At 40.0% G+C, this 72089-nt stretch overlaps 1 protein-coding gene across 2 annotated transcripts; it reads left to right on the forward strand.

The window, feature by feature from the left end:
• Window positions 1–942: 942 nt before the first annotated feature.
• On the forward strand, window positions 943–15620 carry meis2b (Meis homeobox 2b). 2 transcript variants are annotated; one of them, XM_065263764.1, is made up of 13 exons: window positions 943–1501; window positions 1647–1879; window positions 2258–2399; window positions 2612–2662; window positions 3081–3131; window positions 3230–3376; window positions 5008–5122; window positions 9063–9202; window positions 11029–11105; window positions 13243–13301; window positions 13406–13495; window positions 13628–13709; window positions 14600–15620. In XM_065263764.1, exons 1-12 carry the CDS (start codon window positions 1490–1492, stop codon window positions 13684–13686), a joined length of 1176 nt encoding a protein of 391 aa, XP_065119836.1. In that variant the 5' UTR covers window positions 943–1489; the 3' UTR covers window positions 13687–13709; window positions 14600–15620. The 2 variants fall into 2 exon arrangements, with proteins under 2 accessions (XP_065119836.1, XP_065119837.1); XM_065263765.1 differs by lacking the exons at window positions 13243–13301; window positions 13406–13495; window positions 13628–13709; window positions 14600–15620 and adding an exon at window positions 12006–13208.
• The last annotated feature ends 56469 nt before the right edge of the window (window positions 15621–72089 follow it).

Raw genomic sequence — 72089 nt, forward strand, 5'->3', positions numbered from 1 at the left:
TGTTTAATTTATCTTAAATAGTGAATTAAACTAAAACAATGAACGCTTACCTCTAGTACACATCAATTGAATAAATTAAATAAAACATTACACTATATTAAAGAGTTTAAAATGACTCTGGAACTCCGATTAGATTTGCCCAGAACTAACACTTATTGTTCATATCACTGTTTTATATATAAAATAAATGTAATGTTGTTTTTTAATTTTATTAAATAAATACATTTTTATTTCTTATTGCAATATTAAATCGGTTTATAGTTGTTTTATACAAACTCGCATTTAGGTCTAAAAATAACACGTGTAAGTAAATTAAATCCTTTGAAACTGGGTAAATTAAACTGGGAAACAAAATGTTAATCTTCCTTGTCAATCTCGTTGCCTCAGAAAGTGTAAATATGAAGGCAGGTTACGCAAAGCCATTTGTCATTTTCGCACAAAAGGTGGAAAAAGGTGGACAGAGGCAACACTGCAGGCTGATCGCAGAAAACATAAAAACATTGTTAATTTATTTCATACATTAACATTTATTTTTAACAAAAAATATAAAATAACTGCATGAAAAATAATTAAAATTCAAACGAATTTAGACAGTTTGAACAAAATGCTGCTTGATTAAATGATGTATACTGTAGTGGGGAAATTTGTTTGTGAGGAAAACATACAAATTCAAGAGACAAAATTATTTCCCTAATTTTTTTTTGGCACAAAGTTAGTTAAACAACAAAGTAATTAAATTCTAAAGTATGTATTTAAGGGCTTCACTGTCGAGAAGCTCAGCAATTTGTTAAAATAAGGGTCAATTCCTACTCAGTGATCCACTGAATTTAGCACTTTTAAAAATAAAGACACTCCACCCCTAGTTACAAAACGCAGAAGATGGTACAGTGCGTCACCCTGCGCATATCCAATGTGAACAGTCGCTGGCTGCTCGTGGTCATTGCTCTCTTCTTTCTCGTGCTTTACGTAGAGGTGTCGGACTGGTAACACCCACCACGTTTCCCAGGCTCAGTCATCATCAGGCGATCAGTCTCTTGAAGAGGAACCTGCTTCGATCATCAACAAAATTCCAGCGTGGGTCGCAAAGTGGGACCATGAGATAGATAGTTGTTTTTCTTTCAGCTGACACACAGCTCTACACTGATAGCCTATCATGATAAACACGAACATACGAGAATATGGATTTTTATTTCTGATTTAAAGAAGTCTGCGCCGGGTATATTGCATTAGGCGATCATAAAGACAGTTTTAGATATTTGTATATGTGTCTTCCTATTTGTTGAGTATTCGTTAAAGCGTATTTGGCAATACGGTTTAATTAATTTAAAAGAAGTTAAAAAGAAAAAAACCACAGGACATGGTCTACCATCTCAACGGATTGCGAACAGCACAGTGCTCTTAAACTGGATGCATAAAAGGAGTTAAATCAAACAAATTGTTTCTTTGCGGGACAATAACACTATTTGCACTTAACATCAACAAAAGCTTGATGGCTCAACGGGTACGTTCCTTTACAAATCATTCGCGTTACTGTACATGACAACTAAATATATTCAAAGTTTACATTGATTTTAAATATTTGTATTTTGATATCTAATATTGGGCAAACCACATGTTTATCTACGACATGTGTTTAATTGATGCAGTACGAGGACCTTGCCCACTATGGTGGCGGTATGGACGGAGTCGGGGTTCCGGCGTCGATGTACGGGGACCCACACGCTCCACGGCCCCTGCCGCAAGTTCACCACTTAAACCACGGGCCACCGCCACATACCACTCAGCATTATGGGGCCCATGCACCACACAGTATCATGCCCAGCAACATTGGCTCAGCTGTCAACGACGCACTTAAAAGAGACAAGGACCAGATTTATGGGTAGGCTGCTTTGCTATGTACATAGTCTACAGTATACCATCACATTAACCAGAATTAGAATGGAACGTATGTTTGTTGACACACCATTTACTAATATAGTTAAACAATGGGCTTTTTTAAACCTAGCTTTTAAATATTATGAATGCTGTTTTCTTTAATTAGGCTATGCTAACTATTATAATACATGAAACTTTTTTGCTTTCAGTCACTTTCAGACCCACCTGCATAGTTTAACAATTGTGTGACTGTCAGGGCTATGAAAGTGAAACTAAAATAAAATAATGTCGTCAACATTAATGTCCAGTCAGTGGTAGCCTATAATGTGTTTTTTTTACATCATGTGCGCATTTATGAAAATCATTTGCATGTATTTTTAAGGCACCCGTTATTTCCCCTTCTGGCGCTGGTTTTTGAGAAGTGTGAGCTCGCCACATGCACGCCGAGAGAGCCCGGGGTCGCTGGAGGAGATGTGTGCTCATCTGATTCTTTTAACGAGGACATCGCTGTGTTTGCAAAACAGGTAACAGATCAGCAAATATCAATAATTACTTTATATGATTTTTTACCGGTTAGCTGCACTCAATTAGGGTATTTAAAATTAAATTGGTTAAATAATACTAGTGTTAACTGCTTCACATTTTTGTAAAAGCAAAACTTAAATGTTGTCATTGACTAATATTTGTCGAAGCTGCCATTGTTTTATAATTTTGTCATCAAAAATTTATCCTATAGATACGCGCAGAGAAGCCGCTATTTTCCTCTAATCCAGAGCTGGACAATTTGGTGAGTGTAAAATGTTATTTGATAAATCTCGCAGAGTTTGTCTGCACGTCAGCTTCTAAGCTCTGCAGGAGGATCTTTGTGGGAATTAAAGGACGCTTTAGTGATTATGAGTCCGCGTGTGATCAGAAGGCGTGGGGGTCTTTGCCTGGGGCACCCTTAAAGCATCTACTCTGGAGAAACTTCTGCTATTGTAATAACATGACATAATGTAAAAATTGTTAAAAAAAATTCAGTAACTGGTGATTATAATAATAATTAGCCTGTCCCTTTTAAATGAAAGAAACATAATAGTTACAACAATATTAATAGTTATTACTGCAATAGTATTATTAGATTTTATTGAAAATATTATTGTCATTATTGTTATACTTGTTATTAATGTGAATGTTAATTTTTTTTTCATATGTATTTTTTCTAGATGATACAATCAATACAAGTATTACGATTCCATCTTTTAGAACTTGAAAAGGTATGTTTTTTATGGTTTTGTACAAAAGTAGTTTTATGTCGCTATATTGTAGGTTTTGTATTGGTTTAGTATTTTTTGTTTTGTTTTTGTTTATTCAGGTACACGAGCTTTGCGACAACTTCTGTCATCGGTATATAAGCTGTTTGAAAGGGAAAATGCCTATAGACCTGGTAATTGATGAACGGGATGGATGCAAGTCAGACTTCGATGACCTCTCAGGATCCTCGACAAATCTTGCAGATCACGTGAGTTTTAATTGCCCGCCTGTTACATCATAATATGAGTCGCAATTTGATTGACAAACGGCTTTGCTTTTACTTTCCATGCAGCACAGGCTGCTGTGCCACTGATTTTCCTCCAAAATTCAAGCCACGTTTTATAATTTGGGTTAATCAAAATATTGATCAGAGAAAATTTACTGCATTAAATTATAGGTTTGCATCACCTGCAAAAATATTGAGGTTTAAAGAAATATGGATTCTGTAAAACTATCTGGTGAAATTTATTGACCATATAAATATTCTTTGTTTCCTGGGTGTTTCTACCTCACAGTGTTTGTATTGTATGATTTGTGCATGTCCCTAGTCTTTTTTCTTGGCTTCCTGTATTATACATCTTCACAATTATTATAGTCATAAAAAACAAAGAGAGCGAGAAAGAATAATACAGTTACATATGCTAATTTATTTAAACAATGTTATTTGAATTTATTTGTCTATGCTCTTATATGGTTAAGGCATTGCCCTAGGACATACCTTATTTTAAAAGAGATATGATAGTGATGATCGTGCTCGTGATGTTGGGTGCAGGTGTTGTTAAGGGTCAGAGTTTTCCCCCATTGTCCACCCCTTTGTAGCCTTAATGATCAGTGTTACATTTGCACGTGAATGCGCTATTGTCTTTGAACTGATTGTATTGTTATTGTCAGGCAGGAGGGGAGTTTTTTTTTCACTCAGGACCAACAGTGTGTTCTTTACATTATGCTTCCTATTATCTAAGAACCACCGCTTTGCCACAGGAACAAAAACAGAAAATTAAGAGGAATATAACTTTAAACTTTTCTTAAATTGTTTTAAGGGAAGTACTGTACAAAGGAAAGAGTTTGCCATGTTGTATAGTATAGTATGGTATAGTATAGTGTAGTATAGATGACTCTCTCAATGGATTGCTGTAAATTGATTTGAACATTAGAAGGTGAGGTGAGGTCTAACCACCATACCTTAACTTGGCCAGCTGAATTTTTTTGTACACTTGAAAATTACTTTAATATTTTACTGATGTTCCTGTAATATCTTATTGATTTACAAGTGTTTGCCATGTGACACAAATTTGAAGTAGGTGATGGAAGAAGACAGTATCCTTCAAGAATGTTATTAACGGCACACATAAAAACACACAAACCCACAGACTGCTTTTGTGTGTCCTAATGAGAAAACAGTGAAGAGTCTTATTCACACAACTTTATTGTTGTAGGGGCTTATTCTGGGCTTCCCTATAGAGCTCTTCAGTTGTTCACCATCAGGCAAACAGCTGACGCTAAGGGTCTGAAGAGGAACGGCTGCTGTTTGCCTTCACGTTGAGCCTGTTTATACTTTACATCCAGTTCTAGTTAAAAGGGAAACGCCACTGGTTTCTTGTGCCCATTTACTGTCAGACATTGGAAGAAGCAGTAACTTTGGTCTTATCTACGTTTGTTTCAGTTGATTGTTTATTACTAATTTGGCAGAGGATTTTCTTAGCACGTACAAAATGGTATCTAGACGTTTTACAAAATATACGTTTTGGTGGTGTTATGTGCCGTTATCGTTACTAATGTGGCCTATTTTTTTTCTTCGATACCTGTACCTGCTGTGTGATGTGAACACCTAAACCTCAGAATCCAGCATCCTGGAGAGACATGGATGATGCTCACTCCACGCCTTCAGTCGGCACCCCAGGACCCTCCAGTGGGGGACATGCTTCTCAGAGTGGAGACAACAGCAGTGAACTAGGTAGGAAGATTTTACTTTTACTAGTTGTACTATTACTGTTATTAAATTTTACTATTATAATATGCTTAGTTAAAAAGGCACCAGTTTATGCCATTATCTTAATTTTGTATTATTTGAATTTGAGACCTGAGTTTTTAAATAAAAATGTTATGCTGTGAAACTTATAATTGTTTAAGATATCATTTTCATTCTGGTTTATTGTTTGCAACTAATGGATTAACTATTATGCAGCACAATGGAAGGATGTTCTACAAGACAACATAAACTGAATTCAGTGACCATATTCTAATTCAGAATCACAATTCCAGTGATCTTGCCATATTGCATCATTGTAACAGCATGGAATCTCAAAGACAAAAAAGTATCTAAACACCCAATGTTTGGCAAAACAGCAATGCCAATAGTGTTTTTGCATTGGTACTTTGTCTGCACTAGAGAAAGGCATCAAGGTGGTGGCATTTTTACCAACACCAGGCTTTTTTTAAACAACAGTTGGGGGACATCCAAAGACCACGGCCTTTTGACCCCACAGAGTCTGCATTGAAGAAGGGGAAGAGAAATGACCCCTGCTGGCCTGAGGGACAGAACACTTTAAATACTTGTCACAATGGAGGGGTGATATCTGGGGTGATCAGAGGCTAAGACTGGGTTGGGATCAGGGGCATACCTCTTGCACCTCCAGGAATCACTTTGGTTTGCTGTTCCTGCCTTTATCATTTAAGAGATGAGTAAAGCAAACACCTTTTCCATTACAAGAGAATGAGATTACTGGACCTCTTCAAAGTCCCTGTCTCTTGTATGGGGGGGGGGGGGGCTTTGTTGCTGGTACATCAGTAGAAGTTCCTGCTGTTGAGCAACCTCATGTCTTCACATAAGGTTATTGGGTCAGGAAAACGAAGAGAGTGAGCGAAGCTCTCAAAGACCCACGTTTGTTGCTGCGTCTATTGTATATAACTGCTGATTCACCCGTGAAGTGTTTTTAATAGTGTGTGTGTGTGTGTGTGTGTGTGTGTGTGTGTGTGTGTGTGTGTGTGTGTGTGTGTGTGTGTGTGTGTGTGTGTGTGTGTGATCAGGGGTTTTTACCCAGCTATCCTAAACGTGTGTTTTGGTGGGAATGCTGAGCCTAGGAATGTCCATCACAAAGGCCAAATAGAGAACAAAGGGAAGCTGCAGGACATTCCAGCCCAATGTTCACCTCTATGGCTACTGAAAGACAGAGGCTAAGACAGGATGTTTACATTTATATCTAAACCTTCAGTGAAGGTTAAATCCCAGCATGATGTTTTACATGAGCATAGTGGACCAACAACAAGTGTCTAGAACTGATGTCTCTGGGTAACATGACATATCCAATATAAGCCATTGCTTACTGTCAATACCAACTATGTACCAATCCCATGGTCCTTCAGATCATAGCATGACCACAAGGGACAAGAGGCATCTAATCAATATGCTTTAAGCGAAACGATTAGCGAAAAAAGATCATTTGTGTTGGTCAAGTATGTTTAGTAATTATCCAGTCTGTTGCGTCCGGTAGTCAGAATTATGCCCTCCTTGGAGAACTATAGTAAGTGATAGATTGAGGTCATAGTGAGCTCATTAAGCAAGCAAATAGGATTTATTCTGTGATGCATGTGGGGTGGCAGTCATCAGACCCGGCTAGTTTGGGCTAAGCCCCTTTGTCTCCAGGACATTTATCTATATCAAGTTCACCTAATTATTGGCATCAGGAGAACACTCAGCATTTTCGTTTCAGACCTTGTCATCTTTCAGATGGTGAAGGTATCTGATGTGACATGCTTTCCATCAAGGTTGGACTGCAGAATTGTGGGAAATGGGTACAACCAAACTTAACATAAAAGTTGCTATTTGGTTGTTATTTTTAATCGCTTCATTCTTTTTATTTCCTGAAAGTAAAAACCAAAGACTAGAGGCCTCTTCTCAATGCCTTAGGGTGATGTTTTTTTCCTTAACAGCCTCAGGGCATACTCCAGCCTTCTTCTTGGCTGCTGTGGCCCCCCTCTGCGCAAAGCGTGCAGACTCTGAGCTGGGAAGTGAGGTAGGGCTCGTGAAGCTGCAGAGAGCAAAAAAGAGTACAGTCACTCAGGCAGCATGGGCCAAGTTGCCAGGGAACCGTCAGAAGCGATTAGCGTCGGGTTGGATCAGCCCTGCGGCCTTCGTTTTCTAGAACAGGAGGAGAAAGAGAGGCATGGCATGGGGGGCTGTTTAGGTCCTTCCTTGGATGTGGGTTGTTTTAGTCCTTTCTTAGAAGATCTTGGCTCATCTATTTATCATTTTTACTTTTTCTAGCATATTCCCATTTTTCTGTTTATTTTAGTCTATGTTACAATTATTTTCATATTTTTTTCTTCTGTATTATTCTTTAACAAAAAACTTTTTCATACCTACCAGAAAATACTTTTTACATCTTTACAACCCTTTACAACAAGTTTTATTTTTTTTAAAACACACCCTGAACATGCAAACTACAAAACTAAGAGTAAGAGAAATAACCGTCTTGCACCAACTGAAAGCGTGAGACCTGCTTATGGCTTGCATTTTGATCACAGCATCAGTCTGCTAAAGTCCATCTACAACTCCTTGTCTTATATTTAAATGTCATTATTCATTAACTGAAATATTAATGCATGAATATGCTGCATACAGTCGCCTTTGATTGATGCATCCTTAAAAACAAGGAGACACAGCAGGGCCAATCTTAAAAAAAGTAGGGTTGCTGTCCCGCCTCTGGGGAGGAGTCCCTCAGATACATTATTCACACACCCTCCGGGCAGGCTTTCAAGGCATCTCTACCCTCAGGGCAAGAAAAATAAGCATGATGGTTAAAAGTAAATCATCTTGCCTGATGCACAGTTAATGGAAGAGGGAAAGAGGGATGGAAAGAAAGGAAAAGAAAATAGTGTGGGGAGGGAGACGGAAACCTTAGTTTAAATGTAACCTCCTGTATTGGATGAAAAAAATTCATTCTGATTTTATTACAAAGCTCATAGTTCAAAATGCAGAACAGAGAAAATCATAGAATTATTTTTGTCGTTTAACTCTGTTTAGCATTTCAAACTGTTCCCTTAAAAATAGAATCCATAAAGAGAATAACATCAATTATCAAGACTGATTATGTTTGGGATCCTGTGGCTATCCAAATGCTTTAACAACTAGTTATTCAGTTATGTTAGTTGCAGTTATCACTCCCATAAACAGCCAAACTATTGTGTACTGAGTATTAGCATGAAGAAGAGATTGAAATCTGTATTGTTACTGCATTATGTACATAGTCACTAACACAATAACACCTTGCACTGGCCACAGTAGAATTTGTATATAAACAGAAAATTTATAGGAATGTATGTACTTTTCACACACTGTTAGCAAGTAACTAGTATTCTTAAGTTAAATATAGCAATAACTAGCAAAGTTATTCAGATGAGCTTTGCTTTATGTTTTTCCCAAGCTATATTCTGCTGCTCAGATGAAGATCATATATTCTCTTTACAGTGCCAGGTCTCCATTCCCCATTCAGACATGGAGCTTGGACATTCATTACTTCATGTCAAAGACAGAACTTACATTGAATTAATAGCACTGGGGTCGGTGCAATGCTTGAGATCTCTAACAATGAGACAGAGAGAGAGGGATAAGACATAAATAGAGGGAGGGATGGCCCTCCGTCTCACTCTGTTTATTAGCATCTCCTCTCACTGCATGGATACTCCTGTTTGCTTGGTCCTTGTGTTATTGTTGCCAATCAAAACAAGCCCCACGTTGCTCTATCGCGATGTGTTTGTGAGTGACACTGGTGATGTGCATGATCATCTATGCTGTGCTGAAGATGGTACTTTATCTCATTAAAGTAAATTTGATCTTTCTCTGCTTTTCCTCCTGTTCTGTTACACCCTCTCACCCCCATGCTGTTGCTTATCAGGGGATGGTTTGGATAACAGTTTGGCATCTCCAGGCACAGGGGATGAAGATGACCAGGACAAAAAGCGGCAGAAAAAGAGAGGAATCTTCCCAAAAGTGGCAACCAATATTATGCGGGCATGGCTTTTCCAGCATCTCACAGTAAGACATTTTCAACTGATCCCAGTAGTATCAAAAGTCTTCGAAAATTGGGCTGCCATGTCTTAGCTTAGAATCCAAGTGTAACTGTGCTGACCTGGGTCTGATGAGTCTTTTTGTTAATCAGCTCAGCTGCCTGATCCAAACTGCATTAAAACTAGCAGGATGTGTTATTATGTTTCTTAATTCACCCATCAAATTAAAAAAAACTGAAACTGTTCATTTTAAAGCAAGTATATACACCAAAACATGCATAATTTGTGATATTTATGACTCCCTCAATTCTCGGCACATTGTGAAAATTCCTAAATTCCCACCATTCTCTTCCATCTTCCTGTTTTCCATTCTTTTTCTGAATTCCTGCACTTTCTAAGGGCTACACAGGTCCTGTACACATAGTAATCCTTTCCCTTTTACCCACCTTTAGAGTTTAGGGATAAAAAGGGAGAGCCTAATTGAATTATCCTCTCTCTATTCCCAGCTCCTTTTCAGACCGATTTGTGAAGCAAAAGTGTTTCCCATTGCAGAATGTGTCCTCTGACAAAAACAGTGTTAAAGGGGACTTTGGCCTTTGAATGGCCCCATTGCAACACCCAGGCGATCATGCATTCATTTGGGGTTGGGGATGAATGAAAGCTGCAGGATTACATTTTGTCGGTTTTTTACTTTGAGCCAGTGTGCAACATTTTAGACTGGGGGTTCTTACATATGGCCAAAGCCTCCACCTTTTGTGAACTATTCAGAGGTCTATGATAAAGAGCCCCTGTGCTGCCAATCTTAAAGAAAGGTGGAACATTAAGATTCAGTTGAACATTACAGTTATAACTGTTAGATTCACTGGAACAAGACACAGGGATCTCAATTGGCATGCTAATCAAGACAAAGAGGGGGCTTCTTTATAAACATAAGTGTAATTAATGCAAATATGACTGATTCCTAGAAACCAAAGCACTTAGAGATGCTTAAAAAATGTCAGACATCTTTATCATTAACCTGTTTTGAAAATGTAGATGAACACCTGTTATCCTCAAACAGCTCTTAAAAATGTATCTAAATTAGCTTAACTGCAAACAATCACGGTTAAACTGAAGCTAACATTTTCTGATAAGGCTTTAAAGATGGACCCCAGATCACAGCACAGATTTGACTATCCCTAGGGTGTGTAGAAAGGGGTGGGGTTTACAGTAATTTATCAGCAGAATGACAGCTAGCAAGCCAGGAGGTACTGTCAGCAGCATCATCATGGTGTTCGTTAGAAAGTCAGAGAGAGAGAGAGACATATAACAGGACTCATCCTGCACCAGAAGGTGGGGCCACGACAGTGCCAAAATTGGTGTACACCCACGACCTTCTTCTGTCTATACATTCACCCCTGCTTGCCATCTGCTGCCCTCCCTCTGCACTCACAGTGAGAGCAAAAGGACCAGGGGCCAAGGGCCACCAATGGCCAATCCCTATTCAACCCTAAACAAAACTATCCATTGTCTCTCTTTCACAACCACTTGATCATTTGTCAAGTAATGTCAAATAATGTCAAACAAAACCATGAGCACTCAGCCAATAACACGGAAAACACAGGAAAAATTCTCAAACTTAGTAATACAATATGGGAAGTCTGTTAGACATGATATAATTTTCTGAAAGACTTGGATTCCATAGTTCTTTCACAGACTGTTTTTTTTATGTACTTAGTCATTTAAAAACGCATTCAGAGAAAAAAAAATAGAAAACATTGATTCCCTTTTTAAATGGAGACTGCCATGACATAAATATATGACATTTAAATGTTATCACTGAATAAATCCTGACACTCATCTTTTCATTTTCAGCACCCATATCCATCTGAAGAGCAGAAGAAGCAGCTAGCACAGGACACAGGACTTACCATCTTACAAGTGAATAACTGGTGAGTAACCTTAACCTTTGACTTTTGATTTGAGTCATTTGTCTGACCCCTCTGCATTCAGAAGGGTTAGGGGTCTCTGTATCATTTCCATTTCAAGCCCAGTGATCCTGATTTCTGACACTTTTATTAGATTGTTCATGCCCCAACAAGACAAGTAAAAACAAGAATAGCGGCAATGATTAGGTTGTGAAATGTTTTAGTCGTGTATTAACAATATTGTTTGATAATAAGATTACAATAAATTTTAGCCATGTTAAATGTAACCCTAATTTTTTGGATATCATAATGCCAAACACGTCTAATCTGCATTAGGCCTACTTTTAGACAGGCAACTCTCATGTGCATTTGTTAAATTATCTAGGCTATATATATATAATCTATAAAGTCTGTCCTTAATGCATTTTTGCGCTCTTGGGAAGCAATTACTTACCGAATTTCAAATGTTTTTCTTCACTTTTACAACATTATAATTTACATTTGTATGTACAATGTCTAATATCGGTTTGATTTACTTAATCACATACTGTCAAAATAATTGTTTAGTTGTCTGTCACTGAATTACTTAAAAAGAGCTGATTAACTTTTTAAATCATTTAAAAGCATGACATACTTAATGTAAATCTGCAATCAGAGGTCACGTTAACAAAAAATCTTCCATCTTTGACGGATGTTTTTGAGCTGTGATGGAAAATCCAAAAGCCATCCGTCAAATTTGACAGATTACACTAAGGGTAGGCGAATGTATTGTATCTTGTAGATCTTGTAGACTTAATTCCCAGCCCTCTCCAGTTGGTGGCAAGTACGCGTTGTACGCGGCGTTGTGGCAGTTCTGCCAGGTAGCAATTAGTAAGCACAGGTCTCAAAACTCTCTCGCGATACTTTTATGTCATACACTGGTAGATATGCGCAGTGCTGCTGAAGTTTGACACCCTGCACTGTGATAGAAGAGCGCGAAAACAGCCTCCAGAAGAAAATTAAAACTGCCTCAAGAAGTCGCCTGCCGAGGTAGGCCTACTAAAGACACGAAAATAGAGTCTGCATGAGTTTTTACATGTTTGTTCATATCGCAGATATTTCGACTCATCTGTTTTCTTTATATTTGCCTGTTCAGGCACAAGGTCTCATGTTTTACCGCCTCCGCTTATTGTGGAAAAAAGCATGTAATGTTGAACATGTAATGTGATGCACAGTCACTGTTCTGGTCACAAATTGAAACACATGTTTTAACTGATATGCTCGTCTTGTAAATTGTTAAAATTGTAACATTTTAAGTTGTTAAATGTTAACGATACAATAACAAAATTATTTTCATTGGATAATATCTGATTATGAAGGAATTTATGACCCTGTCCAGACAATGAATAAAGTCTAACGCAACCTCTGTCTGCAGTTCTAATTTTATTTAAAAATTTAAATAAAATATAAATTATTATTATTATTATTATTTTCTTTGTATATATACAAAAAGTATTTACAAACTTTTGGCAGAGATCTATTGTCTGTGAGCAGTAGGCCTACAACAAAGCAAGTAGGGGAATTTTCTATCACTCTTTTATGGACTGTTCAAACTTATGGATAAGTCTAAATACTGTAGCATCTTAAAACAGTTAGGTTAAGCATTCCCTGCGGCTATGGGACCAATGTTATATCAATTAAATATTTATTGAGCAATGATCCTTTTATTTGATGCTTTATTATATTGCAGCAAGATACATATCTTTAGCTTTGGAGTGATTAAAGCAAGTCTTTAAAATAGAGGTTTACTTTGGAGTGATGTGGATTTTTTTAAATGTGTTTTACAATGATTCTCCCTTAAAATATTTCTCAGAAGTAATTTGTTAAAGGTGTTCAATTATATTTTTTAATAAAGCATCTGCTTGTTTACATCATAAATTACAGTATTTCTTCTGTCTAGCACTAAAACAGTGCATTACATTTTTTGTGGACTCTTGACGGGTCCATTAACCCAATGGCCCGGGAGAAATCGCAATGCATTAATGAATATTTCACAGTAAATCAATGCAAAAAGCTCATAACAGTAAAAGTCCTAAGTGTTAAAATAACAGTAAAATATACTGTGTGCAGTCAGTAATATAAATAGATTTAGTAAATGTGTTGTCTTTTTTCTGTTTGATAGGTTTATCAATGCTCGAAGAAGAATTGTGCAACCCATGATTGATCAGTCAAACAGAGCAGGCAAGGATCTATTTCCTGTCACATCTCCCCAGTTATTCCAAACAGCCTGTGCAAAGTTAACCGTACATATTTCACATACATAATGCATTTGTTTTCATTTTTAGTGAGTCAAGGAACCGCTTACAGTCCTGATGGTCAACCTATGGGCGGCTTTGTTTTAGATGGCCAACAGCACATGGGTCTTCGGCCTGGTGGTAAGTGATGCATAAATAATAAAAATTACTCCTCACATTAGTCAAATTCAGTGTGACGTTATTGTGTTATAAAATCTGCTTAACATTTGCATGTGTTTTATTGTTTTTTAATTTTGTTTCTCTATGACACAGGTCCCATGGGAGGTATGGGTATGAACATGAGCATGGATGGACAGTGGCACTACATGTAAACTTCTACATTCTGAAAACAAATGTAAGGATAGTTGTTATTTAAAATAGCCATTTTCTATCTCTCTTCCTGCATTTGAGATCTTATTAGGGTGGCAATTCTCCTTCCAACAACCAACCCCACCCCCCCTTGCGTGCACACACACACACACACACACACACACACACACACACACACACACACACACACACACACACACACACACACACACACACACATACACCTTAAATCCCAGGCTCCATCTCTGCTTGCCTGTCTCTGACAGTCCACAAATCAAGACATATCACTCGCCGCGGGCGGCCTGGCATGGAGAATTTTATTTAATACCCACACTGTTCTGCCCAATGAGCCCCTCCATAATGACACTTACCTTGATTAATAGAGCTCTTTATATGTAAATAGGCACCGCATCCAGTTTTCCATTCACAGCCCCTTCCTATCATATAACAACCTTAGCCTCTGCTAATGAAGGAAGAGCAGAGGGGAGGTGAGCCTGGGCTAACACCCCCCACCGAAACCACAGACACATAGAGATATCATGAGCTCTGGCTTGCAGGTGCCAGATACATGCAGACCAAATAATTTCCAGACTATTTAATCGTACCTTTTAATTGAATCATCACCGAGTCGTTAACTGTAATTGTGTCATTTAGAGGAATGTTTCCAGTTTTTAATTTTTCCTGGTTAAACACCATATGCTGGTGGATCATTGGGATCATTATGCAGATCTGTTTGCCTGTTATGTGTGAAGGTTTAGGCATAAATCGGAGAGAGTCATGATCTTAGAGGCAGATTTATATTTGCGTTCTAAGCAATTGATCTCAGCATAATGTACTATTTATTTTTAATTTTTCAAACTAAGTATATAGATGTGTGTAAATTAATTTCTCTTTATCTGTTTTTTTTTTTGACAGTGTTATAGGTTTTTATGGTGACCTAAGGCATGAGGAACGAGTGAGTCAATTTGACATTTTTCAAATCTGATCACATCCCTGTCAAACAGCAAATACCTTCTCTATTTATGGGAACTCAAACCTCATCAAACTGGCCATTATAAACCCAACCAAACTACTGTGCAAAAGAGGACCAGCAAAAAAAAAAAAAAAAAAACAGACAAACCTGAAGCATTTTTGTCAAAAGAAAGACTTTTGCAACTGGGATACTGATTATTTCTTTTTTAAATTATTTATTTATTCTTGTTACTCTCAAGAAGCACAGGGACCAGAACATTTGTGCACTTTGGCTCAACTCTAGAGTGGCTGCCCCAGAAAATATTTTGTTCATATCTGCTCATTTACAGCAAGTGCACACCCTCATATTAAATGTATTTGTCCTCCTAAATACACAGAAGTGAAATATATTAAAAATGTAATGTTCACCAAGAAATGAGTGTATAACTTTTTTTGAAAAAAATTGTTCAATGTTTGGACTGGTATTGACTAGTTTTAGACTTTCACTTTTATTCTAAATATTAAATACTGAGAAATGAAACAGTTGACACAAATTCCAGTACCTGAAATCACAAATCCAGTACCTGAAGTATTTTTCAGGTGGAAGGATAGTATCATTGAGGAAATTTATTGTTAATTTTATATGTTGAATTGGGATAATTCTCTTGTAAAGTATGTCTGGAGGATTAGATATGTTTCATTGTACATAATTGTGTACATTTTATTTGTAAAACACATCATTGTAAAATCGGCATTCGGTCCAGATCTGTTAAGAAATAAGATGGGATATTGTACATTTTTTCTCACTCCTAGTTTTCTCTACGGAAATGTCAAAGTTTGCTGAATGTGATTTACTGATAAGTTAAATCAATCCTCTTGTGCAGTCATTTTCCTTTTAGAAGTGTTTTAAAAGCAGCTCTTCAATATTTCTACACAATCAAATGTTGAATTCTTGTAATAAAGACTTAATTTTCAAAATGTTAAATCTCTTGATTTTAATGCTGTCATGTCTTTTTTCTGGTATGCAGAATGTGTATCAGTGTGTAGGTTTGGTGCAAAATCAAATATTGTATTTACATTTAATTTGTAATTCAATACTTTGTGAGGAAAAAAGAGAACGAAACAGTTATTTCAAAGTTATATGTAAATATCACGGAGATACATTAAAAATTTTTGAACATACGAACTATAACACCAATTGTAATAGCACATAATTTATATATAACTGAAAGCATCATGAGTAGGTGGGGAAATTATATCATTAGCGCATGAAGTATTCTCTCTAAAATCGACTAAGATTTGTTTGGAGGTATCTTTTAAATGTTGAAGCTATTATGTGAAGAAATAAATCACATATTTTTTATCATTCGATGGGCTCTCCCACACATAATTTCTCAGAAACAGCCAAACCCTGCACACTTATTCATCTCGAGGATATCTTTTAAACGTAATTTTGCGCTGACATTTTAAATGGTTTTCTTATGCTGTTTGATATCGTAGCTAAGACTACTCCTCCAGACATTTCCCTGACTATTTCAGCCTAGCTGTAGTTTGTTTCTGTAGCCTGCAGTAGTGTGAAAACGGTGTACTTTCGTGGTCATTTATCAATGTCAGCGGCGTAACGATCTCTACTGCAGTATTGATGAGGAGAATTACATTGGCGCTGGAGGATAACCCATATTAGGCACACGCGCACACACACACACAAAGAAAAAACTTGCAATAACGGGAGGGCTAATGCCACTGAATTTAATATATTTTTGCCATTATAAAATTATTTTAATTGGAATTTCTTTTTAGCTTTTGCTTTCTTTTCCTTTATTTGTTTTAAATAAAATGAGGCCACGATAATCTCAAAATTCATTCAAGAAAGCATGAAATAATGTTTGTAGGTCTATAACAATTTTATGATATGACAAATAATATATAATAATAACAACATGTGGGCGTGTATACATTTGGCGACTGGGTGGGTATTATAAAATGAGTGGCTATTAAATTTTTTTGTGGAGTTTAAAATGTTAAGTGGGTAAAATGTCTTTCGAAGATATTTCATACTAAGATAATGTAGTATAAATATTGCTTAATATTAATATGCTTTGTGCTTCTTTAACATATAAAAATTCTAATACCGAAATGACATTTATTTTTTTAAGATCTTTTGTTATCTTTACCAGGGACAATGTTGAAACAAATAACTCAAATGGTAATTTAAGATGTCTTGGTCAGCGATAAATTCGTTGTGAAAGCTGCCGGAAACAAAAGCATAACCACATTAAATATGGGTTGTCTTTTCCAACACTGTGGAACATGGAGTTAGGAAAAACGAAATAATAATTTAACCTTCATAGTATTTTCCTTTCGTTCTTAACCAACATTTTGTATTAGCTTTTACTGCGACGAAAAACGATTCTAATTCTGTGCGACCCTGTATAAGAACGTGACCCTGCCTATGAAAACTCAATTTGAGTAAAAAAAATATTGTAATTTAGCCTACTGTTTCTACATAGAATGTTCTTTACAGTAATTTTATCAAAATATAACCTTTATATATTTAATACCAAGAACATGTCAAAATTTCAAATGTGAAATTAATGTTTTCATGCTCATTATCTCATAATTAGTTCATAAGACTTCAGTCTGTATTTCACAGCTTTAATGTAATCAAATATTCAGTTGTTTTAATATATAATTCAAAAGTTTACGGTGTTTGTTAATAATATTAAAATAAAATAATTTAAATAAGTATTGGGGAAAATTCACTACGAGCCTGTGCGATTCTTATATGTTATTTTGACGTTTCATGACGTTATTTTATTTGAACTTAATATTTTCTTTGCGTTCATATTGGGAAAATTTTATGTTATGTCCTCTGTAGCTCGATTCCCGCACAGTTTCGGATCCATATTCTTTTGCATCAACTGAAGTAAAGGGAATAAGGTTCAACGAAAACGATGCTCCCTAGTGGTGTGTGATGAAACCATATGATACCAACAATGACTGGTGCAACTTTTTAAACTAGTACAGATAATTACTATTATGTAAGTATGATTAAAAAAAAACTGTTTGTCAACAGGGTAGCATTTAGTTCTGGGCAACTCTTATTATTTCAAAATTCTTTTACTTTTAGTGCTGTTAACTTCAGTCAAAGGCCAGTCCAGCCAGCCCGCTAAATCCAACTTGTCAAGCAATATTTCTAATGTGTATATCTCCATTCTCTGGGTTTTTCTGAGTGGTCATGTTGAGAATATGGTCCGCGTGGGGAGATGGTTAAAGGACAGTCAGAGGCAGAGGGCTTGGTTTTTTAAAATTGAGGCCAAAAGGAAATAAGGAGGGGGGCCTCTCCTTGGCTTTATTTACATCAGTGCGTGTGCCAAGAGGTCAGAGGTTAAAGTTGAGAATGAGGCCAGGAGAAGAGCTATCTTGCACCTAACACTGATTGTTTCACATGCCTGGAGTTCTGTTCATTCTCTTTTTTTCAAGTCTTAGAAAGTTGATTAACAATAAACAGCTGCAATCAAAAGGGTTCAATCAGGAAAACAAAGTAATATTTGCTGAATAAGGGGTGTCAACATAAACTGGTAACAAATTACTGAATAATAGCATTTTGTAATTAATAGTATAATTTATATTGGTAATTTTCGGTGTCCACCAAAGCTCATTTCAATTCAATAAAGTCAAGCATGCCATTTAGTGAAGTGTTTTGCTGGTAATAAAAATGTCAGCTTTAGGATAACGCATTACAAAAGGTCCCCAGCTATGGAGCTGAACATTTTTCCATTTTATTAAGATCAGAAAGAATTAAATTCAGACAGTCATGCCGGACAGTAGACCTCAACCTTTGGCCAGATACAAAAGAATTAAAGTGACACATGTCTGTTCAGATTTTTCACCTGACAACTTTATTTCCACGTTTGCCTCTTTAATCTGACACCATCACACTGTAGTTACGGTTTCACATTTAATTCAAGAATTCTTATTATGATTTAGAGATCATAACATGAAAGTAAGTTGTCCTGTAGAAATGACTAGAATAAATAGGAGATTTCCATTGTAAATAGTTGCAGATATTGTGATCTTATCTTATTGGAAAGAGGAGTTTTCACCCCTTCTTTAAGTACTTCAGTTCAAGTCATTTTGGCCTTTGGTTTTGTCTTACATTTTAGAGTGCCATCTATCAGAAAGTGTTTGTGTTAGCAACTGTTCTATAGTATAATTGCTCACACATGTGTGGAGCTGGTTAGATTGGGCATGTGCTGATGAATTAGATATCGTATATCAGTTGAAATGAGATGATGAATTATGGGTGAAAGGGTGAAACAAGAAGAATGACTTAAATGTGATTTTGATTATTAAACAAAAATGGTTAGCTTGCCTAAACACAAAATTCACAGCAAACAAACAAAAAAACGTGTTTTATTAATATCTTAATAAGAATTATTACCGTCTGTAAATTAAATAGCAAATGTACAGTTTATGCAGACATTTCTCTAGTTATTCACTTTGTTGTTCATGTTTGTGCACTGAAAAAATCCCAGTTTTTGAGATTCAAGCATTTATATTGACCACACAACAAAATACACTATCAGCGATGAAGCAATAAACACAACCTTCAAAAGTAATCAACACTCACTTGAAGGCCAGGCTAAAAGTCTGACCTCTCTTTCATACACACAAACACACACAGGCACACACCCCCACATCCACACCTTTCAGGTTAAGATGTCAGCAGGAAGAGAATGTTTCAGAAGTCAGCCAGCACATCTGGTTCTGCATTACGGCCTCAGTGGATCAAGCCAGCTGACAGACAGCACGGGGCAGGCAGAGGTAAAGTAGGCTCTGGGAGGGGGTTGGGGAGAGAAGGCCAGGGGACATGACTCCATTTGACACCTGAGTCAGATTTCTTGGTGGGAAGGACTTGTCCTCCAGGAATTTTCTTCCCAACAGAATACAGTATTTTCCCACCCTTTGCAAATCTAGAAATATTAGTGCTAAAACAGTGTAGCTATGGTTTTCATGTAAGAACAAAAAACATTCTTAAGTTTCAACAGCAAGATCCTTTAAGTTGAATCATTTTATCTTTTTTGCACTTACAGTTTGACAAATGTATTATATAGTTTTACAAGAATTAAACAAATCTCTTGCTAACATTCAATTCTATACCACCATATTCCAAACCAATTTTTCTCTCTGAAAACACTTAGGTCCCAATTGGTAAGCAAAATTCTGCTTAGGAATCGCTGCTATACTAAGAAAAAATATTTTTACCTATTAATGGTTTTGTATAAGGATTCTTGAAATGCCTGCCTTTCTTTGTGGCCGAATTCTACAAATGTTGCACCCATGCACCCTTGTTATTCTAGATCAAATAAAAGACGTGAGAATCTCACACAGATGCCAAATGTTTTTGCCCTCTCTGCAACCAGATCTGACAGGGCCAGAGAAGAAAGGAAGTGCACACGGACCAGTCTTATCACATAAATCTCATACAACACCCCCTAAAACCAGGCCAAAGAACTACAGAGAGTGATCTTTCATAAAACCTGCCATGACAAAACAGGCATTCTTTTAGATGCCATGGATCCTTTTCATTTTTCTCATTGCTCTTTTCATCTTTGGTTTTAGTCAAGCAATTTTGTTTGTGTATCTCAAGAATTTCACAAGTACCAATAGTGAAGAATCTTTTTAAAATTAAATGAAAAAAAAAAGTAAGAAAGGGAAAAAAGTGAAGGTATCATTAAATGAACAGACAAACCTGTGGCAATATGAACTTATCTTATCCAGCTGTTTCCAGGGGGCATTACTGTAAAAAAGAAAGTGGGTAAAACTTCCGGTGAGGTGGGGGAAGTAGTATATCAATGGTATTTTGTGTGGTGTATAACGAACAGGTTAGGCGTGTTTTCCCGATTTTGTTTACTATTTAAAGTCGCAAACCTTATAAGAGATTTAGTTACGGAGCTCAGGGACAACAAATGCTGTTCGTGGTTGTCCATATAACCGGAAAAACTAAGTAATTGGCTCAGGGCCGGCGCCACGAGGGGGCGTGAGGGGGGGACTATCCCGCCCCCTCAGATCACCATTAATGTTGAATGGAATTTTAATGATAAAATGCGCTATTTAAAAATCACGTTTGCCTTGTGTATTGTCTTTCTAAAGTGAATTTTAAAGTCTAATTATTTAACAAAACAAAAAAAAACAAGTGTGCATGTATTCTACCGTGACACACGCCCACTCATGTGTAGCCTATAGGCTTGTTCGAATTCATCAGGCGAAGACGTCAAAATGCCGCGAGAGCGAGACGAAACGACACTTAGTATGATTTCTCGAATCGTTCTCGCGGTACTTTGACGTCATGTGGTTGTTGGTTCTGCAGCCGCGCCTGAAGTTGAACAAGTTTGTGTTGACGGCTTGAGGCACGCCGACGATGATCCTCAGAGGGAAATCAAATCAAGATGTCGAAGTGGGAAATTATATAAAAATGTACAGACAGGAGTGTGAGAGTGACCTGGGCCTGCCCTGTAGCAATGGATATATGGAAAATAGCATTGGAAGTTCTACAAACCGGACTCCGGATTGTCACACATCAATTAATGCCGTGGCGTGGATGAATTATCGGAGCATTTCAGGTGCAAAGATCCAAATGTTCGGCTGTCATTAAGTCAATTCGGGCACCATGAACTTCAGCCTGACTGTACATAGTTTTGAAAAGTTCAGATGTTCATGTTTTTCAGCATCCTTGCAAGTCAACGTACAACCAACAGCCTATTATTGTTCTGCATTTAACGTTAAAGGTAAGCCTGTACGATCTCTCTCTCTCACACACCTGTTTATCAGGAGTAAATAGATAAAAAACAGACATTGTTAAATTTATAATTAACGAATTTGAATTAGCCTATCCTCCAGCATAGCTGTATATGTAAACGAGTTATTGTCATTTTGGTATTGTGGTTCTAGCTAATCGCTAGCTTATGGTGCATTAGTGGCAGTTAAAATAACTACGTTATATGATCAAATTGAACCAAAATGTTGATAAAATGTTGCGTTTGGACCGTTTTTGGGCTGAAAACCATCAACTCTATTTGCCAACACTGCCCCCCACCATTACGTAAAATTTATTTCTACCTCTGGGTTTGAACTTCAAATGAGTAGTGTTGTGCTAAAATGTAACGTTAGGTATGCGTTTTGTTGTTGTTGTATTGTTCAGAGCTCTGTACGTTGCTCACTATAGCTGTAGTTTTTGTGGTTGTATTACAGAGATGTTTGTTTATAACACTTTAAAACTTAATGTACCAAACCTATGTATTTTCTAGCTGGGGGAATTATATGCATTCATGTGATCGCCCCCTCTGGTATTTTAGACGCCCCCTCATCAGCGCTCGGCTGGCGCCGGCACTGAATTGGCTTAAACGTGAGTGTTTTGAACATAAGCCTAAAACCAAATCGGAATGTTCCTGCCAAAGATTGTAGTTTCCATCACCTCCCAAAAAACGACGAATCAAAAAGAATATGGCTGAAGAACTTAAACCTAAAAACACCCCCAAAACACTTGTTTGTGTGCTCGTTTTACTTGGTGGATAAGAAGCGAGCACAGGATCATCTACTGCGGAGGGTAAAGGTGCTGTTATTTTACCCTTTTTTATTTCGTTGTGGTTGTGTTCCCACATTGTTAGCTAGTTTGGATCGCTATATCTTTAGTGACTGTTAACTAATGAATAAATGAGTGTCACATCCCACTATGCGTCCCTGCTTGTTTACTTCGAACCGGAAGACGCGCCCACTTTTGACGCAGGCCTCATGGGATGCAGGAAACTTGTGGATATAAAGCATTTTTGACTGTTTGACTGATTGCATGGCTGGGCTAGCATGTATATTAAAAATGCTTGTACTGATGTAAGGCATTTTCTGTTCTTCTGTTAAAGGCGTTCTAAGCCAATCGGTGTGTTGATTTTTGAAATGTGTTTTCAAACAAACTGAGCGTAGTTAACTCCTCCCCCTCCCTTCCGTGCTTTCATGAACGCGCCCAAACCCAACCCCCAAATCCTTCTTGGCGTTTATTGGCTGGAACACTTTGTTTTGTTTCTTGGTGCAGGTTTGGCCACTGTGTTTATATTGAAGTTTGTAGAGCCTGGGCTGTCTACAGAGATCGCGTTTTTTTTACAGTTTGATCAGCGGACAGGCAGCAAGCAGATAGTGAGGAGATGTTTGCTGTATGTAACAAAAAATGTTTTATGGTCTAAATCACGTGAATTCGCTTAGAGCGGCTTTAAGAGAAAAAATAATGCTTCATGTTGAAATTTCATGAAGTTTAACTGTTGTGATTGGATTTAGACCGATAGGTTTACAGAAAGTGAGAAGATTTTATTGCTTGTATTTAGGGGTCAAGCCCAGAATGGGCGAGACCCCTATTGGGATTGTTAGTTTTCTTATTATTATTAGGGGTCAAGCCCCGAAGGGGCGAAGACCCCTATTGTATTTGTTAGTTTTCTTATTATTATTATTATTATTCTGCTTCTTCTTCCGCCATTGCGGTCTATGGCAGCCCATAGAACCGTACGTAGGAAAGTTATGAAATTTGGCACACTGATAGAGGACAGTCCAATGTGTCCCCATAGCAAATTTGGAGTCTCTATCTCTAACCCGCTAGCGCCACCAACAGTCAAAAGTTGCACTTATGTTTTTGCTTATAACTTCTGATTCGTAAATCCTAGAAACAAAATTCTTGCTTCCTATGATTCCTTGGCTCAAGACGATTCGATTGGACCCTATGACGTCATTTTCCGTCATGAAAATTTTTCCGTCATTTTGATTTATTCGTAAAACCTACTTTTGCGAACTCGTCCTAGAGCTTTTGCCCGATTTCCACGAAAATCGGTATGTAGCATCTACAGACCCTCACGGCAAAAAGTTATGGAATTCATGTCAATTCGTCAATTTGTTTTCGTAAGCCGCGTCAACAAATTTTACGTAGAGCGTAAAAAAACGGATTTGAGGCTGTATCTTCGGCAAACTTAAGCCTATTGACACGATACTTGGTACTTGTGATGCCAGTCAGGAACTACGAGTGCATGCAGAGTTTCGTCACAGTGCCACCTAGTGGTCAGACTTATGCTTTACACGCCTATAACTTTGGCTCCGATTGACGTATTTTCACGGGACTTGTTTCTTTGGAGTTCTGAATAGTTGCCGAGTCCAACGATACCAAACATGCCAGAATTCGACATACGGTTAACCCTGCGCGGCAAAATAGCACTTAAAAAACATGCGCGAATATCTCCGCGAGCGTTATTCCGATCGACTCGAAAATGCCATAGGAAGAACATTGCATTACCTTCTGAACAAAAAACTCTATTAGCGTTATATTAAAATTTTCATCAGAAATGGCCGAAAATTGCAAAAAACGAAAAATTACCTTTACATTTTGTGTTTTTTACACATAAATGGTTATAACTTCGTAACGAAAAGAGATTTTTTCACCAGATTTGATACGCTGATGTATGAGCAGAGTCTGAGGCCACACAAAAAAATTGGTATGCCTGAACCACTAGGTGGCCCTATAATTGAACAAAATCTTTCATATCAAGCAAGCCCTATGGTCATACAACTATTTCTTTGCTGAACTAAAGTGTATAGTCATGAAACTAGCTAGATGTAAGGCAGATATGACCCGAGGTTGCATGCACGATTCTGTCATAGCGCGACCTAGTGGTTTGGAGATAGAAAATAGCTATATTTGCCTAAAACTACTGCAACAACACATCTAAAACCATGAATCATCATGGATTCTTCATTTCATATGGCTTGGTCTGTAATTACTGGTGGATGTGAATTTACTCTCTAGCAACCAATGAGAATACCTTATCAACCGTTTTTGAAAGAGCTTTTTCTCTGCATCAGAACATCGTAGAGACATGGGGATGGTCTCTTTTGACTGATTTAACTTGTTGTAACATGTTGTGACCCATGTTATGCCACTGCAAACATCACTCACATATCCTTCTGTGCTCTAATGTTCCATGACTGTCAATAACAGAAGGACGATTGCAGTGGATTAGAACATAGATTATTTTTGTTGATTACTTTTGCGTTTTTTCATCTGAAATCATTAGGTTTACCTAGGTTCTTTGGTCTGCTTATCCAAACTCAACTTTACACCCTTCTGTGCCCTTTTCGGCTTGACCCCGGTATCGCTGCTTGCAGCTATATTTATCTATTATTCTTCTTCTTCCGCCATTGCGTCTATGGCAGCCCATAGTACCGTACGTAGGAAAGTTATGAAATTTGGCACACTCAAAGAGGACATTCCAAATAGTCATCACCCCAAATTTGGAGTGTCTATGTCAAACCCAATAGCGCCACCAACAGTCCAAATTTTCACTTACATTTTTGGTTATAACTGCTGACCCATACGTCATAGAAACGCAATTCTTGTTTCTTCTGATTACTTGGCTCATGCCGATTCGATTGCACCATATGACGTCATTTCCGTTATGCTAATTATTTCAATATTTTGAATTGTTTGTAAAACCTACTTTTTCGAACTCGTCCTAGAGCTTTTGTCCAATTTGCGTAAAGAATGGGTGTGTAGCATCTAGAGACACTCATGGCAAAAAGTTATGGAATTTGTGTCGATTCGCCAATCCGTTTCCGTATACCGCGTCATAACATTTTACGTAGAGCGCGAACAAACGGATTTGAGGCAGTATCTTTGCCAAAATAGTTTTGATGGCAGTCATGACATGAAGGTGCGTGCACAGTCTCGTCACAGTGCCACATAGTTTTCACAAGATTTGAAAAATTGCTATTTTTGCTTATATCTAATTATAACTTGATATGAAATTTATGGATTTGAGGCTATATCTTCGCAAAAGTTTTGCACATTAATGTGAGCATTGCCAGTGGTTAGTGTAGGTTGTCTACAAATCGGAAGGTTGTGGGTTCAAACCCCAGCTCCACTTGACCAAGTCTTGAGGTGTCCATGAGTGAGACATCTAACCCCAACTGTTATATGTCATGAACTGAGGGTGCATGGAATGGTTTGTCACAGGGCCACCTAGTGGTCACGAGATTTGAAAAGTGACTGTTTTTGCTTATATACTGCAAAATTGAGTCTAAAATCATGAAATTGTTATTGTTAGATTCCTTGAGGCATGCCGAGTCAAACGATACCAAAACGTTTTGCCATTTTCAATTACAAAGCATACTTTGTAAAACTCTTCCTACAGCGTTTGTTTGATTGGCTTGGATTTGGTACACACAATCTAGACTCTAGACAAAAAGTCATAAAAAGATTTTGATAGACCAGTCAGTTATTGTATAGCGCATCAACAAATATAATGGCGAGCACCCCGAAATGGATTTGAGGCTATATTTGCAAAAGTTTTGCATATTGATTTGCGTATTTCCAGTGGTTGGTGGTTCAAACCCCGGCTCCACCTGACCAAGTGTTGAGGTATCTTTGAGTGAGACATCTACACCCCAACTGCTGAGCTGGATGGCTCTCGCATGGCTGACACTGTATGAATAGGTGAATGTTTAATAACTTGTAAATGTAAATGGAGGGTGCACTGAATGTTTTGTTACAGCGCCACCTATTTCATCAGCAAAATTTTTTGAAAGCCCTTGTAAACTTTTCAGTGCCCCCTAGTGGTTAAGAGTTTTGAGGCTTTATCTCCAGATCGCTTTATTGTGTGTACACCATATTTGGTGGGTGTCATCACAATCATGACCTAAGGCACCATCTATTGTTTTGGTGCGGTGCCCCCAGTGGTCAAGTCATTTGAGGCTATATCTTAATATTGGTTAATCATATGTATATCAAATTTGGTGGGTGTCATCACAATCATGACCCGAGGCACCATCTATTGTCTCGGTGCAGTGCCCCCAGTGGTCAAGTCATTTGAGGCTATATCTTAACATTGCTTAATCATATGTATATCAAATTTGGTGGGTGTCATCACAATCATGACCCGAGGCACCATCTATTGTTTCGGTGCAGCGCCACCAAGTGGTCTCAAGATTTGAAAAATTGCTATTTTTGCCTTAATCTACTGAAAACTTAGATCTAAAATCAAGACAGTCATTACTGATACTTCATTCTGTGCCCTTTTTGGCTTGACCCCGCCATCGCTGCTTTGCAGCTATATTTTACAATTTAATGTTTTAGAAAACTTTATTTTTTGTTATGTTTCTTTCTCTTAGATCTTTCTTAAAAAATACCACAGTAAAATTTAAAATAGCTGGTATACAATAATAGACTTTAAACTATAAAATGAATGTAGAGTACAAAGTTCAGATTTGTTTGAAGAAAAATGTTTGACTTTATTTTTTTATTTTGAATGGCTAGAATTTTGTATTCTATAGATATCACTGTAAAACTGTGGTTACATGGTCATGAGGACAAACTCTAAGGCAACTTTCAATGTAGTGATAAAATCATTACCCCTCTACTTTAAAGTTTCAAGCTTTGTCGCCAATTTGACAACTTATGTATTCAGTCACTCTGGACTACTAAGCAAATTTCTTTTCAACCCAAAGTGTGTGGTTAGACCCTCCACAGCCTCTGAGTGAGGTAAGAAAACAAACCATTTGAGCTAATGGGCGAAATCCACAGTCCTATGACTGTATGTTTACTTATGTCAGGTTCAGATGCTGGACACTGATTACATCTTTCGAGATCTGTTGCAATTATTCCACTAAACGTGGTCAAAGGCTCACACAGCATACGGCCAATTAGAATCTTCAATTTCTCAAATTAAGCTATAAGCTCTCAAACAAACTTACATTCATTCTACAATTCTGATCCTATTCTACAGGTAGTTGATCATGAAAATTAAGCCAATCCCACATAATATCGTTTGCTAACATTTTCTGGCCTGTGTAAGCATGCCTTAATGAAAAAGTAATCTTGAAAAAAATCACTGTGCCTAATTTTTTCAATGCCACACAAACAAGTCAGAGGGGGTGATGAACGAGTGTGCTCTGCACAGGGTCATCCATCACCTTCGCTGTCCGATGCCAGCAGGAACGTGACAGGAACGGTCAAATAACGTTTAGCACACGGGACCCACTATGTTGGGGGGGAGATTACAACTGTCAGGCCATAATGGATTAGTCTAGGCCAGCCAAGCAGCAGCCAATCAGAGGCCAGCAGATGCATTAGCATAGCTATCAGAGGGCCAGCCAGTCGGCAACAGGGCAAATTTGATTGACAGATGGAGGTGGCCGCCCGGCAGACATGCAGCAAGGCTGAGGCCAAATAGAGAGAAGCCAATTATTGAGGGATGCAAGGACATTCATCATTCAGTTAGACACCTGTCCAGCTTCACAAAGGAGAGAACCTCCATCCTTGCACACAGAAGATGCTCATTAGATTGGACTTGAGGAAATAAAGAAAACTGGTGCCTTATTCTCAGAGCACAGTGCAGTAAGACAAACTGATGGCTGGGCTGAGCACTCATGGTAATCCACGGATCTGTGAATGTACAAGACTCTCCTTCATTACCACTTATTATACTCTGTGTAGGCATCCCTCACTTTTTCATTTGCATCATCATTCTTATCATTCTAAATGAGACCATCTTTATTACAGCTAAACTAAAATACAATTAAATTCACACGTTATGGCAAATACAGTGTATGACCCTGCCTGTATAAAACCCAGCTAAAGTCCTTTTTTGTGATTACATTTTGTAGGATCATTTCATGTTGACAACAGTAAAAGAACATTTTGTCAAAATATAACTGTGATATATTTATTATTGACTGAGGAAGCCCATGTAATTAAAGTCATAATGAAATTTCTGTTTTTTAAACCATTTTCGCTTGGGTTTAGGGTTAAATTTCAGATTTGCTTAAGAAGGTTATTTAATATACAGGTTCCTCCATGTTTTTGTCTATATTTAAGCTATGGTCGCTTGGAGTTTAGGTTAGAGATGGGGTTTGGGTTAGGATGTCATTTTTATATAACAAAAAGTTGCTCTAACCCTAAACCCAAGCGAAAATGGTAAAATAGCAAAAAAATTAAGGAACCAATAAATAAAACGACAAAAAAAGATGCACCGTTTAAGTGAATAGGAAGGACTGGGGTATCATATCGTATTGCACGATTTTTACACTTCGTGCTATTTATACGCAACTCCATGAGACTGGGTTCAGCAGATTGTAAAAGGTTGTAAAAGACATGCAAAATCCATATTAAGTACATTAAGAACATAAACATACAGAAATGCATATGTTGTACTGTTGTAGTTGTAGTACATAGTTGTAACTGATATGAAAAATGGTCAGCTCATAAATATTGGTGTAAAACTTTGTGTAATTTTACTCTGATTTTACTTCTGTTATTTGGATGACTTTATCTAATCAGCTCCTACTTCCCATGGATATTTCTTTCCTCTTTGAATAAGTACTCACCAACAAGAAACCGTCTTGCTTCCTTAAAATTGATTGTTGAAGATTGATCTTGTCTGTCTGTCCAATCGGTTTCTCATTGGGGTCATGCCTCAATGGTGTGGGTTCCACCCCCTTCACTGATAAGTTCTCTGCTGCAGAGAAATTAACAAACGTTTGACATTTGTTCCACGTCCCATTGCTCAATAGCCAAGGCTGAGCACATGTTTAATCAACATTCATGTCCCCCAGGGAGATCTGTGGTGCTTGCATCATCACCCTCTGCCACATTACCAGCCTGTTCCCAGTGCACCCTGGGATTCCAGGGCAGACAGTTGGCACACACAAACTGACTGCATTGAAACCACATGGGATTTTAATGTGGGGGTAAACATTGTCTTTTCACTCCATACTGTATTAAATAAGAAACTACAACCAGGAACCATGTGGTTTGATTGAAATGCCAGTGTTCTGCTGGAGCAAATGTCACTCATGCATGAGTGACCTGGTCAGAGCCCATGCTGAGATCCAAGCTAGTATGATGGGGTATGGTGTCCATGCTGAAATGTTTACCATTGTGAGAGGTACATAAGCAAATAGGGAGGGGAATTGTAGCTAGAGATGGACAGCAAGACAACGGCAGATTGATCATCAACATATGAGGGATGCAAGGCTCCTTCATTATAGGCAGCTCCAAAAAATGAATGACAATGCTAGTTCACAGATGCTGATAACTTGGAGGATAGCAGTTCAAATTAAAATAGGTACCATAAGAATATGACTATGATCTGGGCTTTTTAAGAATGGCAGTTTACATCCTCCTTGAAAACAAATAAGGTTTATCATGTAAACATACTGAATAAAACACACAAATACTATCTGAGATTCTTAAACACTCAAACTAACATACAGAAATTTTCTTGTGCTTCATGATGCACAACAATACACACACCACACACGCACGCACGCACGCACGCACGCACACACACACACACACACAGTCTAAGGACAGACTATGGTAATTCAGCTCTCCATGTGGAGAATTACATCAGTATGTGTGTGTGGTGCAGATCCTGTATAAGTGGATGTGCCAGAGGATGATGAATGACTGAGTAAATATCCAGCATCCCAAGAGCCCTGATACAACCAGCCCAAACCCCCATCCATCTGAGCCTGGTCCGCATCACCTTATTTGTCAAGGAAAACCATTTTCTGTGCAGTCGAGCAGCCAGTTTGGGGATACCGTTCTCTCTCCCTCATGGCAATCGAGGGGATATGTGAAGGTTTCATGCACTTCTTAGGAATTACTTTCATGACTCCATGCTGCAATTTTGCAAGATATTCTAAGGACTGTGAATAGATTGACTCCCCTTAGTTCCCATTTATTGAGTTTTTTGTCTGTATATGCTGCTTTCTTTTGTGTATATGTGTATTAGGGGGTTACATAAAGGTGAGTATAAATACTATATGGGAGTGGTGCTTCACCTGGTAATGCTACAGTAGCATGTTGTGGGGGGTTATGAAACCATTGTTGCTTAAGTGTTTGGAGTGATTTCTAAAGCATTGCTTTGGTAAAGGTGATTGTTATGATTTTCTGGGTGATTGCTATCTATAAAAAATATTATATATTGTACACAAACTTGTGTTTAAACAATATATCAGATTTCTATGTGATGTTGCTCATTGACCAAAGTATGGCAAAAATATTGTAGTTTTAAGACATGGTTTGGGTCCTAAGTTTACTGTAAGCCTTTGGGACTTTATCATACATCTAGTTTTTAGACAAATAATATCATATTTAAATGAATTTGTGCTTAAAACCAGCAAAACATCTGCCAATGGGGTAAGAAATTTTTTTTGAAATAAGTTTACTTTTTTAAAAACACTTTCTCATTTCATATATATATATATATATATATATATATATATATATATATATATATATATATATATATATATATATATATATATATATATATATATATATACTGTTTAGACAAATACTGTAAAAGCAATTCTTTTTTATAAAACATCATTAATGTCCATACCAAAAACTTACAAGTTTAATCTAACTCATGTAAGTTTAATGCATACGGTTAGGGGTTATGCAAAAAATAGGCCTATTAAATTAGCAACAGATTTGTAATGCACATTTTTAAATTAAATATACAGTAAATAACAGCCACTACAGACTGCATGAATTCAATGGCTATCATTCTTGTATGAGTTTAAAAAAAAGCCTGAATTGTATGAATGGTATTTAGGTATAGCTTGACACAAGCACAGGGAGAAACAAAGACTGAGAGCCGTCGTAATTAATCTTAGTCAGTGGCCGGTGCTGGCGCAATCTGCATGACCGGGGCAGTGACAAATGCCACTATGTGACTGCAACGTCCAATCTCCCCAGCTTCATCTCCCATTAATGTCACATCCATCAGGGCCGAGCCACTCGCGCCATGTCGCAGAAAATTAAACTGCTTACAGATAAGGGCTAATTGCATGGACAAGTGAATGCGATGGGGTGATTTCACCAACTGTGCCTCTCTTGAGTGTGATTTAGAAATAATCTGCACTTGTTTAAAAAAGGGATACACATACAGTATACATATACAAATACAAAATATACAAAAATATATAGATACCTAACGTTATGCAATTAATAAACGGCCTTAAAACGGTAGCATTAGAAACATTATAATTGCATTGTTAGCAGAACGTTTTACACACCCTAGCATTGAAAACGTTACTATTGTATATGTAATATAATTTTCTTAAAATGGTAACATTTAAAACATTAGAATTGCATTGTTAGAAAAACGTTCTACACACCCTAGCTTTGAAAACGTTACCATTGTGTATGTAATGTAACATTCTTAAAACGGTAACATTAAAAACATAATTACATTTTTAGCAGAACGTTCTACACACCCTAGCATTGAAACATTACCATTGTGTATGTAATGTAACGTTCCTAAAACTGTAGTATTGAAAACGTTACCATTGTGTATGTAATGTAATGTTCCTAAAACTGTAGTATTGAACATTTTACCATTGTGTATGTAATGTAACGTTCCTAAAACTGTAGTATTGAAAACGTTACCATTGTGTATGTAATATAACATTCTGAAAACAATAGCAATTTAAAACACTATAATTGTATTGTTAGTGGAACGTTCTAGACACTTTAGCATTGAAAACATTACCATTGTGTATGAAATGTAACTTTCTTAAAACGGTAGCATTGAAAACATTACCATTGTGTATGCAATGTAACGTTCTAAAAACAATAGCATTGAAAACTTTATAACTGTATTGGGTAACACTTTATTTTACGGTGTCTTTGTTACACATGTTACATGTAATTATTATAGTAATAACAGTTAATTATGCATAATTACATGCAACTAACCCTAAACCAAACCCTAATCCTAACCCCAACCCCATAGTAAGTACATGTTATTAATGATTATTACTTAGTACTTAAATGTATAATTACTCTGTAACAGTGATTACTGTAAAATAAAGTGTGACCCTGTATTGTTAGTGGAACGTTAGCTGTACGACACAAGTTCTTATTTCTATAGAGACAGGAATGAAAAGAACCTTGCTTGGAAGAGTGTCAGTAAGGACTTTGGGCAACCTGGTAAATTGTAAATACACATTTCACTTTTGAGTCACGTGACGTTTATCGACCCGCTGCATTTCTGCCGTTTTTTAAACTATTTTCCCCCTATAGTAAGGTGACCAAATACAAACCGGTTACTCTCTCGAAAAATGCGCAATCAACATTATCCATCTTGCAAACAGACAACCGCATAGCACTTGCCCCTCCCACAAAAAGCAGATTTTGCCACTGACACGCGTCTACTTCGCCCTAGACGCGCGAATGCATTTAAAATGTTCAAGCAGCAAACTAGAGGCGGTAGAAGAGATTTTGACGCCTCAAACGCGGCTGGTGTGAACCCACGTTTACAAGATGCGCTCTGAGCATATAAGCGTCTGACGTCATAAGCGTTTCTCCATTGTCCAATCTAATGTGAGGAGAGGCGGGCCTTCCGTAGTGGTGACAGAAATTTACAGTTGCTTTGAACAACCGGCGACTGCATTCACTCAGTGTAGTTTTAGTTATTGTCTCCTACGTGTTTGTGCACCTCTCACTCTCAAACAAGGTCAGAGCAAGCACCCTATTTAAAGTTTCTGTTAAAAACTGCTCTCTTTTTATGGGGGGGGGGGTAAATTGTATTTCATGCATTCTGACTTATTAACACAGTTTCCAAGAGTTGGATTTCTCATGCTAAACATATAAACTGTCAAAAAAGCATTTCTGTGCCAAAAGCACTTCGCCAGGGTTCGTACAAGTTTCGGAAAGTTTTTTAATAACACGGGGACATCCTACATAGCATGGGTAGACCTTACAGTACGTATCATTTCTTTCATGGGCACTTCCGCTAGAAAAGCACGCCCACCTGTCAATCAGCGGGAGAGTGAGAACCGAGGACGCTAAGTCACAGACATCACTTCACGCAACAACTTTGTTCTATATAAAGACTCAACAATGGCACGAGGTCATGAGTTGCAGGCAGTAATAAGACTTCTGTATATGTTGGACATATAATGTAAATGACACAAACATGTAGTGAATCACAAGTTATTCAGTGTTGCTTGCTCCTGACTTGCTCCTCCTGCTGCACTCCCAAGGGGTTTTGCGTTTATTCGAAATGAATCAGTAGAGCTAATCTGTCTTTTATAAATCGAATAAAATTAAAGACTCTTTGGAAAAATGAAGTATGTAATAACAGCGTGTGTTATGGGAGCTTTAATGTGACCAATAAGGCAGTGTGGCGCACCTTGCGTTTCCAGGCGTTTAAAAACACCTTTGGTTTAAAAGACACGCCCACTTTTAGTATATAGACAGAATTATAATTAATTGTGTTCAAATAGAATACATTTCTATTTGTCTTCAAATAGTTAAAAAAATACAAACCCTCTGCCTGTTACAATTAACCCCACCCATGGTGTGTAACATTTACATAATTCGTCTAGTAAATATACTTATGCGGCAATAGTTAACTTGTCCGGAACCAAGCAGATATTCATCCATTACACTTGCATTACATTTGAGCAGCCTCTATGCTAATAGGATTTTGTTTCTCTTTCCCTGTCTCGGACCCGAGAACAATGAGACTAACAGACCCAGTTCCTGCTGCCATGAAGCTCATCACCAGTGGCGTGTTTACCCACCACGCAAACCACGCAATTGCTTGGGGCCCCACGGGCTTGGGGGGCCCCCTACTGTCCACAAGCGGTTAACTTATTTAATGATTTTTTATTTAATGATTGCAGAGTTATAAAAAGTCTGCGTGGTAAGCATTCCGCTTTTTTCTTATTTTTTTTTTAAGATCACACACTGAAGTTGCAGTACTGTATTAATTACATCATTTTAAATACATCCTATAAGGAATTTGCCAGCAAAGGATATATCTGAGATAGGCTTAAAAATATTTTTCTGTACAAAAGGGAGGCCTTTTGGAAAAAGTTTGGAAACCACTGCGGTAAAACCAAGACCTTTATGTTTTTGACAGATAATGATTCTTTATTCTTTTGAATAAGACAATGGGCACTATTTGTATTTTTAAACCAAGAATTTTTTTCTTAATGTTGGGGCATGGGGGGCCCCAGGTCCTTGGACTTTGCTTAGGGCCCCCAAAATGGTAAACACGCCACTGCTCATCACACCACTAATCTACTGGCCTTCCTTCAGCGTGATGCCCAGCCGATGTCTGCCCAGCGACCACCAACCACTTCCCTTTAACTGCTATATTTTTAAATTCTTATTAAATGTATAATATAGTATAGTATAGTATATAGTAGTATAGTAGTTTGGTGTCTGCCTGGTTTAACTTTAAATGTACATTTGTTTCAATTTTTTAATTCCCATAAAATGTTCTGATAATAGTGTTTAATATACTGTATATACTAGTTAACATTTGAAATGGATCAAAAATGTTCATCAAATTTGTCCTAAGACAAGAACGGGTATTGGGTATTGGTTTAAAGACAACTTTTAGGAAAGATTTGGATCTACTTCAAATGTTGACTAGTGTAGTACATCAGCTCTCTCTCTTTCTCTCTCTCTCTTCAAACCCCATCAGCTGACATTGGCTTAACTTCGATCTTTCTTCTATATGTAACATTAATACGGTTTAATCTAATATTGCTACTTTTGTTGTCTTTTGATTTTCCTTTTTTTCTCTTGTTTGTATTAATGTTAAGCTGCTTTGTAACAATATAATGATGGTGAAAAGCGCAATATAAAATGTATCCTAGTCCCAGACTAAAATGCATGTTTAAGGCGCCTTAATTTAAAAACATATTATGCTCACGTGTCATTGCTGCATAACACTGCCATCTCGTGGCGTAAAGGTAGACACGGTTGCGTGTGTGCTGGTCAGTTTCGCCAGGTTCGCGGTTTTCCTGGACAATTTGTAGACTTAAAAAAAAGGATAATTGTTTCGTTTCCTAATGTGCATTATTCCCAGCAAACAAAAGCAAGGTCAGTATTTGTTATACACATGCAACTTACAGGAATGCACATGCACTTTTGTTAAATATATATTTTATGTTAAACAATTAGGTTAAACAATTTCAACTTGATTTTATAAGTTATTTCAACTGTTCACATACCAAAACTTAAGATAGTAGGTTGAAGTTACTTGCAAAACCAAGTTGTTTTATGCTGCATTTGTTTGGTGTTTGTGAAGGATCAGAAAATATCTGATAGAATATGTTCATGTTCATATTTCTTTTTTTTCTTATTCATATTTACTTCAGACTTTAAAGATATTATTATGCAAAATGCTTATCAATCATGCCCTCCAATTTCTCTGTTTGCTGTGGAGGCAAGACATTTGTAAGATGAATAAGAGGAAAAAGTACATAATGTAATTCATTAACATTTGATTAGGCACATACATGCTTTACCAACAAATAAACTTTAATATGAAGATGCTGAAGTTCTGCAAGTGGTATACATTTTTGTTTTTAAATACAGAGATAGTATTTTAAAAGCACATTTTAGTTTACACAGGATCATCTCCAGTGTGTAAAGAACAGAAGTGTGTGTTTATTATCCACAAGCAGGTGTTAAAATGATTCGTGCCAATATAGTTACAGCATACCAGTATTGAATGATTTATTTGTGATTTGTCGTCAAATTGGTGTCCATCCATTCCGCCGGGAGCGCATTTTCAAAGATTGCGCCGATGATGCTGGTTATATGGTGGAAAGTTCTCTAATTTTCTGTCCTCTTTATCCAGTTGCACTGATTTCACGTCGGTGTGCTGTGACGCATTTTTTGTTGTTGTTGTTATTGTTGTTTTGGCTAATAATTTAATGTCAAACCACTTTTTTTATTTCTGAAAGTGTTCTCTCCTCATATTCAACGTAATTACCGCACTGGTAACATGTTCCCATGCAGATTTGTTTTCTTTTGTTAGTCATTCCGCACTTAGTGAAAAACTGGGTGTGTTTTTAGGATTTAACCTCATCCACCAGTAACTCAATTTCTGTGTCTGTAAAGTTCCTCTTTTTCGCTCTCTTTGCCATTATTGCGGTGAGGGAAAAAGCACAACCATGTGACTTAAAAAGGGAGGTGTTGTGACCATATATGGTTCATTGGAGGCGTTTCGGAATGCAAATAACCATGAACGTGCACGAGGATGGTGCTTAAGAACACATGGGATTTATTCTCAAGGATTACCCCTGTAAAGCCCTCAGTTGTAATAATACAACATCAGTTTAAGGTCCAATAAAATATTCATGTAAATGTTGTTTTCTTTTTAAAACCACATTTACACAACTAAAAAGTAATATTGATTATACCTGAAATGCTTTTAAATGGTAGACTTTATAAATAGGTTTGCTTTCCTGCTGTGAACTTACAAAACCTGCAAACCTGCCTTGAAGAATATGACCATTTTTACTGGACTAAATAAATCAACAATCACGTAAGTAAAATGCCTAAAATATATATGTCTAGATCATGCAGATTTTAAGATACAGTTGAATGTTTTCATTATATAAAATTTTGAGCTTGTTATGTCAATGTTGTAATTTACAACGTTGGGCCTGAAGGGCAGCAACATTTATCTGTGCACCTTGCACATTACATGAAATAACTGTACTTCTAAACTGTTAAAAATCTACACTTTTTGAATCATTTCTTTGGAAGCAACAAACATAATATTTATTTTAAATACCTTTGATACTATTTTTAGTTTTAATAAGAGTTTTAAGGTTATTAAATAAGAATTTAGGAAATGAATTATTTATTTAAAAATGTGTTTTTGTGTAGGAATATTTGAAACTATCTGTATGTTATCATTTACAAAATATACATAGCTGGTCCTTTTTTCTTGTCTGGACTTTGTTTCCCAAAATATCTGTTTTCTGCATGAGGGCCAGGTGTTCTGGAATGTGGGGTGGGGGTATAGGTGATATTAGCATTATAAATAGAGGACAATAATCTCGCCAGACAGTATTGTGTAAATTCTGTGGAATGGGCAAATACTTTGACATGTACACATTTGATTGAAATTGATTTGCATTAAGATTAATAAGCATGGAAATAATCATTGTGTTTTTAATTTCAGAATGCTACCAGACAGGACTGTCTTATCTACAATGCATATGATGTCATTTATATAATCTAAATTTGGGAAAAGTGACTTTGAGATGGTACTCTGATATAACTGATGAGGAGGAATGTGGCGTTGCATGTGAACTGAAAAAGAGAAATTATGTCTGCGCATATGATGATTATGTGGACATGACACAAAACAAAGCCATTCAAGTCGTAATACTGGTTTGCATCAGACTACATGATCACGGCTCTGACAGAAAACACCAATTCAATTCAATTCAATTCAATTTTATTTATATAGCGCTTTTCACAATTTGTGATTGTTTCAAAGCAGCTTTACAATAATAGAAGCAGTGGAAAGCACAGAAAAACGACAGATAGCACAACATAATACAAGATAGCAAAAGTAGCTAAATTTGCTGCGGCTATGAATCAAACATTATAAGCGTGCGTATTGCTAATGTAACGTAAAGAAGAGGGTGCTAAGTTAAGCCCAAGAAGGCTGCCTCCCCGGGTTGAAAAACCCCCTATGAGAAAAAAACCCCCAGACTCAGCAGGGGAAGTAAAAAAAAGTCTTAGGAGGGAAAAACCCTTGGGAGATATATTTATATATACATTGAAACGGATAAGGAGATTAGGCGGAGGTAAAGCGGGTTCTGCTGGTGGTCGTTGGTCATGCATCAGCTGGGCATCACGTTGACGGTCTGCCGGTGAGTCAGAGGTGTGCCGACTTTCACATTTCCCGGAACTGGGTCTGTTTGTCTCAAGTGTCCTCGGAGACAAGGACGAGACATGAAGAAAGAAAAACAGAACCCAATTAGCGTAGGGGCCATTCATATGTATATGTCACAAGGTGACTTAGGGCGGAACCAAAAATGGAGAGGAGAGGTTCCGCCCGGGCAGATTTTTTTAAACGTACCCTTCACTTCCTGGTCTCCCTGGCAACACAGATCACGGGCAGATGAGAAACAGGTGGGACGAATTAAGCAGGCAACTCATGATTGGAGGAGAGAAGAGGGACAAGACCCATAAAAGGTCCAAGGAAAGCCCAAACAGGGAGTTGTTGTTTCGGGCACGAGCTCCACTACTGCCTAGGGCAGACCCAAACCACACGCTCCGTCCTCGGAGGAGCCGGAGGGTGCCGTTGATCCACAGAGCGCTTAGAGCGAGAGGAGAGAGTACGGCAGCCGAGAGAGGCGAAAGAGGACGGGGCTGTGAGAGAGTTAAAGGGACACTGCACCGTGCTTATTATTCCTGTTGGTGGTGTGTATCGTAGCGCTGAGTTGGGCTCACCGGGTACGCTATTTTGGATTGCTGTATTTGCTCTCTCTCTCGTTTGGATTATAGACTTACATTGATGAAGATACCGAAGACCTTATAGGTAGAAGAATTAAACGAATACTGACCTTGGATGAAAGAAACGAAGGAAGGAAAGACGCACCATTGTGAGTATACGTTTGTGGAAAAGTGGTGTTGGTGGCTGAAAACCACCTTGTCTATGCATCTGGAGTCCTAGCAGTGTGAGATCAATCTTGGGGAGCGTGGGACGAAGAAAGTACAGCAGCTGTAAGTAACGGAGTCTCCTTATGGATGTGTTGTGCATGTATTTGACCTGTATATCTCTTTGAGTGTTTTCAAAAGAGAGTGGGTGGCCCTACCCCTGAACCAGCGCGGTGGGTGAGCCAAAGGGTCTTTGTGCTGAAACAGCTCCAGTGACGAAAACAAACACTAGGCCAAGTTACCATCTCCATATTCTTCGTCCAGAGTGAGGTGAAGGAAGACGGGCGTCTATTGTAAGCACTGAGCGTGGTGGGTGAGTCTTGGATGTAGAAATTTTCACTTGAAGTGGTGCTGTGTAATGCTGTGTATTGCAGTGAGATTGCTGTTGTCTTGTCTGACGTACCCCCGCCTTCAGTCACTCGTTCTTGAGACGACGAAGAGGAAGAACGGTTCTAGAGTAAAAACTTGTACATGAATATGCTGTGAGTGTGTTTCAGTCTTAAAATCTCAGAGTGGCGTCTCGAAGTATTTTCCCAGCCAAACGCTCGGCGGACTTGAGTTTAGGAGTGGCGGTGAAGTACTGTGCTATTGACGGTGTGTGAGTATTACCTATAATATTGCTACCTTACCTGTGTCCTTTTATCATCACAGAGTTGGAGGCGAAGGAGATCCGCCGCCCCGAGGTCTCAACGAAAGGGCGCCCCGGTCCAGTTTTCGATTGACCAACGGGTCTCGAGGAAAGGGCAGCGCTCGACCCGGTGTGCCGGCGTGACGTCCTCGCCCCTCTGTAGACCAACGAGCTCGCCGAGAGGGTTTTGGCCCCCGGCGTCACATAGGAAACCACTGTCTAGCTGACGCATCGCGCAGCCAGTTACCGTAAGTCCGCCACCCTTTTAAAGTAATATATGACCTGTTAAAACTGCCAAATCAACAGGGAAGAGGAGTGTGTTGTGAGAGCTGTGCAGAGAGCCATACCTACCTCGAAGCGGTAGCCAGCAGTCATCTGTGGAGAGAGAGAGAGAGAGAGCCAGCGTGAGCACTGAGATACTGAACTGTGAAGAGAGCCATACCTACCCATAGCTGTAGTCAGCGCCGAGGTGAGGGAACCATTGGAAACCGATTCATTGTGCCTTTGTGTCCCAGCAGTCATCTGTGGAGAGAGAGAGAAAGAGCCAGCGTGAACGCTGAGATATCGAATTGTGAAGAGAGAGCCATACCTACCCAAAGCTGTAGTCAGCGCAGAGGTGAGAGAACCATTGGAAACCGATTCATTGTGCCTTGGTGTCCCAGCAGTCATCTGTGGAGAGAGAGAGAAAGAGCCAGCGTGAGCACTGAGATACTGAACTGTGAAGAGAGCCATACCTATCCATAGCTGTAGTCAGCGCCGAGGTGAGGGAACCATTGGAAACCGATTCATTGTGCCTTTGTGTCCCAGCAGTCATCTGTGGAGAGAGAGAGAAAGAGCCAGCGTGAACGCTGAGATATCGAATTGTGAAGAGAGAGCCATACCTACCCAAAGCTGTAGTCTGCGCAGAGGTGAGAGAACCATTGGAAACCGATTCATTGTGCCTTTGTGTCCCAGCAGTCCTCTGTGGAGAGAGAGAGACAGAGTCAGCGTGACCGCTGAGATATTAAGCCGTTCGGGAAAGCCCAACGTACCAGAAGCTGTAGTCAGCGACGAGGTGAGAGAAACCATTGGAAAACGATTCACAGTGCCTTTGTGCCCCCAGTAGTTATCTGTGGAGGAGTAGAGAGAACCCGTGTGAGTGTTAAAGGAACGGTAAGGAAGGAAACCCATACTTACCAAGAGCCGCAGTCGGTGAAGAGGTGAGAGAACCCTCGGAGGTCGATCCACCGTGTCCTCGTGTCCCGGCGGTAGTCTGTGGAGAAAGAGAGAACAGGGAAGGAGAGTGAGTCGACAAGCAAGGAGCTGTGTGAGATAGGCGGTGAACCGCCTCGAGCTAGCTACAGGTACACGGATAAGAAAAAGTCTATACCAACACTGATTTGATTTATTCTGCCTCCAGGAAGGAAGAGGAGCGCGCCACGGGCAGAGGGAACCAGAGGCGGGAGCCCGTTCCCCGACGCAACCCCCACCCCCCTGTCACTCGCTTGCTCGTGGCCCCCTGGAGGACAGATTCGGGCATTAGTTTTTAATTCCCCTTTCCCCAAATCCCCAGTATCTTTTAAATATTTAAACAAATAAAGAATATTTTTTTATACTTACCTGTTCCTCGTTGTTGTTTGGTCATTGGGTTGGTTTTGGGGACCTCCTCGAGGTGGGAATTGAGAAGGGGCGTGGCTTAACCATTAGCAGCCAGCCCCTGGCTTGTGACAGATTTTGGCGTAGTCGGCAGGGCTTCCACCTCGAGTTGAGTAACCAGACTAGCCCAATGACCGACAACGCGGGGCCCGCAGCCCAACCCTGTGCCATGCCCGTCCTGTTTTTAAAGAGACCCCACACCATTTTACCCGTCCCTACGAAGAGCCCGTTCTAGGGACTAGAACGGATTTGGCGGGGGAGGATGTCACAAGGTGACTTAGGGCGGAACCAAAAATGGAGAGGAGAGGTTCCGCCCGGGCAGATTTTTTTAAACGCACCCTTCACTTCCTGGTCTCCCTGGCAACACAGATCACGGGCAGATGAGAAACAGGTGGGACGAATTAAGCAGGCAACTCATGATTGGAGGAGAGAAGAGGGACAAGACCCATAAAAGGTCCAAGGAAAGCCCAAACAGGGAGTTGTTGTTTCGGGCACGAGCTCCACTACTGCCTAGGGCAGACCCAAACCACACGCTCCGTCCTCGGAGGAGCCGGAGGGTGCCGTTGATCCACAGAGCGCTTAGAGCGAGAGGAGAGAGTACGGCAGCCGAGAGAGGCGAAAGAGGACGGGGCTGTGAGAGAGTTAAAGGGACACTGCACCGTGCTTATTATTCCTGTTGGTGGTGTGTATCGTAGCGCTGAGTTGGGCTCACCGGGTACGCTATTTTGGATTGCTGTATTTGCTCTCTCTCTCGTTTGGATTATAGACTTACATTGATGAAGATACCGAAGACCTTATAGGTAGAAGAATTAAACGAATACTGACCTTGGATGAAAGAAACGAAGGAAGGAAAGACGCACCATTGTGAGTATACGTTTGTGGAAAAGTGGTGTTGGTGGCTGAAAACCACCTTGTCTATGCATCTGGAGTCCTAGCAGTGTGAGATCAATCTTGGGGAGCGTGGGACGAAGAAAGTACAGCAGCTGTAAGTAACGGAGTCTCCTTATGGATGTGTTGTGCATGTATTTGACCTGTATATCTCTTTGAGTGTTTTCAAAAGAGAGTGGGTGGCCCTACCCCTGAACCAGCGCGGTGGGTGAGCCAAAGGGTCTTTGTGCTGAAACAGCTCCAGTGACGAAAACAAACACTAGGCCAAGTTACCATCTCCATATTCTTCGTCCAGAGTGAGGTGAAGGAAGACGGGCGTCTATTGTAAGCACTGAGCGTGGTGGGTGAGTCTTGGATGTAGAAATTTTCACTTGAAGTGGTGCTGTGTAATGCTGTGTATTGCAGTGAGATTGCTGTTGTCTTGTCTGACGTACCCCCGCCTTCAGTCACTCGTTCTTGAGACGACGAAGAGGAAGAACGGTTCTAGAGTAAAAACTTGTACATGAATATGCTGTGAGTGTGTTTCAGTCTTAAAATCTCAGAGTGGCGTCTCGAAGTATTTTCCCAGCCAAACGCTCGGCGGACTTGAGTTTAGGAGTGGCGGTGAAGTACTGTGCTATTGACGGTGTGTGAGTATTACCTATAATATTGCTACCTTACCTGTGTCCTTTTATCATCACAGAGTTGGAGGCGAAGGAGATCCGCCGCCCCGAGGTCTCAACGAAAGGGCGCCCCGGTCCAGTTTTCGATTGACCAACGGGTCTCGAGGAAAGGGCAGCGCTCGACCCGGTGTGCCGGCGTGACGTCCTCGCCCCTCTGTAGACCAACGAGCTCGCCGAGAGGGTTTTGGCCCCCGGCGTCACATAGGAAACCACTGTCTAGCTGACGCATCGCGCAGCCAGTTACCGTAAGTCCGCCACCCTGTTAAAGTAATATATGACCTGTTAAAACTGCCAAATCAACAGGGAAGAGGAGTGTGTTGTGAGAGCTGTGCAGAGAGCCATACCTACCTCGAAGCGGTAGCCAGCAGTCATCTGTGGAGAGAGAGAGAGAGAGAGCCAGCGTGAGCACTGAGATACTGAACTGTGAAGAGAGCCATACCTACCCATAGCTGTAGTCAGCGCCGAGGTGAGGGAACCATTGGAAACCGATTCATTGTGCCTTTGTGTCCCAGCAGTCATCTGTGGAGAGAGAGAGAAAGAGCCAGCGTGAACGCTGAGATATCGAATTGTGAAGAGAGAGCCATACCTACCCAAAGCTGTAGTCAGCGCAGAGGTGAGAGAACCATTGGAAACCGATTCATTGTGCCTTGGTGTCCCAGAAGTCATCTGTGGAGAGAGAGAGAAAGAGCCAGCGTGAGCACTGAGATACTGAACTGTGAAGAGAGCCATACCTATCCATAGCTGTAGTCAGCGCCGAGGTGAGGGAACCATTGGAAACCGATTCATTGTGCCTTTGTGTCCCAGCAGTCATCTGTGGAGAGAGAGAGAAAGAGCCAGCGTGAACGCTGAGATATCGAATTGTGAAGAGAGAGCCATACCTACCCAAAGCTGTAGTCAGCGCAGAGGTGAGAGAACCATTGGAAACCGATTCATTGTGCCTTTGTGTCCCAGCAGTCCTCTGTGGAGAGAGAGAGACAGAGTCAGCGTGACCGCTGAGATATTAAGCCGTTCGGGAAAGCCCAACGTACCAGAAGCTGTAGTCAGCGACGAGGTGAGAGAAACCATTGGAAAACGATTCACAGTGCCCTTGTGCCCCCAGTAGTTATCTGTGGAGGAGTAGAGAGAACCCGTGTGAGTGTTAAAGGAACGGTAAGGAAGGAAACCCATACTTACCAAGAGCCGCAGTCGGTGAAGAGGTGAGAGAACCCTCGGAGGTCGATCCACCGTGTCCTCGTGTCCCGGCGGTAGTCTGTGGAGAAAGAGAGAACAGGGAAGGAGAGTGAGTCGACAAGCAAGGAGCTGTGTGAGATAGGCGGTGAACCGCCTCGAGCTAGCTACAGGTACACGGATAAGAAAAAGTCTATACCAACACTGATTTGATTTATTCTGCCTCCAGGAAGGAAGAGGAGCGCGCCACGGGCAGAGGGAACCAGAGGCGGGAGCCCGTTCCCCGACACAACCCCCACCCCCCTGTCACTCGCTTGCTCGTGGCCCCCTGGAGGACAGATTCGGGCATTAGTTTTTAATTCCCCTTTCCCCAAATCCCCAGTATCTTTTAAATATTTAAACAAATAAAGAATATTTTTTTATACTTACCTGTTCCTCGTTGTTGTTTGGTCATTGGGTTGGTTTTGGGGACCTCCTCGAGGTGGGAATTGAGAAGGGGCGTGGCTTAACCATTAGCAGCCAGCCCCTGGCTTGTGACATATACACATGTACATATACACAAACATACATACATATATACATATACATACATACATACACATACATACACACACACATACATATACGTATTGAAGATACGTCATCTCAGTGACAGACTCTGCACAGTTCGGTTTAGGGAGAACGAGAAAAATGCACGTGACGGCGAATGTTTTAGGAAATGGATGCAGTGACGCCCTTTTAAGGACTGAAGTCCCGCCCCCGACTAGTGGGCTTAACACCACAAATCTATACCCACCGATCTTTATTAAAATCCGGACGAGCAAGGGAGTAAAGGGGAGACGGGGACGTGACTGCGCCAGCCATCTCCCTGATGCCTGTCTAGGCTTCACAGTACTCCCCTACTCGACTCAGAAACCTCAGGTGGAGGGCCGAACAAGTGATAACATAATGCCATACATAATTTTCAATCACTCCTCTGCGCTTGGCAATTAATGGCCCGATTCGGGGTTTTATTGGTCTAGTGTTGAAGTTTTGGCCTTGTATTGTGGTTTGTATGTGCACAAAGTAGCGTTTCTTTTCCTTATATGTAGCCTTTTCTATTTTATACGTGAAATTTGTTTTTGAAAGTTTATGCCTCGGCCCATGGTTTGCTGCACATATGTAAACAAGTAAGGAGAGATTAAACATTTTCTTAAGTTTATTAATAGCATTTACCATGCTTTGAAATGTTGACGAAAATGAGGATTTAGTTTATTTATTTATCAGGTTGTACAAGCTATCTATTGTGAGATGAGTACCATTACTAAAACAAATTATGTGAATGCCTTGTTAAAGAGAAAAGTTTAAAGTCTAGATTTAAAGGTATCTATTGTGTCTGATTCTCGGACAACGGTTGGTAAATCATTCCAGAGCTTAGGGGCTAAGTAGGAAAAGGATCTTCCACCTTTAGACACTTTTGATATTTTAGGGATAACTAAGAGACCAGAGTTTTGCGAACGCAGTGCACGTGATGGATTGTATTCTGATAGTAGTTCTCTAAGATATGAGGGTGCTAGGCCATTTAAGGCTTTGTAGGTGGTAAGTGTTATTTTAAATTGTATGCGATAATTAACTAGTAGCCAGTGTAAAGATGCTAGAATTGGACTTATGTGGTCATACTTCTTAGATCGAGTAAGCACTCTTGCAGAAGCGTTTTGAACTAGCTGCAGCTTGTTTACCTGATTTGCATGGCATCCCCCAAGTAGCGAGTTACAATAGTCTATTCTAGAGGTCATAAAAGCATGGATAAGCTTCTCTGCGTCAGATGTAGACAGTATATGGCGGATTTTTGAGATATTTCTAAGATGGAAGAATGCTGTGCGGCAGACGTTGCCGATATGACTATCGAAGGATAAATTGCTGTCGAACATCACACCTAAGTTCCTAACCGAGGAAGATGGTACCACAGTGCAGCCATCTTTGTGCAACTTGTAATCTGACATATTATGTTTGTAGCGATTCGGTTCAATAATAAGCATCTCTGTCTTATTGGAGTTGAGCTTAAGAAAGTTATGTGCCATCCAGTCACTAACATCGCTAATGCAGTCTGTTAGCTTAGAAAACGTGTGGGTTTCGCTGGGATGTGAGGAGATGTAAAGCTGGGTATCATCCGCATAGCAGTGAAAACTTATGTTATGTTTCCTGATAATGTCTCCTAGAGGTAACATATATAATGAGAACAGGATAGGACCTAAAACTGATCCCTGCGGTACACCATATTTAACCAGGGAGTGAAATGACTGTTCCTCATTTACATAAACAAAGTGATAGCGATTGGTTAGATACGACCTAAACCAGGCTAACGCCTGACCACTGATACCAACATAGTTTTCTAGTCTATTGAGTAAGATTGTGTGGTCTATTGTGTCAAAGGCTGCGCTAAGGTCTAGTAATATAAGGATTGAGATTTCACCACGATCAGATGTTAACAGGAGGTCATTTGTAACTCTAAGCAGCGCTGTCTCTGTGCTATGGTGGGGCCTGAATCCTGATTGGAACTTTTCATACGTACTATTATTTGTCAAGAATGTGCGTAACTGGCTTGCCACTACTTTTTCTAATATTTTCGAAAGAAAAGGGAGATTTGAGATTGGTCTAAAGTTATTAAGCTCTCCCTGATCAAGCTGTGGTTTTTTAATCAGCGGTTTAATAACTGCTAGCTTGAAAGCTGTTGGAACGTATCCTATTTTTAACGATGAGTTAAAGATATTTAGAACCGGGGTTGACACTACAGGGAATACCTCTTTAAGTAGTTTTGTGGGAACGGGGTCTAATATACAGGACGATGATTTGGATGATGTGACTAGTTTAGAGAGCTCATCTATTGTAGTAGGTTTAAATGAATCAAGATGTTCATATGGTAATCTAGTGTTTAGTGAACTAATGGGTAGAGTGATGGCTGCTTGGGTAGTTACGATGTTTTCCCTAATAGCCGTAATTTTGTTAGAAAAGAAGTTCATGAAATCGTTACTATTGTGTTGGAGTTTACTATTGGTTTCTGTTTGTTCTTTGTTTCTTGTCAGTTTTGCAACTGTGCTAAAGAGGAAACGAGGGTTGTTATGATTTTCTTTAATAAGCGTACTGAGATAGGTAGATCTGGCCGTTTTTATAGCCTGTCTGTAGTGTTTAACACTCTCTTTCCATGCTACACGCCATACCTCTAACTTTGTGCTTCTATAATTTCTTTCCATTTTTCTAGCTGCCTTTTTAAGTGCTGCTGTGTGATGATCATACCATGGAGCTGGCGGTTTTTCTTTGATTTTTTTTTTTCGAATGGGAGCAACGGCATCCAGTGTGTTAGAACAGACATTGTTCAGGTTTTCTATTACAGTATCTAGATCGTCACAGTTATCTACTACATGTTTCATTTGGGACAGGTCTGGAAGAGTGCTGATAAAGCTATCTTTAGTGGTGGAAATTATAGTTCTGGCTAGTCGGTAGCATGTTGTGGATTGAGTGATCCTATCTAGAAGTACAGTGTATGACACAAGGTAATGGTCAGAAACTGCATCACTCTGAGGTGATATTTCGATGTCATTAATATTGAGTCCAAGTGACAGAATTAAGTCTAATGTGTGCTTACGAGTATGCGTGGGCCCTGACACGTTTTGTTTAATACCGAGAGAATTTAGAACATCCATAAATGCATGTCCTAATGCATCTTTTGAGTTATCCACATGAATATTAAAATCACCAACGATAAGAGCTTTATCTACAGTGACTACAAGCTCAGACAGGAAATTTGCTATTTCTTTAAGGAAATCTGCATGGTGGCCCGGAGGTCTATAGATTGTAGCTAAGACAAAAGAAAGCTGTTTGTTGTTACGATCAGTTATTTCCATATTTAATAACATTAGTTCAAATGAGTTAAATTTTAGTTCAGATTTCTGGTTAACTTTAAAAATGTTGTTGTATATTGTAGCTACACCACCCCCTCTCCCCTTTAATCGAGGTTCGTGTTTATAATAATAGTCTTGTGGGGTGGATTCGTTTAAACTAGTGTAGTCATCTGCTTTAAGCCAGGTTTCTGTTAAACAGAGTGCATCTAAGTTTTGGTCTGTAATTATTTCATTAACAATAGGTTCTTTATTGGTAAGCGATCTAATGTTAAGAAGGCCGAATTTTAACATTCGAGGTTCATCTTGTAATGTATTGTTTTCTAATGTTATGTTGATCAAATTTGTACGTGATGTGGCAAGCGGTGCTCTGTATTTGATTGTTCGGGGAACAGATACAGTTGAAATGTGTTGATATTCTGGTAAGATCAACTCGAAGTGCTGGGATATATGTGATCTTGACATATCATGCCAGCTAACAGACGGACAGTTAAGCTGATCCGTCTGTTTCCTGACCTGGGCCCTGGATAGTCATACTATATCAGAATTAAGACTATTAATCAGATTTCTGGTGAGTATAGCACTTCCTTCTGATGTCGGATGAAGGCCATCTCGGGTTAGGAGGAATTGTCTACCCCAGAAATGCTTCCAATTGTCTATAAACCCTACATTATGCTGAGGGCACCACTTTGACATCCAGCCATTGAGAGACACTAATCTACTATGTGTTTCATCTCCCCGGTAGGCGGGGAGGGGACCAGAGCATATTACATTGTCTGACATTGTTTTTGCAATTTCACACATCTCCTTAATAGTATCTTTGGTGATTTCCGACTGTCGGAGTCTGGTGTCATTTGTTCCGGCGTGAATAACAATCTTAGAAAACTTCCGTTTAGCATTAGCCAGCACTTTAAGTTTGGATCTAATGTCAGACGTTCTGGCTCCCGGTATACAATCGACTATAGTGTTTGGTGCCACAATGTTAGTGTTCCTGAGTATAGAATCTCCAATGACCAGGGCACTTTTAACAGGTGTTTCAACTAGTGTATTCCTTAGGGGATCGAATCTGTTAGAAAGTACCGTAACGTTATGGGTCTTAGAAGGACGCCGTTTATGACTATGCCGCCTGACAGTCACCCAGTTAGACCGCCGACTTGACTCTGATGTCGGAACCGAGCCATGTGTATTATGATAAACACTATGCGCGCTCGATACAGTATTTGTAATGTTTACATTAGCATCTGATGTCGGAACACTATGCGCGCTCGATACAGTATTTGTAATGTTTACATTAGCATCTGATGTCGGAACCGAGCCATTAGTCTTTTCGCTCGATACAGTATTTACAACAGTAACATTAGCGGTTTTGCTATCCTCAACTAGCGTTCGGATGCGCGATTCTAGTTCAGCAACCTTCTCAGTTAACCTTAATACTTCAATACACTTAGTGCATGTAAACCCCTTTATGCTAACAGCAGAAGCTAAACTATACATGTGGCAAGTAGTAAATGTTACAATAACAAGCGGAGTCTTACCGCTTTCTTGCTGGGCGATGGCGTCTTCGTTTACCCGAACGCGGTCCCCCTAGCTGCATCGCGTGGGGTGTTCGGTGGTGACACGCCTCGGTCGCCTGCGAACGTCTGGGGCCAGGGTGATGTTTGGCTTGCTGAATCTGCGAAGGCCGGGCAGCGGTTCCTCCACAGCTTCCCGATCGCTTTCATGTCGTTCACGGTCCGTGAAGCTGCATCGCGTGGAATGCTCGTTTGTTGCGCGCCTCGATCGCTTGTGGACGTCGAAAGGCAGGGTGAAGTGGGCGCTGTACCTCGCCTTGGATCTGCTAAAACCGGGAAACAACTCCTCCACAGCTTCCCGCTCAGGTGAGGACAGGTCAGAAAAGCATATATCAGATGAATCCGCCATTATCCACCAGGAGGCGCCCTTCCGCAACTTTTTAAACCCGGAAGTATTGCTCTATAAGTATTGCCCGGAACTGTGCTCCAGTGAGTACAGTTTCCAAAAGAAAGGTGTTTTCATAAACAAGAAAATGGGACTGCTATGATTGAACTTGTCTGTAAACACAGCTTAATACGGTACATACTAGTTTTCTTTCAGTTTTCGGGTTTTGTAAATACAATCTGAGCTTATTTTTATAATAAATGATCTTCAATAAAGAAAATATGGTTTGGTTATTATGTATTGTGTGATGTATATTGATATATATAGGCTACTGTTATTGGGGTACATACAGTAAGCAGTACACCCAGATAAAATTGTATTAAAATTTGTTCAGAAAGTGAGAGAAATCACAGCAATTATGCTACCCCATAGGCCCAATGTTTTAATATTACAACATTTCCATAAAAAAACTTACTAAAATGTCAAAAATGTAAATAAAAAATATATATTTCTGCATTAGAGGATACAACAACATATTAAGGGAGAAAAAAAATTTCTACGTTTTTTTCTATATTTGGGTTTTACAGGGTTAAGGAGGGACCTGACACTCGGTAGCAGCAAATCAATATCGACCAACATGGGCGCAACCAATCACATTGAACTACGAAAGCAGCCATCCCTGTTGAAAATAACAATAGAAACCATTACAGAAATTCTAATGGTTTCCTTTACAAAACCATCAGCCATTAACCATTAAAACCATTACCAAATGATTTCCAATATGTAGTGTGTTTTGGTCACATTCAATTAGGATTTGTTGGTTTGTATAGGTTTCCATTACAATTTGTATTGGTCTTTATTTACACTTTTAATGGTTTAGTATGGGTTCTAATGGTTCCATTACAAGTTTGTATTGGTCTTTATTTACACATATTTATTTATTTGTATTGGTTCTAATGGTTCCATTACAAGTTTGTATTGGTCTTTATTTGCACATATTTAATGGTTTCCATCAGTTTTGTATTGTTCCTTAATGGTATCCAATAAACAAAATGGCACCAATAGAAGGAACAAATGACCAAGAGACCACTAAATTTATAATTTAGTCATAATCCCAGACGGGATTTCAACATTGATTCACTGTTGAATCAATGTCAGGGACCAACGTTGAATTACCTTTTGATTTTGCAACGTTGTTTCAATGATGTCACACTTACAACATGGGGAATTAAGGTCAAATTAACATTGAAATATGCATTGATTTTGCATATTGAATCAACGTTGATATCACAACGCAGTTTCAACTACCTATTTTTAACACTAAATAAAGATTTTTACTTTACACTGCAACTCATGCAATGTTTTCAGTGCATTTATCATATGAATGCAACTTGCTGCTCATAACTTACAGGACAACCCCATTCATAAAGCTATCTAAAGTAGGTAAAGTTTGAATGTGTACAAATATGATGGCACATGCCTACCCTTTCTAAATAAAGGTAAATTCCAAATATAGAATAAAAACTTAAATATGAAAACAAAATCATATTTAAAAGTCATTTTACTTTTAAGGAAAATGGCAAATATAAATTTTGTTGTTGGTTTAGTCTTCGTATGGCCACCACCACCCATCCATTCTGGCTTAGAATCAGTATTTTTAGCCCATGTATAAAAAATCTAGTTATTGCAAGGGCAAGATGTGTGTTTTATAATTTTCTGACTAGAAACAAAGCATAGCCATCTGATGAAGACAGAAAGCTGTTGTGTTTACAAATGTGACAATGAGCTTCAATCAAGATCATCTACAGTGCATTCAGAAAGTATTCAGACACCCTTCACTTTTCAAATTTGTTATGTTGTCGCGTGATACTGCAATTGTTTAAATGTTTCCTTATAAATATACACTATTTACATTACAAAGTGAAAACAGAATTTTAGAAACTTTTTTAAATGTAAAAAAAAAAGAAAAACTGAAATATCATATTTGCATTATACATATTCAGACCCTTAGCAACAATACTTGCAATTTAGCTCAGGTGCCTCCCATTTGTCTTGATGTTTCTACACCTTAAAGGGTTCTGATGAACACAAATATATTTTAAGGAATGTATGTAACCAAAGATACCAGAAGCACCATTGACGACTTCTATAGTAGGATAAAAGAATTCAATTCAATTCAATTTTATTTATATAGCGCTTTTTACAAAAGTCAATTGTTTCAAAGCAGCTTTACATAAATAGAAGCAGTGAAAAGCACAGAAAAACGACAGATAGCACAACAAAATAAATGATAGCATAAGCAGTTAAATTTGCTGCGGCTATGACTCAATATTATAAGTGAACGTATTACTAAAGTAACGTCTAGAAGAGGAAGCTAAGTAAAGCCCAAAAAGGCTGCCTCCCCGGGGTGAAAAACCCCCTATGAGAAAAAAAACCCCCAGGCTTTTATCCGAGGAAAAATAAGTCCTAGGAGGGAAAAACCCTTGGGAGAACGGATAAGGAGATTTAGCGGAGATTAAGCGGGTTCTGCCGGTGATCGTTGGTCAGGCATCAGCTGGGCATCACATTGAAGGACGGCCAGTAGATCAGAGGTGTGCCGACTTTCACATCTACTGGGACTGGGTCTGTTTGTCTCGTTGTCCTCGGGTCGAGGACGAGACAGGGAGAGAAAAACAAAATCGTATTAGCGTAGCGGCCGTTCAAATGTATTGAAGTGTCACACAGTGATGTGGTTTAACTCAGCTTAGTTCCAGACAGACTAACTATTGCGGCATAATTATATTATCCACAGTTGAGGATTTAGCAAGCTGGGGGCCCAATGCGAGGGTATATATGGTGTAGCAGAGCGGTGCTAGAGAGAGAACATGAGCCTAAGATTTTAAGAAACTCCGACTACGCCACCCCGGGAATTGCACCCGGGGAAATCTCAATTTACCCCCAAAATGATGGGTGAAGGACACAGGTTCGGTCCCTTATAATAAAGTAGGCAGGAGACGTGGGTATAATGCAAAATGTTACAGAATTTTATTGATACAAATATTTAAAAACACTAGATTTAAAAGACACACCAAGTACTCATTCTTTCCTTTAAAAGGAAAACACACCATTTTTATAACAAAAAGGTTGAATCAAAACAAATAAAGAAAAGAGAATGTTACCAGCAGGGCTGAGGCTCCCAACGGCAGAGGACAGAGTTTAGTTCGAGCATGCACACTTCCACACAACCACACACACACCAAAGTGCACTCAAACCACACTACGAAGCACACAAGATGTTACACAGCACACGATGAGAAGCACCACCACCACTGTAGAATTTCCTGTCACCCGTGGGACCCCAGCTCCTGCGATAAACCAAAAATAAAGGTTAAAGACACTTAACAGAACATAAATTATAAACACTTTTTATAATTGGTTTAACTACTTCTCACATGACCCTTCTCACAACTCCTCTATAGTGACCATTAATACAATACACAAACAGAGACAATAAAACATTAGGAGGGTTAATTTCACATACCACTCCCCTCTGTCACAGTGTGTTACTAGGTCCAATAGGCCCATACACCCGGGCACGTTACAACTATGAGGAGTCACGTGCAGCAAACAAATTATAAATACAAAATAAGAAGTTAACAAAAGAAACACAATAATTAAATAGGTTGGATAGGGGAATCACAGAGCTCATTCAGAGCATAATTTAATCTTTAAACAAAAACGTTCATGTCCCCAACACATATGGATTTGAGCACTACGGTGCGATATTAAAAGATTGACCGGACACCAGCAGCACCCCTTAATGACGTCAACACGTGCGCACTGCAAGCTGAATAGCAGCGCTAAAACAGCGCGAAGAGGTAGGCGGCAGACCTAATCACAGCCCGGAACGAGAGGGAGAACCCTACAGCGGATACAGATATAAACATAAATACACATTACTACTCTCACTTAAAGTTGCGGGTTGCACACTTACCGCTTCTTACACCAGGCACGACACCTTACGGACACCGGCATACAGCTATCATGGCAGCCACCAGTGCCCTGGCATACAGGGAGTCAACCTGAGAGACTAGCGCTCTTAAAATCCATGGAACAGTGCTAACAGGCACCAGCATCGGAGCCAACACACACTAGAATTCACATTTAGTTTTAAAATCACACACAACACATTAAAATAGCCATATGCTAAGAGCTAGCACGCTTACCTGTAACGACCGTCAACAGACACGGGGGGAGGGATCAGACATGACACATACACGGCATCAACCAATCAGCCCTTAAGTAGGGAGCCCTACTCTCCGATAGGTGAACACAGCTGTCAATCACCTTATCCCATTACAATGGTAAATAAGGGTCACCTTTGGATCTTTAAGAGAAAATGAAACCTGACGACCCGTTTGACTAAGGCCTAAAGCCCCACTGTCGTCATTAATGCAGGTTCAGTGGCAAACAGGTCTATATTGTATACCATTTACAGGACCACGAGAAAACGCCAAAACATCGCAACCCGACCATACGTGCTAACCCGTTTGACTAAGGCCGGAAGCCCCACTGTCGTCATTAATGCAGGTTCAGTGGCAAACGGGTATGTATGGCATACTATTCACAAGACACACGAAAGCGCGAAAAACGCAACCCGACACTACATACTAACCCGTTTGACTAAGGCTGGAGGCCCCACTGTCGTCGTTAATGCAGGTTCAGTGGCAAACGGGTCTGTATGGCATACTATTCACAAGACTTACGATAGCGCCAAAAACGCAACCCGACCGTAACGTGCCAACCCGTTTGACTAAGGCTGGAGGCCCCACTGTTGTCGTTAATGCAGGTTCAGTGGCAAACGGGTCGGTATGGCATACTATTCACAAGACACACGAAAGCACCAAAATCGCAACCCAACCATACGTGCCAAACCGTTTGACTAAGGCCGGAAGCCCCACTGTCGTCGTTAATGCAGGTTCAGTGGCAAACGGTGGCAAACTATTTAATGCAATTCATTTTAAGTGTTCATGCAGAAAAGGTTTTTATTTATTTATTTAGTTGGTCTGTGTTATGACCGTGAGTGCTTTGTTCCGTAAAAATAACTATTGCGAGTTAAGTATCTTTACTAGACAAATTATGCGAATGCTTTGTTGAAGAGAAAAGTTTTAAGTCTAGATTTAAAATGATCGACTGTGTCTGATTCTCGGACATCGGTTGGTAAATCATTCCAGAGCTTAGGGGCTAAGTAGGAAAAGGATCTTCCACTTTTAGACACTTTTGATAGTCTAGGGATAATCAATAGGCCAGAATTTTGCGACCGTAGTGTGCGTGATGGATTGTATTCTGATAGTAATTCTCTAAGATATGAGGGTGCTAAGCCATTTAAAGCTTTGTAGGTGATTAGTGATATTTTAAATTGAATGCGATATTTAACTGGTAGCCAGTGTAAAGATGCCAGAATTGGGCTTATGTGGTCATACTTCTTAGATCGAGTAAGTACCCTTGCAGAAGCGTTTTGAACTAGCTTAAGCTTGTTTACCTGATTTGCATGGCATCCCCCGAGTAACGAGTTACAATAGTCTATTATAGAGGTCATAAAAGCATGAATAAGCTTCTCTGCGTCAAATGTAGACATTATATGGTGTATTTTTGAGATATTTCTAAGATGGAAGAATGCTGTGCGGCAGACGTTGGCGATATGACTATCAAAGGATAAGTTGCTGTCGAACATCACACCTAAGTTCCTAACCGTGGAAGATGGCACCACAGTACAGCCATCTATGTGCAATTTGTAATCTGACATATTATGTTTGTAGCAATTTGGTTCAATAATAAGTATCCTTGTCTTATTGGAGTTGAGCTTAAGAAAGTTATGTGCCATCCAGTCACTAACATCGCTAATGCAGTCTTTTAGCTTAGAAAACGTGTGTGTTTCGCTGGGATGCGAGGAGATGTAAAGCTGGGTATCATCCGCATAGCAGTGAAAACTTATGTTATTGTCACAGGTCGGGGCGAACCCCTTCCTAGCTCCCACCTCGAGGAGGTCTCAAAGCCACCCCAATGACCAGACACACGAGAGAGAAGTTACAATTAAAATTAATCTTTATTCATTTACTTTAAAAAATGGGGGTAAAGGGGGAGGGCAATTTAAAACAATAAGTTCTTCGAGCCTCCAGGTTGGTCTACTTGAGCCCGTGGCGTGCTCCCCTTCTCCTGGAGGCAAATCAGAGACAAGGATTACTGAACTGTGTACCAGTTACTAATGTCAACTCTCTTCTTGCTTCCCCAGGCCCGTATTGCGAGCAGAGGCACGTACTCAAGACTGGACTTTCTCCTCTTCTAGGTTCGTGCTGTAAGCAAAGGTAAGTGTTACACAAGACTGGACTTTCTCCTCTTCTAGGTTCGTGCTGTAAGCAAAGGTAAGTGTTACACAAAACTGGACTTTCTCCTCTTCTAGGTTAGTGCTATAAGCAAAGGTACGTGTTACACAAGACTGGACTTTCTCCTCTTCTAGGTTCGTGCTGTAAGCAGAGGTAAGTGTTACACAAGACTGGATTTTCTCCTCCTCTAGGTTCGTGCTGTAAGCAGAGGTAAGTGTTACACAAGACTGGACTTTCTCCTCTTCTAGGTTCGTGCTGTAAGCAAAGGTAAGTGTTACACAAGACTGGACTTTCTCCTCTTCTAGGTTCGTGCTGTAAGCGAAGGTAAGTGTTACACAAGACTGGACTTTCTCCTCTTCTAGGTTCGTGCTGTAAGCGAAGGTAAGTGTTACGCAAGACTGGACTTTCTCCTCTTCTAGGTTCATGCTGTAAGCAAAGGTAAGGGTTACACAAGACTGGACTTTAGACTTGCACTTTACTCGAGGACAGTGGACTTAACAACAAGGCGGTTTGATTTTCCAAGTGTTTTGATTTACGGCCTCCAAAGACAGGGGAAAAAGTTGTCGGAAACAGCAGTGTAGAGCCGAACGCTTCCCTGGTTCTTCCTCCACTCACGGCGTCGGACGTATAGAACAGGGGCGAACCTTTGAAGAGGCTCCACACAAGGGTAAGTCTTTTCCCACAGCCGTCAGGCCCACAGTCTCTTGGCACAAATATTGATCGTAACTTGGTCTACTCACTTCAACCATCCAGATGCTTCACCACTGTCCTTCCACTCGTCGAGGGAAAGGGTTTCGATAACACACACTTCAGGGGATCTCTCTTTATAAGTGGCCTCGATCCACCTCCACCGTTCTCTACAGCTGAATTTTCCTCACGACTCCTCTGGTCTCGAACTGGCTTCTATCAATTTAGACACAGCACAACACTGTAAGCTGTCAAGTGTACACACAAATGAAGACAAAGACTCACCCACAGCACTGCACACACACTTCGTGATTTATGGATGAAGCCAAACTCGACCCGGGCCGTGTGGCTGGCTGGGCTATATTTCTTGATGGAGGGGACGAGATGAAATCGAGCAATTCCGATGCTCCCCGGCTCGCCCACGTCTCTCTCTCCCGTGGGGCCGCGACGCTTCGTGACACTCACAACACAAGATCAGGTAACACTTTATTATACACAATGCACACCACAGGCTTTAATACTACTCACGTATAAGCTTTACTTCCAGGATGGTTCCTTCGGCTCGCCCACATTCTTCTCTTCAAATGGGGCCGTGACGCTTCGTCACACTCACAACACAGGATCAGGTAACACTTTAATATCCACAATGCACATCATAGGTGGGGTCGTAATGCTACGTGGTTACTCACAACACAAGATTAGGTGATCCCTTTGTCCTCACAATACACACCACAGACTGCAATTGTTACTCACGTATATGCTTTGCTTCCAGAATGGTTCCTTCGGCTCGCCCACGTCTCTCTCTCTCCAGTGGGGCCGTAATGCTACGTGGCTACTCACAACACAAGGTTAAGTAATTCCTTTGTATTCACAATGCACACCACAGACTGTAATTGTTACTCACGTAGATGCTTTGCTTCCAGAATGGTTTCTTCGGCTCGCCCACGTCTCTCTCTCTCCAGTGGGGCCGTAATGCTACGTGGCTACTCACAACACAAGGTTAGGTGATCCCTTTGTCCTCACAATACACACCACAGACTGCAATTGTTACTCACGTATATGCTTTGCTTCCAGAATGGTTCCTTCGGCTCGCCCACGTCTCTCTCTCTCCAGTGGGGCCGTAATGCTACGTGGCTACTCAAAACACAAGGTTAAGTAATTCCTTTGTATTCACAATGCACACCACAGACTGTAATTGTTACTCACGTAGATGCTTTGCTTCCAGAATGGTTTCTTCGGCTCGCCCACGTCTCTCTCTCTCCAGTGGGGCCGTAATGCTACGTGGCTACTCACAACACAAGGTTACGTAATTCCTTTGTATTCACAATGCACACCACAGACTGTAATTGTTACTCACATATGTGCTTTGCTTCCAGAATGGTTCCTTCGGCTCGCCCACGTCTCTCTCTCTCTCCGGTGGGGCCGTAATGCAGCATGGCTACTCACAGCATAAGATCAGGTAATACTTTCAATGGTTAGGTTTGTTTACTCACACTTGCTGAGGTTTCCCAGCTATCCGTAGTGAAAACCGCAGCCGCCTTCCTTAGCTGTCCAAAATGACTCGTTTCAGCAATAATCCTTCGCCTAGTCCTTCGTCCTCAAATCCTCCGTGGTAACCACAGTAACTAGCACAGCACCAGACCGCCAGCAGAACACAGCACACTAGTACAGCAACCAAGCACACCCGTTTGTGTTTTCAAAGTCCCTTTTATCTTCCTTTCCTTCTTCTCTCCAGCCAATCGCTAACCGCTGTGTTAATTCACTCTCGCTTAATTTGCGGTTGGAAAGACTACAGGAAGTCCGGGGTTTCCGGTAAGTCGTCCGGGCGGAACTAACCTTCTCGAATTTCGGTTCCGCCCATGGAAAAGCTCACACCGTGATATCATGTTTCCTGATAATGTCTCCTAGGGGTAACATGTATAACGAGAACAGGATAGGACCTAAAACTGATCCCTGCGGTACACCGTATTTAACCAGGGAGTGATATGACTCTTCCTCATTTACATAAACAAAGTGATAGCGATTGGTTAGATATGACCTAAACCAGGCTAGCACCTGACCACTGATACCAACATAGTTTTCTAGTCTATTGAGTAAGATTGTGTAATTGTCTATTGTGTCAAAGGCTGCACTAAGGTCTAGTAATATAAGAATTGAGATTTCACCACGATCGGATGTTAATAGGAGGTCATTTGTAACTCTAAGCAACGCTGTCTCTGTGCTATGGTGGGGCCTGAATCCTGATTGGAACTTTTCATATGTACTATTATTTGTCAAGAATGTGCTTAACTGGCTTGCCACTACCTTTTCTAATATTTTCGAAAGAAAATGGAGATTTGAGATTGGTCTCCTTGATCAAGCTGTGTTTTTTTAATCAGTGGTTTAATAACTGCTAGTTTGAAAGCTGTTGGAACGTATCCTATTTCTAGCGATGAGTTAAAGATATTTAGAACCGGGGTTGACACTACAGGGAATACCTCTTTAAGTAGTTTTGTGGGAACGGGGTCTAATATACAGGACGATGATTTGGATGATGTGACTAGTTTAGAGAGCTCATCTATTGTAGTAGGTTTAAATGAATCAAGATGTTCGTATGGTAGTCTAGTGTTAAGTGAACTAATGGGTAGAGTGGTGGCTGCCTGGGTAGCTACGATGTTTTCCCTAATAGCCGAAATTTCGTTAGAAAAGAAGTTCTTGAAGTCGTTACTATTGTGTTGAAGTTTACTATTGGTTTCTGTTTGTTCTTTGTTTCTAGTCAGTTTCGCAACTGTGCTAAAGAGGAAACGAGGGTTATTATGATTCTCATTTATAAGCTTGCTAAGATATGTAGATCTGGTGGTTTTAATAGCCTGTCTGTAGTGTTTAACACTCTGTTTCCATGCTGCACGCCATACTTCTAACTTTGTGCTTCTATAATTTCTTTCCATTTTTCTAGCTGCCTTTTTTAGGGCTGCTGTGTGATGGTCATACCATGGAGCTGGCGGTTTTTCTTTGAATCTCTTTTTTCGAATGGGAGCAACGGCATCCAATGTTTTAGAACAGACATTGTTTAGGTTTTCTATTACAATATCTAGATCGTCACAGTTATCTGCTACATGTTTCATTTGGGACAGGTCTGGAAGAGTGCTAATAAAGCTATCTTTAGTGGTGGAAATTATTGTTCTGGCTAGTCGGTAGCATGTTGTGGATTGAGTGATCCTATCTAGAAGTACAGTGTATGACACAAGGTAATGGTCAGAAACTGCATCACTCTGAGGTGATATTTCGACGTCATTAATATTGAGTTCGAGTGACAGTATTAAGTCTAATGTGTGCTTACGAGTATGCGTTGGCCTTGTCACGTTTTGTCTAATATTGAGAGAATTTAGAACATCCATAAACGCACGTCCTAATGCATCTTTTGGGTTATCCACATGGATATTAAAATCACCAACAATAAGAGCTTTATCTACAGTGACTATGTCACAGGTCGGAGGAGCGGACCGCCCCTGTCGCGGATCACGCTCCTCCTATTTCCACCTCGAGGAGGTCCCAAAGCACCCCAATGACCAGACAAACCAGAAATGAGTAAAATATAAAAGTAGAAACTTTATTTAAATTATTTAAAACTGAAGGAGGAAATGGGGAAAGGGAATTTAAAAAGTCTCAGGGTTTCGACGTGACTCCTGCTGGACGCCGCTACAGAGCGTATCTGGGTGGGTTGGGCACACACCGTCGTGGCGGCCCCTGATGGCCTCCACAGAGGTCCAAGGCCCTCCTAAGGTGAGTACAGACGACAAGGACACAGCACAACACTTCAAGAAAGCTTTGTGTACTCACGTCAGATTCAATCACTCACTCGTTGCACCGCACACACTCCAGTGAATAAGTTAGGGTCCGTACTCCTCTCCAGGTGGACCTGGGCCTGGGTAGCTGGGTTGGATGGTACAAGCCACGCAGCACAGCGCCTCAACCTGATGGTAAACTCGCACAGTCCAGAGTAGTTTAATACACACCCGTCGGCTCGCCCACCTACTGCACACGTCTAGTGGGGCCGCTTAAAACCGGTTACACTCTCCTTTAACATACAAGCATTTAATATTAATTGTTGATGTACTGTTATTCACAGTTGGCGGTCTCCAGTCGATCTCTCTCTTAATACACACGCCTCTCGTTTCGCCCACCTGCTTCACACATCTAGTGGGGCCGCTTAGGAATGGGTTACACTCTCCTTTAACACATGAGTATTCAATATTAATTGTTGATTTACTGTTACTCACAGTTGGCGGTCTCCAGTCGATCTCTCTCTTAATACACACACCTCTCGGCTCGCCCACCTGCTTCACACATCTAGTGGGGCCGCTTAGGAATGGGTTACACTCTCCTTTAACAGTTGAGTATTCAATATTAATTATTGATTTACTGTTACTCACAGTTGGCGGTCCAGTCGATCTCTCTCTTAATACACACACCTCTCGGCTCGCCCACCTGCTTCACACATCTAGTGGGGCCACTTAGAGATGGGTTACACTCTCCTTTAACATACAAGCATTCAACACTAGTCGCTGATTTTCTATTACTCACAGTTGGCGATCTCCAGTCGATCTCTCTCTTAATACACACACCTCTGAAGTAAACAACGCCGTGGACACAGAGCTCCCAATCCTTTGTGAGGACAACAACACACCAAAGGTGCCAATAAGTACGTTTCCGTTCAAGAGATTCTTACTTGACTGTTGAACAGTGTTTCTTCTCTCTCCACAGCTCCCAGCCGCAGCAGAACTACGTATTCCAGCACCCGAACGACTCACAACCCAGCCGGCATCCGCAGCGTATATCCAACGCAATCCAACTTCACTCTGACAAGTAACTTCCTATACACAACCATGCCGTCCTTTCGCCCGGACCAGCCCCGCACTCTTTCCGCCTGCTACCTAGCGGTCGCCGGATCAGCGGAGCCTGTGGACTCTTCGGAGGCTGGTCTTCATTGTGCTGCCCAAGGCGGAAGTTCACTCGCCCGAAATCGACACCCTCAATAACCTCTACCTTCTCTCTTTATCTTCCTCCATGGCGTGGCTCGCCCAATCATCGCTCGCCACGTCACTTACGCAGCTGTGCCGTGTTGTGGTGATTGCGGGGGATCCCCGGGAAACCCAGAAGTGTCGGTGTTCATGCAAAACTGGCCCGGGCGGAACTCTCTCACCCTACTTTTGGTTCCGCCCGATCTAGTCACTCCGTGACAACTACAAGCTCAGATAGGAAATCTGCTATTTCTTTAAGGAAATCTGCATGGTGGCCCGGTGGTCTATAGATTGTCGCTAAGGCAAAAGAAAGCTGTTTGTGGTTACGATCAGTTATTTCCATATTTAACAACATTAGTTCAAATTATTTAAATTTTAGCTCAGATTTTTGGTTAAGTTTAAAAATTGTGTTGTATATTGTAGCTACACCACCCCCTCTCCCCTTTAATCGAGGTTCGTGTTTATAGTAATAGTCTTGTGGGGTGGATTCATTTAAACTAATGTAGTCATCTGCTTTAAGCCAGGTTTCTGTTAAACAGAGTGCATCTTAGTTTTGGTCTGTAATTATTTCATTGACAATAGGTTCTTTATTGGTAAGCGATCTAATGTTAAGAAGGCCGAATTTTAACATTCGAGGTTCATCTGTTAATGTATTGTTTTCTAATTTTATATTAATCAGATTTGTACCAGATGTAACAAGCGGTGCTCTGTATTTATTTGTTCGGGGAACAGATACAGTTGAAATGTGCTGATATTTCGGTAAGATTGACTCGAAGTGCTGGGATATAAGTGGTCTTGACATATCACCGCAGCTAACAAACGGACGGTTAAGCCGATCAGTCTGTTTCCTGACCTGGGCCCTGGATAGTCAGACTATATCAGAATTAAGACTATTGATCAGATTTCTAGTGAGTATAGCACTTCCTTCCGATGACGGATGAAGGCCATCTCGGGTTAGGAGGAATGGTCTTCCCCAGAAATGCTTCCAATTGTCTATAAACCCTACATTATGCTGAGGGCACCACTTTGACATCCAGCCATTGAAAGAGACTAATCTACTATGTGTTTCATTTCCCCGGTAGGCGGGGAGGGGACCAGAGCATATTACATTGTCTGACATTGTTTTTGCAATTTCACACATCTCCTTAATAGTATCTTTGGTGATTTCCGACTGTCGGAGTCTGGTGTCATTCGTGCCGGCGTGAATAACAATCTTAGAAAACTTCCGCTTAGCATTAACCAGCACTTTAAGTTTGGATCTAATGTCAGACGTTCTGGCTCCCGGTATACAGTCGACTATGGTGTTTGGTGCCTCAATGTTAGTGTTCCTGAGTATAGAATCTCCAATGACCAGGGCACTTTTAAAAGGTGTTTTTAGCTGGTGTACTCCTTAGGGGATCGAATCTGTTAGAAATTACTGTAACGTTATGGGTCTTAGAAGGACGCCGTATATGACTATGCCGCCTGACAGTCACCCAGTTTGACCGCTGACTTGACTCTGATGTCGGAACCGAGCCATGTGTATTTTGATAAACAATATGCACGCTCGATACAGTATTTGTAATATTTAGATTAGCATCTGATGTCGGAACCGAGCCATTAGTCTTTTCGCTCGATAGATTATTTGCAACAGTAACATTAGCGGTTTTGCTATCCTCAACTAGCGTTCGGATGCGCGATTCTAGTTCAGCAACCTTCTCAGTTAATCTTAATACTTCAGTGCACTTAGTGCATGTAAACCCCTCTATGCTAACAGCAGAAGCTAAACTATACATGTGGCAAGTAGTACATGTTACAATAACAAGCGGAGTCTTACCGCTTTCATGCTGGGCGATGGCGTCTTCGTTTACCCGAACGCAGTCCCCGGAGCTGCATCGCGTGGGGTGTTCGGTTGTGACACGCCTCGGTCGCCTGCGAACGTCTGGGGCCAGGGTGATGTGGGGCATGCTGAATCTGCGAAGGCCAGGCAGCGGTTCCTAGCCTGGTATAACCAGACTCTCATACATTCATTGAATTTGTACAGAGAGTCTGGCCACGCTCCATTGCAAAGCGTTACTTCCGTTAAGGAGGGTCCATTGTTGAAGTTTAAAACTATTGGATATGCCCAGAGTCACTCAGGATCTGCCAAAGCCAATTGCTAACATGTGGTCGTGACGTATATTATGCACCGAAACCGTCCGGAAACAACAAGTCAGAATAATCATACAAACAAAAGTTAGCAAACCTGGTTCTTGCTCCGGCTTTAACTTCTGTATATTCGGCAGTTTTGCAACAACGGACCGAATAGCTTTTCTCACGTCTTTCTCCGCTGCCATTATTGAACTACAACTCAAACTGACGCACGACCTCAACATCATCGTTCTAAGCCACCCCCATCTGTTCGCTGATTGGTCCTGCAGATTTTTGCAGGAGAAAACGAAACTCTATAGAGCCTTCCCAGACGTACTGCTGAAGCGAAATGAAAAATAAGCGGAAGCACGTAGGAGGGCGGAGCCAGGCTAAGCGGTTCCTCCACAGCTTCCCGATCGCTTTCATGTTGGGCGATGGCGTCTCCGTTCAGTCGTTCATGGTCCGTGAAGCTGCATCGCGTGGAATGCTCGTTTGTTGCACGCCTTGTTCGCTTGTGGACGTCGGAAGGCAGGGTGAAGTGGCCGCTGTACCTCGCGTTGGGTCTGCTAAAACCGGGTAACAACTCCTCCACAGCTTCCCGCTCAGGTGAAGACAGGTCAGAAAAGCATATATAAGATGAATCCGCCATTAGATCGGAAAATGCTGACTTCAGCCTCCACCGTTCGTTGATGCTAGCGGGCTATATGCTAACACTGGGTGTTTATTAGTGATAAATAGTTTCACGTGGTAGTACTGCTCAATAATCATCACGGTAAAGTATTCCTATGTAAACCTAATAAGTTATATTATATAAATAGGAATAAGATGGTAAAAAAAAGGATTTTAGATGATGAACTCGACGGAGCTCCGATGCACGATGCACGATCTGTTCAGCTTGACGTCACCATCTGTTCAGCTTGACGTCAGATTACTATGGAAGTGAATGATGCTTCTGATTGGTTTGGTTACAAACATGTACAGCTGTTGCAAAGTTTGCTGCATCCTACCCAAAAAGACCTGAGGCTGTAACTTCAAAAGGTGCTTCAACTTTTTAACTTGCATCAACATCCACTCTAAACTATGAATTAATTTCTGGCTCTGTCTTTTGAAAACAAAGGGTTTGAAACATGTACATATTATGCACTTTATTTTTGAATGTGGAAGTAAGTGATGTGACGTATTTACCTTCTTTGTGCAAAATGTCCATTTCAATAGCCAGCCCGTAGAAAACAGTGTAGTGTGAGCATTCATAAAACATGATTTAAACAGTTATGGTAAATATTAACTACACATGCCATGTAGAAACCAGTGTACACCAGAAGTGGCCTGATAAATCATAGAAGATATATTCAATAATTTTGTGTTGTTGCTACTGGTGTCCAGTAGATCAGTGGTTTTCAATCTTGTCCTAGGGGACCCACAGCTCTGCATATTTTGTATGTCTCCCTTAACTGACACACCCAGTTCTGTTCATGGATCTCTCCCTTAATGAGCTGATGATCTGAATCAGGTGTGTTAGATCAGGGAGACATGCAAAATGTGCAGGGCAGTGGGTCCCCTAGGACAAGATTGAAAACCACTGCAGTAGATACCACCATAAGTTTCCAAAGGTGTTCTATTGCAGTGGTTCTCAATCCTGGTCCTGGAGGCCCACTGCTCTGCACATTTTGTATGTCTCTCTTATCTGATGGACAATGAGATCTCTGCTAATGAGCTGATGATTTGAATCAGCTGTGTTAAACAAGGGAGACATACAAAATGTGCAGAGCAGTGGGCCTCCAGGACCAGGATTGAGAACCACTGTTCTATTGGTTCTTAATGGTATCCAATAGACCAGTGGTTTTCAATCTTGTCCTAGGGGACCCACAGCTCTGCATATTTTGTATGTCTCCCTTAACTGACACACCCAGTTCTGTTCATGGATCTCTCCCTTAATGAGCTGATGATCTGAATCAGGTGTGTTAGATCAGGGAGACATGCAAAATGTGCAGGGCAGTGGGTCCCCTAGGACAAGATTGAAAACCACTGCAATAGTGATGGGCAGTCCGGCTCTTTCCATTAATTCGGCTCTTTCGGCTCAAGCTCCGGCTCTACATTTTAGTGATGGCAGTCCAGCTCTTTTCATAGATTCGGCTCTTCTGGCTCGGCTCCCTAAGAAGAGCCGGCTCCCCTGCATGCGTCTGAAGATTCGGCTCTGCTCGTTCGCTACAAAGAATCAGCTCTTAGAGCCGGCGTTCGCGAACGACCCATCACTACACTGCAATAGACAATGCATGCCACCAATAGAAGTAAGCAAATTACCAAAAAAAAAGAGACCAACCAGGACCATTACAGTGTCCAATAAAACCAATAGAATTCCCATTAAAACCATTACAGATTCCGTAATGGTCTCTATTGTTTTTTCAGCAGGGATTGCTTTAGTAATGGCAGCGATTGATTGAGCAGTAGGTTCAGAAATTAATGATCAGAGTAATGAATGTAAGTTTGATTTTAACTGTTATCTTAGTGAACGACAGTGTAACTTAACCTATTTTAGTTTGTTAAATTTATTCTAATTCGTGTTAGAAACGTAGTTTGTGTATCATGTTACATCATGTATAATTGTTAGGGGGCTAACATACTTCAAATATAACGTTTACGATTAAATATTAACGTTTGGTAACGTATTAACAAGAGTCTATTGAATAATATAAAAGGAATGTTGCTTGACTGGATTTATAGAAGATACACGTGCAACACTGTTCATACTTTTTTGTTTAATTTTTCAGGTGATTGTGTGATATCCATCAACTTATTGATTCTTTTTTCATTTAACTATAACAATAGACAAAACGGTTCTTTTAACAACTACTCTTCTAGTTCTCACTTCTGCTTTCTCTTATTTCTGCCTTCCTGCAGCCGACACTGCAATGAAGTGTACAATAACTGTTTACCAGGTGTGCAAATTAAGCATGAAATTGTGGCCACTGCTAGGTTCATGGCAACATGCGATGGGAAAATGCCTGTGCATGCTTGTCTACTGTTAAGGTAATTTATGTATTAATGTTTCAATTTTCTTATGAATCCTCTAGGCTAGTGGTTTTCAATCTTGTCCTAGGGGACCCACAGCTCTGCATATTTTGTATGTCTCCCTTAACTGACACACCCAGTTCTGTTCATGGATATTTCCCTTAATGAGCTGATGATCTGAATCAGGTGTGTTAGATAAGGGAGACATGCAAAATGTGCAGGACAGTGGGTCCTCTAGGACAAGACTGAAAACCACTGCTCTAGGCTATGTTGGAAGAGGAAAACTAGGAGAGATGCATAACACATCAGTTATGTTCTGAAAGTCTTGTAAATACCAGGATTGTTGTTTGTGATTCTGATTTCTGACATCTACTAGGGAGCGCTCTTAATATTATGTTTATATTGTTACGTTCTTAGTTAAGGTGGCAGTCTAGGAGTTGAATTTTAAGGTAACAGCAAGTTGAAAAGTAATAATGTATGGCCAGGTAAGAGTCACTAAACACAAAAAGGTAAAGTATTTTATTTGTTTGGAGCTCTTTTCTCAGTTAAAATTAAGATAAGGAGACAGACAAAAATTCAGGAGGGGGAAAGCCCAAAATAACAAACAAAATGACCCTCTGACTAGTAAGATGTGTAACTGCTAAGCTAGCAACAGAAATTGAAATAAACAACAAAAGTATACTCTATCTCCCTGACTAGAAGAAAAACAGGAGAAAACATATTACAAAAAGGAATAAGCGGGCACCCACCTCCCTAAAGATTCCAGAGTTCAAGATGTAAAATTAAAGTAGTTCCACTAAAGGGATACAAAAAGCCAGATAGTACCACACAATACAACAAAGAGTCAAAATACTCTAACAACTAGAAAAGTACAAATGTGGTATTTAGCAAGGAGGATTCAACATGCTTAGGCGGCTGCCCCAGAGTCTTTCGCTGCTGTTCTCTTAAGGTGTTTGCATGCTCAGGGCAAATGAGTTGCAGGTGGTGACAGCAATCAGAGAATTTGCTCTCTCTCCTCTCACCTGGTGACAGAAAGAGAGAAACCACACACACACACACACACACACACACACACACACACACACACACACACACACACAAAATACCCACAGGTACATATAAACGCATGCGTACGTGTGTGTGACGAAGTTTCTTTGTTCCTTGTCTCCGAGCTCTTCTGCACCAAAGTACTGTGTTTCTTATGTTTTCTATCTGTCTAATACATGTATCCAAAGCTCTCTACTCTAATTAACTTTTTAAAACAAAACAGTATATGTGTCTTTTATTAAACAATATAATATATTTGCTCTACTCTGTGATTATAAAACTTTGCATTAAAGCAACACTTGAAGTATAAAATAACAACACAGGTTTCTAATGTTGTTAAGGATTGCATATGAAATTGGTTATAATACTTGGCTTATAAAGGTTGGATAATTATCACGTGTGTGTTTGTGTCTGTTTCTTGAATTACCAATGTAAAAAAACAAGCAAAATAAAAAGATTTAAAATAAAGGTCATTGGTGAGACATGTCAATTGTAGTGGAAAAATAATACCAATACCAGGAACTGTCAATCAGAGATGATTTATTTCCTTGCAAAGATTTATCGGATACAGAAAGAAAGACAATATGAGAAGAAAAGAAGCAGTCTCAAATTCTTCTTACATTTTATAGTGACATAGGATTGTACAACCCCCTATGCTTATTCTATCAAAACAACTCCTTACAAGGGGTTGTTAGGCACGCCTAGGTGCTTATATTTATTTTACTTGTCAGCTAGTAGGCCATACATGCATTTTGCTAAGCACATCATCACACAAAAAAACTCTTGCACCTTGTACACTCTCCCCAAGCTCAAGTTCCTGCCTTAGACTTCCTCCCACGCAAATAAAAATGACATAAAAGACATAACAGAAAAATCATAAGGTCTTTACTTGAAGCCTAAAAAATACACAAAGAATGATAAGCATAATGAATAAATTTCCATTACACTCTCTTTGTCATTTTGGCGTGTGTGTGTAGCCTGTATAATATATATACAACCTAAGTTACAGTAGACCTAGTAGTAAGCCTCATATAAATATAAATTAATTTATCTATGTGTTTGTGTGCATATCTTTCATTATTTCACACAAGCATTGATTGACACACATGCATTCATAAATAAATATTCAGTTGGAATTTAACGTTTGGCCATATTATCTTTTTCTTTGTTTATATTCAATAAACCTTTTTAATCAGATAATACTGAAATGTATACTTATTTAAATAAGTATTAGCAATTATTATAATTATTTATTTGTCTTGCTGCCGCTGACAGCCTCCTTGGGTTTTAGTGTCAGGTACTGACTGCTGCCAGTGGCAGCAACTTCCTGCTGCCAGCTGCAGCCACTTCCTGCTGACAGCTGTATACCATTGCAAGTTTGCTATTGGCTGATTCAGAGGTTAAGGGCGGCCATTTTAGGTTGAAATCATTGTAGATCTTAGTTTGTAGCACGTAAGTTAGCACTTAAGAATGAGTGTCATCGCTGCTGCTGCAGTAGACTTAAATGAAGCTGGCGGTGCCTCTTTTAGTTTTTCTCCTTCGCTTGCCACACTAAACGTTACGCAACACACACACACCAACACGTGAGGAGGAACTGTGGGGTTGGCAACAGATTTGCATTCTACGAGTTGATTGGACAGGTACTCTCACGTAAACACACAGAGAGCGTATTCAGAACCATGTTTTTTCACCAAACTATTTAAACACAGAAGGCAATGTGTGCTGTTTTGTTCTCACTTGTGATCGCGTGCTATCAACAACACCCTGGTGATGACGGCACAAGTGACACGTCATATTAGATGTTTACTGAAAGTTGCTTTCAGCTTCTTTATAAACGTCTCCTACTCTCACACGGGTCCTATTTCTTACTAAGATTTTTTGACACTTAAGTCATAGCTTTAAACTTTTCTGAGAAATTTTATATGGGCCCAGGATTTAAGTGGCCATTGGGCTGGAAATTGTTATTAGACCTGGCAACCCTGAGAAACAGGGTTGGTTTTTGTGATGTCCTTACTGTAATGCACCACTAGATGGAACTCAAGCTTCTTGATTGAGATATAGGTGTGAGAAAAGAGGTAAGCAGAGTAAGAAAGTATGTTAAGCTGCTGGTTCCTATGAGGAAGAATGAACTCGTTACACCCCAAAACAAATGGATATGTAATCATTGTAGTAGCATGTGCAGCAGGTAATAGCCCAGTTTGTTTAATGATCCAGTAAAAATACTTTCAGGAACTGCTTTAAAAACATAAAACTTTTTTTATTTGCTAAACATGTCCTCTGAGTACCAAAGGAAGTGGAGACGATGACGGGCAAGGGTTGATGCCTTAGTAAAACATGAGAGCAGCTATGAATCAAAGGGGCCAGTGGAGCCAAGCTTGTTGGAGGAGGGCACTCCCCTCATGGAGGGATCAACAAATTATGACTTAAATCATATGAAGCGCTTTAGTTCTCTCTTTAGCACAGCAGGAGTGTCAATTGGAAGTGATCTTGAAGAAGAATACCTTTATGAACCAATTCTACTGAAATGGAGTCTGAGGAGTCAAATGAGACTTCACAATCAGCTAATGTAACAACATCTTTCCATCAAGACTTGGCTAGTTGAGCTAGTGCTACAAACCAGTCCCACAAGGTCTCAAAATGTAATGTGCCCCTCTCCGGTAATAGTATAATAATCATTATTTTTATTATACATATTATAATAAATAACAATATGCATACTGTATATACACAGATTAGCCATAACCACCTGTCTAATATTGTGTAGTTCCCCTTCAGCTACAGTAGTTCGTCTGGAAAAGTGATGAACCAGCCAGAGGGTCATAGGTGGCCAAGGCTCATTGATGCACGTGGGGAATGATGGCTGGCCCGTGTTGTCCGATGCAACAGACAAGCTACTATAGCTGAAATTGTTGAAAAAGTGAATGCTGGTTCTGATAGAATGTTGGGCAAAGACAGTCCAAATACATACGAAGAAAAGATTAGATCCTTTTCAACATGTACACTCTTATAAGGGCATATAGCAACCCTGTGTTTCATGTTCAATAAAGAGACTTGTGATGGGTCAAACACTGGCTTTTATTCAGCTCACATCCTCAACCGTAGCCACACTGCTGTATCTCCCTTCCAGCATTCCCTCCCATCCTATATTAGCTCCTTGGTGCCCTCTATTGGCTGACCTATATCGTAACACCCTGCTGCTAAAAACATGCAAATAAAGACACGATGACAATAAACAAGTGGGATTATGTATGGTGTATCTGTCTTCCTCCAGTCACGTCGGGTATTTTCATAACAATACTGTATATAAGAACACTTAATATCTATTACATTATTAACTTATTGATTTATTATTACATTATTATTTATTTTGTTTTATTTTATTTTATTTTACATTAATACATTTATTACATTATTAACACATTTGATTGTTATTTGACGTTATAATCAAATTTGACTCAAGAAACAAAAAATGCAAAACCATGACTGCAAGTGGACTTTTAAAGCTGGAATGAGTGGGTTAAGCATTTCAATCAGCAAGAGAGGAATAACATGGATGGAACTTTCTTGGCAAGGAGGATTGTGCATCACAAGGGAGAAGGGTACATGGGTCAAAAAGTTAAATTTTCGCAACTTCTTTATTGAAGAATATTTGCCGATCGGGTCCAGTCAGGTCTGTGGCTTCCCGAAAGGATCCGGTTCCAGCCTTTAAATAATATAGACTGGTCCGCATCGGTTCCAGGTAGTAAATTTTTGACATTTCTCAGTTGTGCACGGGTCCCGGTCCAACTTTCAAAATAATAGACGGGTCCGGGTCAGTTCAGTGTAGCACATTGGAACAGACGGTGTGGCATTCACTGAAGAGAACTAGTTACTGTAGAAGAAGGGAGGGTGGATGAAACCACAGAGGATAGGAGAGAAGAACCTTAAAGGGATAGTTCACCCAAAAATTACTCTCATGTA

Source organism: Paramisgurnus dabryanus, chromosome 12, assembly GCF_030506205.2.
Source record: "Paramisgurnus dabryanus chromosome 12, PD_genome_1.1, whole genome shotgun sequence".
Classification (NCBI taxonomy): domain Eukaryota; kingdom Metazoa; phylum Chordata; class Actinopteri; order Cypriniformes; family Cobitidae; genus Paramisgurnus; species Paramisgurnus dabryanus.

Coding starts and splice junctions, on each gene's coding strand:
- meis2b (XM_065263764.1), top strand. Junction 9,203..11,028: donor GGCTTTTCCAGCATCTCACA/GTAAGACATTTT, acceptor TTTCATTTTCAG/CACCCATATCCATCTGAAGA. Junction 13,496..13,627: donor CATGGGTCTTCGGCCTGGTG/GTAAGTGATGCA, acceptor TCTATGACACAG/GTCCCATGGGAGGTATGGGT.